The 60,948-nt window shown below is 40.5% G+C and overlaps 2 protein-coding genes and 1 long non-coding RNA gene across 46 annotated transcripts; 2 read left to right on the top strand and 1 right to left on the bottom strand.

Annotated features, from left to right (window-relative positions):
* Positions 1–13,748: 13,748 nt before the first annotated feature.
* LHX8 (LIM homeobox 8) lies at positions 13,749–42,000 on the bottom strand. 6 transcript variants are annotated; one of them, XM_086390611.1, is made up of 10 exons: positions 41,872–42,000; positions 39,674–39,977; positions 37,594–37,680; positions 37,068–37,229; positions 33,074–33,195; positions 30,791–31,011; positions 30,180–30,283; positions 25,518–25,613; positions 18,799–18,982; positions 13,749–14,463 (listed from the first exon to the last, which is right to left on the bottom strand). In XM_086390611.1, the coding sequence occupies exons 2-10, from the start codon at positions 39,752–39,754 to the stop codon at positions 14,387–14,389; spliced, it is 1,134 nt and encodes a 377-aa protein (XP_086246737.1). In that variant the 5' UTR covers positions 39,755–39,977; positions 41,872–42,000; the 3' UTR covers positions 13,749–14,386. The 6 variants fall into 6 exon arrangements, with proteins under 6 accessions (XP_086246737.1, XP_086246741.1, XP_086246740.1 ...); XM_086390615.1 differs by lacking the exon at positions 41,872–42,000 and adding an exon at positions 39,430–39,530 and having other exon boundaries at positions 39,674–40,232; XM_086390614.1 differs by lacking the exon at positions 41,872–42,000 and adding an exon at positions 39,430–39,491 and having other exon boundaries at positions 39,674–40,232.
* On the top strand, positions 38,454–39,556 carry LOC147375619 (uncharacterized). 2 transcript variants are annotated; one of them, XR_015160283.1, is made up of 2 exons: positions 38,454–39,054; positions 39,190–39,556. It is a non-coding gene; the product is annotated as an uncharacterized LOC147375619 (long non-coding RNA). The 2 variants fall into 2 exon arrangements; XR_015160281.1 differs by having other exon boundaries at positions 39,153–39,556.
* Positions 40,418–46,489, top strand: LOC147375617 (uncharacterized). 38 transcript variants are annotated; one of them, XR_015160265.1, is made up of 6 exons: positions 40,418–40,545; positions 40,942–41,883; positions 43,306–43,368; positions 45,233–45,446; positions 45,594–45,745; positions 46,077–46,489. XR_015160265.1 is itself a non-coding variant. In XM_086390617.1 (4 exons), the coding sequence occupies exons 1-3, from the start codon at positions 42,652–42,654 to the stop codon at positions 45,704–45,706; spliced, it is 549 nt and encodes a 182-aa protein (XP_086246743.1). In that variant the 5' UTR covers positions 42,517–42,651; the 3' UTR covers positions 45,707–45,745; positions 46,077–46,489. The 38 variants fall into 38 exon arrangements, 2 of the variants coding, with proteins under 2 accessions (XP_086246743.1, XP_086246744.1); XR_015160255.1 differs by having other exon boundaries at positions 43,058–43,368; XR_015160273.1 differs by lacking the exon at positions 40,418–40,545 and adding an exon at positions 40,552–40,664 and having other exon boundaries at positions 41,770–41,883; positions 45,274–45,446.
* The last annotated feature ends 14,459 nt before the right edge of the window (positions 46,490–60,948 follow it).

Raw genomic sequence — 60,948 nt, 5'->3', positions numbered from 1 at the left:
CTGCAGTCCATGGGATCGCTGAGGGTCGGACACGACTGAGTGACTTCACTTTGACTTTTCACTTTCATGCATTGGAGGAGGAAATGGCAACCCACTCCAGTGTTCTTGCCTGGAGAATCCCAGGGACGGGGGAGCCTGTTGGGCTGCCACCTATGGGGTCGCACAGAGTCAGACACGACTGAAGCAACTTAGCAGCAGCAGCAGTGTCAGGAATGGTGAAGACATTCCATCTGCTACCCAGCAGTGTAGCACTTTCTCAAGTCCTACTTTGAATATGGAGTTGTTGGCGGTAAAGCTGGGGGGATTTCTGTAGATGAAATGTCTTTTATTCTGAGACAGGAAACAGAGTAGATTTTGAGGCTAATTTTTCATGGCTGGAGTGCAGAGTTAGAGGCAGAAGCTAGCCCTAGGCTCCAAGGCCTTGCAGGTAGTCTTGGGAAAAATGGCTTTGGGTTGTATGTGTGTATGAGTGAGAGAGAAACCGAGGGAGAGGGGGAAGAGAGAAAATGCATAAAATAGAGAAGCCACAGGACAAAGCATATAAAATTATTGAGAACCTGGGTTTATGGGGGCAAGGCGAGTCTACAATGCACCCAGAGTGGGGCATCAGAAGAGAGGCATCTTCTCTATACTGCGAGAACCCCAGTGCACCAGGGACAGAAGTAGGGGCCTGATGCCACTGCCCTTCTTCAGTGTCCAGGAGTTGTGCCGGGCTCCAGGACTGCCGGGCTGGGGGTAGGGGTTCATGACCAAATCACTAGACCATCAGTGTTTCCTTGTCGTCAAATGGCACAACAGCCAAAAGAATGGGAGTTTTCAACCGAACAAAAAGTATTCTCTCTCCAGAGCCATACTAATAGAAAACTCCTTAGGCTGAGGAAGTAAAACTGAGATTCTAGAAGCTACCATGATAGGAAGAAGGACACACCTGTTGTAGTTAGGATAAGGTCTTAGAGTTATTTGAGTAGAATATTTAAAAGATCAGATCCTTTTTTCGAATTCCCTGAATTGGTAAGTTAAGACGGCTTCTTCTTTACACCTCAGTATTTTAGAGACAGGATAATGTAATGATTAAGAATATATATTCTGAGGCTAAATTGCCTGGATTTAAATCCTGGTTCTATCACTTACAAGCACTATGAGTGAGGCTCCAGTCTCCTCAAAGGTGAAATCGGGATAGTAATAACTAACTCATAGGATGCAGGGAGGATTGAATAAAGTTCCCCCCTATGGTGCCTGGCACCTAATAAATGTTCACTAAATGTCAGGTAGTAACCTTTTTTTTTTTTTTTGGTTGTGCCTCATGGCATGTGGGATCTTAGTTCCTGACCAGGGACTGAATCCATACCCCCTGCAATGGGGACATGGAGTCTTAACCACTGGACTGGTGGGGAACTCTCTGTCAGGTAGTAATATTGTCTTGGTTTTTTCCTGAGAGATCTTGCTTTCCCCAGGGGAAGCAAGAAGCTTTGGGAAGCTCCCAAAGGGTTCCCAGAAAAGACTGAGCATGCTCACAATCAACTCTTAATGATGGAGCTCCTTGTCCAAAAGAAAGAGACTGAGCTAAAAAGAAACAGAATGCCAGAATTCAAGGTTTGCTATTAGGGTTTCCAGCTGAGGGCTATTTTGAGGTTGAGAAGATGGTGTCATGAAGACCTGGGAGCAGCTCAGTGATCCCACAGAAGCCTCATTTGCAAGCACATCATTTAGCCAAACCCGGATGTTTATCTGAGAATCACGTGGGAGCCCCAAACTAGATAATTTTTGTTTCCATCTCTAAGGAGAAGCTGGAAAGGAGAGGAATTTGGATTCAGAGTAAAATGAGGGTATTGGATAACATGATCTCTAAAGACTGTTCCAGCATTCTGCAGGCACGGAGTCTGCAAGCATGACAAAAAGTAGTTAGATTAAAAAATATTCAAGGCAGGGAATTCAGGCAGATGCTCAGGAAAATATGTTCCCACCAAATTCCTGCAGAGCCTCAGAATACCTCAGTAAGGGAAATGATGGGACTTTCATACACGGAGTTATGGGGGGTAAAAATGGAGCACATAAAGTTGGGGGAAAAACTTACACCAGCAGAGACAGGCTTTTTTATCTAGCCAATCTCTCATTTCCCCATGGCTAAAAGTTATGTTCTGTCAAAGGAAGCCTTAAAAGAATTTGGATGGACAAGTTCAACAGTAGCTACAATCAAATTACCTCCTATTCTGTTTTGAAATCTCCCATTGGAGCAATAGTTTAGGCCAAGAATTACAAAATAATTCATGAAATATTGGGATAGCCAAAAAATTCATTTGGGTTTTTTCCATAAGCTGGTCCAGACAAACCCGAACAAACTTTTTGGCCAATCCAACAAAATAGTTGGGCAATCGCATGTGCCTGTCAGAAGATCTTAGGACTAACATAACGGTCACTTGTGTCTCTAAAAAGCAGTCCACAACAAATAGTTGTGATATGCAGTATAGCTTGTGCACTGTAAGGTAATGATATTAGACTGCAAAACTCCATTTGATGGATAAAGATATTAAAAAGGAATTAAAGTACTGCTGCAAGAGAGGAATTTTTGTGCTTCAGGAGATGAAAGATGGGGAAGCTTTGGCAAGTCCAGGGATGAGAGAAGCAGCTGCTGAACAAATCTCTTTGCTATTATTCTACCAGAGCATCCCTAAAATTTCTAGTTCAGGATCTGCTGCCCTACACAAACACCAATCTTTCTGCCAAGATGTTGGCTCGACATCCAGTGCAGGAGCTGAAGCCACTCTATTAGGCCCATCAGCAAAGCTTCAGCCTTACCAGGCTCATTCTCTCTTAGCCATTCAGTTCCTAATGGCTTTGTCACCCTGCTTATCATTCTTTCTTTGGAAGAAAGAAGAGAAAGAAGAAGAAGTCTTATAAGGCATCAACTGAAATCTGAGACAAGACAGCAGTCTTTCCCTAGTGCTCTTTCTGCGTGCGTGCTCCGACAGTAGTGTCTGACTTTTGCGACCCTGTGGACCACAGCCACCAGGCTCCTCTGTTCATGGGATTCTCCAGGCAAGTATGCTAGAGTGGGTTGCCATGCCCTCCTCCAGGGGATCTTCCTGACCCAGGGATCGAACCCAGGTCTCTTACATCTCCTGCACTGCAGGCAGATTTACCACCTGAGCCACCTAGGAAGCCTTTCTGCTTACACAAAACTTTACCATCTTAAAAGCACAGCACAATTCAAAAAAAGTCAAAGTAAAGCATTCATGTTATGAGGCACAGAGAGCATGCTTGTTAACACAGATTCCCTTTATCTCCAGTTGTCAGTCTGTCTGGGAAAGAGATTCTCATGTGACAATGACCTCCAACAACACCAAGTATACTGGTTCCTTACCATTTTGGAAGAAGCAATTATACCCCTACAAATTAGCACATCAGATAGAGAAAATATACCATGCACCTCCCCCTCTCCCCCCCCAAAAAACCAAGCCCTGCCTCTTGGTCACTTAGTGACTCAGAGTTCCTACCTGAAAATTACAAAACTAGGCACAAGCCAGTGTCTCTGGGACTCGCCAAAATGTCTGAATATTTGAAAATATGCGGATGTGGAGTACCAAGTGCATTCATCCAGAGGACTGACTCACATTCTGGCAACTGGGGAATGCCAAATAGCATCTTGGTCAAAGATTTCACGGAACTCTAAACAGTCAGCAAGAGGAATTTTTGGTGTAAACAAAGCAGACCCAATCGGTTATAACTTTTTGAGCCCCCAGGGCTGATTTCGCTCTGTGTGCCTTGGTTGGTTTGCTCCCAGGACACCTGCCTCACTTCCTCAACCTTTACTGTAACATGTGTGGTGAAGAAAAAAAAAAAAAAAAAATCTAAAAACTGGGTTCAAATACTAGCCTCCTAGGAAAGTTTTTTGGCCACCTCAACTGCATCATCGATAAAGCGGGAATGAGAATAATTTACCCTATACTGTTGTTGCGAGGACTAAACATAATATTCTTTAAGCTGCCCCTCACAGCAGATGCTCCATAAACAAACAGTAGCTTAATAAGGGCTACTGTAAATTAACACCCGCAGAGGCAGAATCCTCATCAGGAAACTGCTGCTTAAAGTCCCTCTTACTGTCCCAGGGTTTCTCAAAAGTGTGATCTCTGACCATGTGCTGCAGAATCCCTCAGAATGCAAATAAAAGAGATTTCTGGTCCTGATCCCAGACGTGGCAAATTGGAATCCTTGGGAATCATCATTTCTGATGCCTCCTTAGTCTTCAGATGACTGTCTAGTATGATAAAATTTGAGAACCACTGAATTAGAGCACTAAAGCAGATGATTTCTTTTAGTCATGGGTTTGTAAAGAACTAGATGAGTTATAAGTTTCAATGATTTTAAAGCACTCTTCACATTTCCTGACTCCTGAGGGCCTTTCTAATCTCTGAAAGATTAGATAATATGGTTAATTGGGGGAAGTTAAAAACTAGTCAAGGAAGTTTGGAGGGAAGTTTTTTTTGTTTTTTCTTGACTTACTCATTAACTGAATAATTCTCGGCTATTATTTAGGACCAATAGGCAGCATTTACCCAATTCCCTGGGCTATTAAACACAATTTTATATTATTTGTTCATTTAGCTTGGTTAATAAAATTCTAATTATGTAGACGATACCTGGTCGAAAATCCACTTGCTCTTAGACTCCATAGTACAAAAGAACTAGGATCACTGAAGTCTTGAACTTACAGTTGCATAGAGAAAAATTATTTAGCAGCCATGAAACACTGGGCTGGTATGGATCCATGTTAGCATGAAGGTGAGAGTCTAAACAGCAAATACTAGCCACTTCTTTGGCAATGAATAAGTGTAGCCCTGGAGTATCTGCTGAAAAAGCAAACACAGAGTTGGCAGAGCTGTCAGTCTACCAGTGTTCCTCTAGCAGTGACACCAGGGGAAGCACCATGAATCCTGAAAAGCAAGCCAATTTCACTGGCAAAGACCGGGAGCTCCCCTTCAGCATTAGCAGAGCCTTTATTAAATGGGCCTCACAGCTAAGTGGTGATATGGAGAACTTGGAGAAGGGCCACAAAAAGCAATCAGGATCAGTCAGGCTTCAGAGGAAAACATTCTTTGGTGGTTTGGTGATAGAGTCCTGGGCTGGGAGGGTAGCTATACAGGAGAGATTAACAGTACATTTAGATGGCTAAGTGATAGTTAGGGGTGTAAATATTTCTGCTACTAAGAAGATCAAAAAGAATTGATAAAAGGATCAGTTCTTCTTATTAAGAAAATTAGGGTGGACTTCTGCAGAAATTGGGCCTGAAATTGAAGATCTGGTGGTGAGGGAGAGGGTTACCCTGTTTTAGTGTGTTAGGGGAAACCTACTGATGCTTTCCCACTTGGGAGCACCCTCTCTCCTTCACCTCCACCCTGCCTCACCCCTTACTCCAGGAGCCACCACCCATTCTTGATCTAGAGCCAATGATATGGGGCTCTAGACATGGGGCTAACTGCTTTATATTTCCTATCTCATTTAATCTTCACAGTAAACCTGCAGGGAGTCGGGTGGTGTTCTCATCTATAGAAGAGAAAACAGGATCCATGAGATTAAGCAACTTTCTCAGAGTCATATGGTCAGAAAGTGGCAGACCTGGTATGTATTGTTACAAAACTCTAAGCACAATTTTATCACATCTACTTGCCCAGAGCCCAGGAGGCCAGTGTGGCTGGAAGAGAGCGAGCAAGTGGGGCAAGGATTGGAAATAAGGTTAAAAAGTGATGGGGTGGGGATGGCCACCTGATAAGTATCCTCCAAGGCTCTGGATATCCATGAAGGATATTGGATTTTCTTCTGAATATGAAAGGAAGCCACTGGAGGGTTTTGAGCAGAGAAGCACTAATCTGGGTCTTAAATAGATCTGTATGTTAGGGGAGAAAGGGCAAAAACCAGGAAAATAGTTGTGTATATATTTTAACAGTCCAGATGTGAGATGGTGGCTTGCACTAGATGGGAGTGGTAAAGACATAGGGAAGTGAGTGGATTCTAGAGATAGTTCAAGGGTAAAAGTATGTGATGAATTGGTAGGTGATATCCCCAAGGTCACATATAGGTAGTACAGCTGCACTAGGCTGGGGTTGGAACAAGGCTCTGACACCAAACCCAGCAATCTTTCTCCAACTACAGGGAGACATGCCACTCATTCCTAAGAAAGGGATATCCTGAGCCTGAGGGCCAGAATACAGCTTCTAGCATGTAAAACTCATGACTGAGTTGTGCATGAGTTTTGTCTCCTGTGTGTATCCTGCATGTCCATAGCTCTTCGTTCCACATACGAAACGAGAGGAGAGTTGACAGCAGATTATCCAGAACACAGATTAAAAAACAATTCTAAACCCTCTGTCCAAATGTTTTAACCTACTATGAAGATTACTAGAGCAAGGTCAGCTGAAGCTTAGTATAGCTACTAAGGGCATGAAAGAGAAAAAGTGTGAAAATCGCTAAGTCATGTCTGACTCTGTGACCCTATGGACTATAGCCCACCAGGCTCCTCTGTCCGTGGAATTCTCCAGGCAAGAATACTGGAGTGGACTGCCATTCCCTTCTCCAGGGGATCTTCCCGACCCAGGGATCGAACCTGAGTCTCCTGCATTGCAGGTAGATCCTTTACCATCTGAGCCACCAGGGAAGTCCACCCCACTAAGGGCATGGTGAAAGGTAAATTTTATGCTTTAAGCGGTACTAGGTACAGGAAGGGAGGAGCCACTTAACAGAAATGAAGTGACTCTGTGGCCACATTTACACAGCAAAAGCCACGTGGAAGACAGCAATTACTCTGTAACTACAGGCTAGGGAATCAATTTGGGTAACTCTGATAAAAACATGTGCTTTGGATGATTTCTCTTGCCTGAACCTGATAAGGGCCCAACTATCTGCTTTACTTAGTTGAAGAGAACAAGAAACAGGTACATCTGAGTCAGGGACCTTCCCTGGGCCATGGTACAGCCCAGGCTGAGGAGCCAGCAGGGGAAGGCTGTCCCCAGAAGCCCGCCTCAAGCTGGCAGATGTAGTGAATCCTTGATAAAGAGCTTGCTCTGTCAGTGCCCTTTGCTAGGTTCTAGAGATCTTAAGATGTCATTACTCTGGTGTTTCTCAAAGTCTAGTCTTGAGACAAACTTGAGAACGAATACTTAAAATAAAACGTGTGAAATTTAGATATACTTTAAGGAAATGACGCGAACAGAGAGGGGGCAACTGACCCACACCTGGAGGGGATGTGGAACAGACAGGGAAGGCTTCCTGGAGGAGATGATGCCTGGGATGGGTCCTGCAAGATGACCAGTTAGTAGATAGTGAAAGAGAAAGAGAGAAGGGAGAAGCAAGGCTAATGTGAAGGTTAGTGGCATTTTCCTTCTCTAATGATAAGAGTTTACCCTCAAAATAATATTTAATAGATCCTATTCAGGTTTTGGGCTTCCCTGGTGACTCAGATGGTAAAGAATCTGCCTGCAATGCAGGACACACCAGCTTGATTCCCTGTGTCAGGAAGATTCCCCCAGAGAAGGGAATGGCTACCCACTCCAGTATACTTGCCTGGAGAATTCCATGGACAGCGGAGCCTGGTGGCTACAGTTTATGGGGTTGTAAAGAGTCAGATCAGAGAAGGCAATGGCACCCCACTCCAGTACTCTTGCCTGGAAAAATCCCATTGACGGAGGAGCCTGGTGGGCTGCAGTCCATGGGGTCGCTGAGAGTCGGACACGATTGAGCGACTTCACTTTCACTTTTCACTTTCATGCATTGGAGAAGGAAATGGCAACCCGCTCCAGTGTTCTTGCCTGGAGAATCCCAGGGACAGGGGAGCCTGGTGGGCTGCCATCTATGGGGTCACACAGAGTCAGACACGACTGAAGCGACTTAGCAGCAGCAGCAGAGTCAGATATGACAGAATGACTAACACTTCACTTCACTTTTCTATTCAGGCTTTACTAGGCACCAGACACCTTGCTAAGCACTTCCAGGCATTGTCTTATTGACTCTATAATAATCATTTGAGAACAGAATATTATTATTCTGTTTTATGCACAAGGCACAGAACAGTTTAATAATTTGCCCACAATCATACCAGTAGGGTGTGGCAAAACCAGGATTTCAAGCTATATGACTTCAAAGTCTTTGCAATGTTTTCCTCTATCCTGATTTTGTCTGTATTATTTAGGTTTCTGTAGTTCTGGGCGACGCATGCAGTTTCCACACAAGCCCATGAGATCAGAATAAACTTATGTTTCATCGAGGCCAGAAGTCTGCTCTCAGGGAAGAACTGTAGCAGGTAAGTGACACAGAGAGGCAGCAACTTTGCCTCTGATCTGCTGTTCCTGAGCTGGTTCGGCTCCACCTCAACGCTGCCCTCTTTGCTGCTTGGCACCTTGTCCTCCTGCCCTATGTGAGCTCGGGATGCTGCTCAAAACCTATGAAGTCCCTGCAGACTGGGGCAGCCTCCACTTAGTTTCACCACAGTGTCCCTCCTTCCATCCTACTGAGAACGCGAGAGGGATCTATGTCTTTTGAGAATTTTCCTGGTTCCTCTCTCACCTTCCTTCCATTACTGATCGCCTGCAAGCGCCATGCTAAGCTTGAGTCTGTGAAGCCATCTTTGCCCATCAAGGCTCCTGACACATGTTTCGATCATTGTCATAAAAAGCACCAGACCATGTTCTGAAAGCTAAATGATGAACTAAGAATTGTACACGGTCTCACTTGGAGGAGGTTCAACCAAAGATGAAATTCTGTGGGTCAGAGCTATGCTGGCAATGTGGCAGACTTCTTCCAGTACATCGCAAAGAAATGAGCTAATAGCTAGTAGTGGTTCTCTAGAGACTTTACCCTCGTTCCAGGAAATAAATATTTTGAAATTGAATTTGTAGCCATGATTTCCATTTTCAAGTATAGCATCATTCCTTTAGGTTTAAAAAATATTTTTCAAACATTTATATCACCTCTGCAAGATAAACTATACAGAGATTCTATCTACCCAAATTACAGAAGGTGAACCTCTATTTGCCTGAGAAGCTTTCTAAGATGAAGAAGGGAGTTCCTGTGGACAGCGAATAGACGGTTTCCATTTGTACTGAGATTGCGATAAGAGAAAAACTTCACTTCAGAACATGGAATTCATTACCAGTATAGATGCTCCACCTCTCACTTTATTTAAGGAAATGGATGGAGCACTGTCCTTCTGGGGTTGCTTAGGCTTGAGCAATGTTTGCCAGACTTCTGATGTTTTAACAGCCCAGCCTCGGTTTGCCTGATCCCCTGCCATTAGCCCCACCCTGCTAAACTAATAGATCATGTTTTTACCATGTTTTTCCATTTATCATACCAAGTCTCATACAAAAATCTTCCTTTGACTATTGAGGAAACCGGTAACCAGGGAGGCTAAAGTCCTCGTTCTACACTTCACTGGTGTCAGAAACTGCTAAAACCAGGTGTCCCACATTTTATACTGTGTGTGTGTGTGTGTGTGTGTGCACTTAGTCATGACTGACTCTTTGTGGCCCTGTGGACTGCAGCACGCCAGGCTCCTCTGTCCATGGAATTTTCCAAGCAAGAATACTGGGGCGGGTTGTCATCTATTTCAGAGTATCTTCCCAATCCAGGGATTGAACCTGCATCACCTACACTGACAGGTGGGCTCTTTACTGCTAGCGCCACCTGGGAGTCCAACATCTTATACTAAGTGGTGTAAAAAGAATATAAGATGCAAAAGGCACTTAAAAGAGATTTGATGAAGGAAGAACATTTTGAGAATTTAAGAAGAGTTCTTTTGGAATTTGAAGTTATTTTAGGATGCTCAAGCATGAGTATCATGCTCATTATTTTCCTACAAACCTCATTCAATCAACTGAGCACTTACCACATTACACTGTGAATGCAATAGGAAAGCAAGTCCCTCCCAGGACTCGCTCTCACTCACTTCTTAGCATCCTCTCTCCTCTTGCCCTGTGGTCTCTCTCACACACACACATACCACCCACCCCTGAACTCTGCTCTCAGCCTCCAGGGCTCACTCTCCCTTACTTCTTAGAATCCCCTCTCCTTTTGCCCTGTGGTTTCTCTCTCTCTGTCACACACACACACCAGCCACCCAAGCCTGAACTTTGCTCTCAGCCCCCACCAAGTACATAACCTTGGTAGATCCTCAGCAAGTATTGCTGATACAACTAGAAAGAGAGAAGGGTGTTTCCTGCAGGCGTCTTTACAGCCTCTGAAAGTCTATCTTCCTTGAATTTATGAAGCTCAAGCAAATGAGAGTCACTTACAAATTTATTCTGAGATCTCTACAGAGTTATAGAAATAATCTGATGCTCTGGAGAACTCTTGCATATTAAAAACCAAAGGCCTAATTACGTTAATCAAAGTTTCTTAAATTTTAGTTTCCCTGTCTGTTGAATGGGGGACATGATGCTGTACGGAAAAGCATTTGAAAAGCATGAAGGGCTTTGCAAAAAATAAAAAAAATTAAATCATCAGCGAATCTAATAAAATGTTATAAAGACTTCCAAGCGCTTCCGTAAAATGTTTGATGTCAATAAATGATACCTTAGCTGAACAAATCCTATGGGATGTTCACTTAGCCATGGATGTAGAACAACTGAAGGAAGAAAGGTCTCAAAAATGGTTGCTTGTGTTTACCTTTACTCCTTTTACAAGAAAATAGGTCTCCAAAATGTAAGTTAAAATGTCTTATCAAGTAATAAATAAGGCTTTAAAATTATCTTTTTGACTCTATTGGAAAAATAATTGGTATTAACTCCACTAGTAGGCAAGATAGACAAGTGCTCTGGAAAACATCTCAAACACTGCTGCTGCTGAGTGTCTTCAGTCATGTCTGACTCTGTGCGACCCCACAGATGGCAGCCCACCAGGTTCCCCCGTCCCTGGGATTCTCCAGGCAAGAACACTGGAGTGAGTTGCCATTTCCTTCTCCAATGCATGAAAGGGAAAAGTGAAAGTGAAGTCGCTCAATCGCGTCTGACCCTCAGCGACCCCATGGACTGCAGCCTACCAGGCTCCCTCATCCATGGGATTTTCCAGGCAAGAGTACTGGAGTGGGGTGCCATTGCCTTCTCTGCAAACAGACTCCTGAAATTCATCAATTGTTCCCAGAATGATGCACTAATTTACATCTCCACTAGCAGTGTTTGGAGATGTAAACTAGTGCATCATTCTGGGAACATTTAGTGAATTTCAGGAGTCTTAAAACTATTCATGCATATCTGGTGCTGGTGCTCAGCTACTCAATCACATCCTGTCGACCTCTGAGACCCCACGGACTAGCCCCCAGGCTCCTCTGTCCATGGGATTCTCCAGGCAAGAATACTGGAGTGGGCTGCCATTTCCTTCTCCAGGGGATCTTCCTGACCCAGGGATCAAACCCGCATCTCCTTCATTGGCAGACGGATTCTTTACCGCTTGCCAAGCTCAAGCAATATGGTGTGCTGTGTATCAGTTATAATGATGTTGTGGATGAGTATGGTACTTTGAAATATGATTATCGTATTAAAAGGGAAAAATAGGCTATAAAATAGTTTTCACTGTGTGATTGAATCCAAGCAGATACGTATTAGACAGTATCCAGTGTACTTCTTTTGAATTCAGATCCATTCCTTCTCTAAAAATTTGGTTGTATTTCAAAAGAGCAAAATCAAATACCACTAATTTAGTTCCTTTATCTCCTGGAATGGAGACCATTGAGAAATTTTCCTGGGCCAATATACTTCTGGTATTTAGTGTATTGCAATCCAAATGACTTCTAAATAATAGAATCATTTCTTTAATAACAGGTAAAGTCCTTCAAGCCATAACACAGTCCTAAGATCTCATTTCGTCTCATAATGCTACTGGAGTAATTATATACATAATTTACAAAGTCAAGAAATACTACAGCTATAAGATTTCAAACACTAACAATTTTAAAAGCATGAACTGTAATCCTAATAATACTTATTATGAGATACTGAAAACACATGTACTTACAACTTAAAGTAATGTGGAATTTTAAGAATGATATTTGCATAATGCATAATTACTGTTAAAGCTATACTATCTTACTCACAATCACTTAAAGGAGTATGACTTAGTGTGACTTCAATTTTAATGTTTGAATTGGTGATTCAATTGATTTGCAGAGCAAAGAGTTATCTTTACCCTCTTAGAGCTCATGAATTTCTGAATACTGAAGAGATAACCTATTTGTTAACTGGGTTTTTGTTAGTCCAACAATAAAAAGTCTTCCTACAAGCCTCACAAAAGTCGTTTGATCACCCTCTAATTTCAAGCAAATAGATATTGTGCCTACATGCTCACACTGAGTATTACTAACATGGAGATACTTCAATTCTTCCCTAAAGTTATAAAAGTAGCACTCCAACTTCCATTAACAGAAACGAAAACATAGTCACAATGTTTGTATCACATGCAAAAAATGTTTTAGTACTTTCTTATCTATCCCATTTTTATTATTAGCAACTTCATATGCTGGATCTATAAGTCTCATTATTTTGACAACTTTGAACTTCTCTGTTACAGAAATTTTACTTCAACTTTGGGCATTCATCTTTGGAACTAAAAATGGTAGTGATGTGGTTCATAAAACTTCTCTGAGCATTGTGAGCACAGAAAAAAAGGCAAAAGAGCCAGAGAAGGAACACTCACAATCAAGCACCTCCCAAGCTAAATGGTGCCAATTACATGCAGCTGGGAAGTGGAAGAAGCCGCTTACAGCACAGAGGTTGGCTAGACTACAAGAGCTTTCTTCCACATCTGGTAAAGGAAAGCTGACCTCACCATGTGGTGCCTGGGACAGGTAGACAAGAACCCAGGAGATTAGCATCAATTTCACAAGATCAGATACGGTGACTACTGGCTATGTTCTTTGTTTTTGGCCAAAAGGATTGTAACTGGAGTAGCAAGTTTAAAAAAACAAAACACTTTTTTCCCCCCTTTCTCCCATAGTGAAACTTAGGTTTGTTGCTTCTGGTTTGAGGCAGATAGTAAGTTACTGACATCCATGTGATTGCTTTCTGGTTGCATTTATGATTACTAGAATAGAATTACAAATACTCCACTATTACTTCCAGTCCTCAGCCAGATGTGAACCCGCCAAGTTAAACAAAGACTTAAACTTAAGATTTCTGTCTCACTACCTTTTTTTTCCTGATTGGTATATAAAAGATAAGAAGTAAGTACTGATTAAATTCTTTAAATCCAAAAATTAGTGAGGGTGGCACTACTTACTTTTGTAATTCCGAGACAAGTGTCCACTGCTACATAGGATAAAGTCCTGAGGTTTAGATTTCAGCTCTCAATCACAATCCCTAAAGAGGGTTCACTAGGAAGAAAAAGTAAAGAGTCTCTGCTCTAGAAGCATTGATCACAAACTCCAAATATTTCTTGTCCTCCTTTTTCAACCCTTAAGAAATACATTCTAATGGCCCACATTTCATTTCTGGCTTGGGACACCCCAAAAGGTCATTTTGAAAAGCACTCTGCCTTTTCTTTCACATTAATTTTATTAACTAGTTCAAAAGAGACAATTTGCCAAATGAGATACTTTCATGTGTTCTTGAGTAAGCGCAATCATCCACAAATAAGTTTCCTATTAAAATGTACTCACAACAAAGCTCAAAACAAAATGACTTTTAAAAGTAAAAGTTGTTATTATATGTGTAAGAGGCTGAAGTCAACTTACTGCTGAAAATACACACACAAAAAGGATAAACTGGTTGAAACTTTCACAAGAATGAAAAATGTTTAATAAACTTAGAATGGTGGGCTTATTAAACTATAGTGTTATTTACAGCCATAGTTCATCAACCACAAACACAATAATGTGTTTGCATGGCATGCTACAACAGAAGCTTTATTCAGTTCATTCAGAAAACATTGGCAAAATAAATTTCAATTGCAAATTCACAGATACAAGCTTCAAAGTATAAAGTTGTATATAACAAAAAATACAGGTAATATTTATAACAATAACTTACAGATACAAACTAATGATAAACTACAATTTCACAAAGGATTGTAAACATTTTGCACACTTGTCAGTCCTTTCTTTTAGGCAAAGTGCTCTTTTGATGACAAATAAATTAACAGATACACACTTGAGTGAACTATTTTCATACAATACAAAAAAAAAGTTTTGATTTATTTTCTTCTTGTAAACATAAGTTTTACAAAAAATGAAGAATCAATAAAAGTGTCTTGCAGGCCAACTAGAGATACATACCTGGGCAGCAAAGTGATGTTGGAAATGCTTTGGGTGTTAAATAAAAAATTAACATTAATATATTTTCAATGGTATTTTATACATAACAAATGACAAGTTTATATCCTTAATCATTTCTATCCCTGAAAAAAGGAATTAGGTATGACTTATTGGCAGTTGTGTCATTGAATGGGGTAACAAGGGCTGGAGTCCAAGAGTTGTTGGTGAATGAGCTACAAAATAGAAAGAAATTTGTGGATCAGTTTTGTACGGTAAATAAAACTGACTTAAAAACAAACAAAAAACAATCCAAGGCAAAGTCCTCTCACTACTGATTATAGCTGAGGGCACCAAGCTATTCCACTGACCTCAGCAGAAGCATTAACTTATTCAGCATAGTGAGTATAATATTACGAGAATCCAGGAATGGTTTACTCCAAAATCTTTATTTTGGGACCCAAGCTTTTGCCACTTTAAAGTCCTCCATCCATACCCCATTCACTGCACTTTACCCTGCAGCCAGAAACATACCACCTTCGTCTACAGAGAAATTGCCAAATTTCATATGAAGTTTCCTCTATAGGGTGACTCCTGCCCCAAATTCCCGTTTATGGATGTTTAACTGCCTCTTTCCTAAGCATACATGAAAACACATTTGACTCAGGCAACACAACAGTCACTCATGTGAACACACACAATTTTAATCCTAGCGTAGGTAAATGGCAACAATGATACAGGCTCTGATTTTTACTTTAACCAAACCTTAAAATGAACTTTTCACTCTCAGCAAAGACTATGCTGCTTCAAACTAAACGTCCTTCTAAGAGCAACTAAGAAAGCCGGACAAAATTTTTGAAAAGCTGTTTGAAGGCATCTGAAAGATACCAAGGCAGTGAGAGTTCACAAAGCCAAGTCCTAGAGAAGGAAGGAAATAAAATGAGGCTACTTTTCCTCCACAAGTGTAAAGACAATTTTAAAAGAAAATGAGTGCCTAGGAGGCTGAGAAGTTTAGCAGAGTTTTCAGGAGTTAGACTTTGGGTGGTGGGGAACAAATACGAAGGACCAGGTAACACTGAAGAGAAGCCCTCATTAAAAACAATACACACAAAACAAAACACAAGTTTTGGGGTTATCCCAAAAGGCTACTGCCAAGAAGTGGTGACCCAGAAACATGCCAGCCTTTGTGAGAACTGATGTCTGATTGGATTAAGTGGGTCTTCCCCTGACCTAACTCCCTGCCAATGGCAAAACTAAATTCTCTCTGGTGGAAAATATCCCATTCAGAGCTTCAAATTATTTCTAGTTTTCATACCTCACATCTGAAGTGCAATAAAAAAGTAACAAGGCAAATACGACATGACTAAAAACAAAGAGGGAAAAACAATAGAATAGATTGCGAAAATATCCAGATATTGGAGTTGTCAGGTATGAACTTTAAAATAACTATAATATAACAATTGTATTAGGGAATAAAGTGATAACAGAGATAATTCTGGTATAGAAATAAAAACTATATAAAAGAATGAAATGGAAATTCTAAAAACTGAAAACAATAACTGAAATTAAGACCTCAGCAAGTGAGTTTTACAGCATATACAGAGAGAGAATTAGTGAACTGGAATACAGGTCAGAAGAAAATATCTAGTCCAGAACATGGAAGATCAAAAGGCTAGAAAATATGGGCTTTTTCAGTAATAGCAGAAATAATATTTGAAGATACAGAAAGTTTGTATAAGCAAATACATCAAACTTTCATATTCAAGAAGCATATCTAGGCACATTCTACAAAACTTAAAACCAAGCACAAAGAGAAAAGCTGGGGGAAAAGGACATTCACTTTTAAAGAAACAAGAATAAGACCCATAGCTGACTTCAACAGTAAGTGGTATCAAGTCAATTAACTATATTCTAAATAACAGAAACAATGGAAGAAACTATTTTATTCATATGTCAAAGTGCTGAAAGAAAATAGCTGTAAACCCAGATTTCCACATATAAAGGAAAAACCATTTACAATTAACTGCATCAAAACAAAAACCTATTAAAAAAACCTAACAAAAGATGTGCAAGGTTCCTAAACAGAAAACTCCAGAATATAAGAGAGCATTTGAAGGTGACCTAAATAAACAGAAAGATAGACTAAGATCATGGTTTGGAAGACAATATTATTAAGATGGTGGTTTCCTACAAACTGATTTAATAGATGACATGAAAATCTCAACTATTTTCTCTTTTTTTGTTGGAAAAAATTATGGGAACAGAAAGGGTCAAGAAGAGGCAATACAAACTTAAACAATAAAATAGGATAACATGTATTACTGGATATCAAGAATTATATATCCAGCATTAGTAAAACAATTAGGTATGGATACAGAAATGGACCAGTAAAACAGAATAGTATGTACTAAGTCCCTTCAGTCACACCCAACTCTTTGTGACCCCATGGACAGTAGCCCTCTAGGCTCTTCTAAGGGTACAGAAGTTGACATATAAACTATATAGACACTTGGTTTATGACAAATGTAGCACAGAAAATCAGCTGGGAAATTGGTACTTTCATAAACAAAGACTTTGTCCTTATTTTACACTACATAGAAAATTCAATTCTAGATGGACTGTAAATCTAAATGTCAAGGTAAAACATGGTTAGTGAAGTTTGTAGAAGATACCATAGGAGGAATATATGACAAAGGTCCATTTGGTCAAAGTTATGGTTTTTCCAGTGGTCATGTATGTATGTGAGAATTGGACCAAAGAGAAAGCTGAGAACCAAAGAATTGATGCTTTCAAACTGTGGTGTTAGAGAAGACTTTTGAGAGTCCCTTGGATAGCAAGGAGATCAAACCAGTCAATCCTAAAGTAAATCAGTACTGAATATTCATTAGAAGGACTGACATTGAAGCTCCAATACTTTGGCTACCTGATGTAAAGAACTGAGTCATTGGAAAAGACCCGATGCTGGGAAAGACTGAAGGCAGGAGAAGGGGATGACAGAGGATGAGATGGTTGGATGGTATCACTGACTCAATGGACATGAGTTTGAGCAAGCTTTGGGAGTTGGTGATGGACAGGGAGGCCTGGAGTGCTGCAGTCCATGAGGTCGCTAAGAGTCAGACACGACTGAGCGGCTGAACTGAACTGATAGGAATATCTTCATTATCTTTGAGTAGGAACAATTTCTTGAACAGCTCATAAAAAAAGCATTCCTCATGAAGGAATAAAACTGATGAACTACATTAAAATTAGGAACTTGTGCTCTATAAAACATACCCTTAAGAGAGTAATACATATAATTATGAAAAAACTGATCTATATGCAATACACAGCCAAAATTAGCACAAATCAAGGAAAAACAAAACAGACAAGCCAACAGACCAATAAGCAAAAGACATGAACAGGTACTTCACAAAAATTAAAAAAAAAACAAATATACAAATGCCCAAAGAAAAAATACTCAGGCTCATCAGTGATGAGGGAAAAGCAAATGAAAATAATGAGATGGCACTATACAACCACTAAGCTGGCTAAATTAAGAGGTCACACCACATCAAGTGCTGGAGAGGATGTAGAGCACCTTGAACTCTCATGTGCTGGTGGTCAGAGTGTATATTGGTTCAAGCAGTATCAGAAACTTTTTGGCAGAATCAACTAAGATTGAACATATGTGTAGTCAGGACCCTATATGCTACTCTTAGCATATATGTACTAAATAAAACTGTGAATTAATCTGCACCCAAAGGCGTGTATAATGAGGCCCATAGCATCATATACATAAAAGCCCAAACCGGAAATAAAATGAATGCCTACCAACCCTAAGTGGATAATGGTATCCTACAGTGGAATTTTGTATAACAATGAAACAAATCACTGATTCTTGCAACAATACAAAGGAATCTCACAAACATTACAGTTGAAAGCAGTGAGACACAGAATACATTCTGCAAGGTTTGATTTATATAAAGCTCAACAACAGGCAAAACCAGGACACGATTTTGGAAGTCCAGGCAATGTTACTTTGGAGGAAGAGGATAATGAGTGGGAGGGGACATAGGAGAAGCTTCTGAGGTGCTAATTACATCCTACTACTGCCTCTGGGTAGTATTTACACGGATATGTTGATTTTATTAATTCATCAAGTTGAATACTTATGTGTGTACTTTTCTACATGTACATTTTACTTCAATAAAAAAGTTTCTTTAACAAAATTAAGTAAACCTCAATCTAAAAATCTGAAGGTGACTACTGTCTCTGACCATACGAAAATAAATTATTCAAATATTTATCAGGTCAAAACAAAACGAATGTTTTTTCTAAGTAAAAATCAAGCACTATCTATGAGTCATTATGAATATCTGTATTTTAGCTGTAAAGTGAGTGCTTTGCATGCCCCTTAAAAGGTTGTCACAGAAGAAGGTTGGATAGTTCTTCTCCCTACTGCATCCCTCTCCCACAGTATTTTTCAGCTACTACTGAGGTAATATTTCAAAATGTGAATCCTATTAACAATATAATATGAGAAGGTATGAGTGATTGTTTGAAAGGCAGCTGTTAAATGTTAGGATACCTACCATCCATATAACTATGCAGTGCAGTTAACATCGTCCCATCTTGGGGCACATATGCAGAATAAGCCATTTCTTCTAACATGGGTGGAGACAGTCTGGAGGGTGGCACTGCTGTGACTGGGGCAGAGGAGGAGTGATTAGGACTGACATGTTTCTTGTGGCGTGCTCTACAGTTCTGAAACCATACCTGAGAGAGGAGAAGAGCAACAGTAGCTATGTCACATAGCAGCTGAGTACAATACCAGTTCAATACTACAAAGGATGCAACTCTACCATATAAGCACAGCATAAATCTAAAGAAGCTTTCTTTAAAACAGAGTTCTGTAGACACAAGAGAAATAATTTTGCAGTTATCAACAGTCATTTTCTTTGCTCAAATAATAATTATCTGATGATTTAATTTAAAACTGGTTTTATAATAAGCCAGCATCTTCCAAAATAAAAATGGGGGAGGGGATTCAAAATTTCAGAAAAGTTTCCTTGATTCTCCTACTGACATTTGGGACAAAAAGAAAAATGGAAAAAACCCTTTCATCAGAAATTTTTTAAAAATACACTACTCACTGTATTCTCAGACACCTGCTGGACTTATTTGAAATCCATTTTCAAATGATTAAAATCCCCACTGAGAACTTAAAGCTTTCTACAAACCTCTTGATTCAGTTATTCCAGTCTCTTGGTAACCTGCTGAGTTCAATTTCTCTTAGTAAATACATAGGCTATTCTCTAAGAAGCATGTTGAAGTCAGGTTTACAGTAAGAAACAACTGGCAATATTTAAGTAGAATAAAATGCAAACATATCCACTGGTGAAACAGTTCACCAAATGTAAAGAGCTAACCACTTTGTTGTCCACTCCATCACAGAAATAAAGGAAGTTCTGGGTTAAGCAGAATTTTACATGCAGGTCAGGGTAAACAAGTCTAGACCACCCAGAATGCTTCCAGTAACTAAGCTACCCTCATGTGAACTTCTTGCACTTAGATATAACCTGCCTACAGAGTGTTCCTCTATTGAAATATTACAGCATTTATTTGCTATCACTCCAAACAACTCTGTCATAAGAAGACAGAGAAGTGGAGGGATTAAAACTTTATAAGGAAATTAGGATAAGAACATTTGGGGATCAAGGGAGAAGGCCAGGGGCATAAGTCTCTGCCCAGGACTGGCAGGCTGTTAGTTGATGACTCAAGGGAATCAGGGCTGAACAATGCAGAACAGAGGGCTGAATAAAAATGATTTATTAAAAAGTTGGCCTGACTTCAAAAGGCATACCTTGTTATCCTTGGGACTCATAAACAGAGGTATAAACTCAAGGGGTTAAAACCAAAGGAAAATGGGTCTGAGCAGGTGGCTGAGGGGTAGCATCTAAGGAGTATCTCAGGAATAAGCGTAGGCATGTATCAAGGAAAATGATGTAGTTACAGCCTTATCACCCATGTTCCGGGGCAGCAGTGAGACTCGGGTATCTGTACAGAGATTTCATCCAGAGTCTTCAGTCACAGCTCCCTTTACAGGCTCCTGAACAACAGGTGCCACTGCCGTCACCCAGCCAGCCAAGAAGACACACTCACACATTCTCCAACTTTTAACCAGGGACAGCTGCCACCTGCCTTTTCCCCTGACACTGCCCAGAAGACAGGCACCCCAGAGGACTACATTAACCTAAAACACACGGCACTACAATTCCCAGAGTTTCTTCAAGGTGTCTTATGTCTCCAATAAATTATATATTAGGTGGAAAATACTCAGTTATTTTTTTAAAGAATTTCAGACTTTGGAAATAAATATGAAGATAGCCTGATGTTAACAGTAGAATAACTACCTTAATGTGATTCAGATACCCCCTAGAAAAAAATCAACAGGTAATTAAGCAAAGAGTTTTGAAAACACAAAGTATCATGTAACCTGCACATTTAAATAAAGCTGAAGATTTTAGGCATCAGAAAACTTCTGACATGAGGGCTATCTAGCTTGAGGAACGAAATACAAGTCCTTTTGATTCTCCTTGCTGCTGCTGCTAAGTCGCTTCAGTCGTGTCCGACTCTGTGAGACCCCAGAGATGGCAGCCCATCAGGCTCCCCCGTCCCTGGGATTCTCCAGGCAAGAACACTGGAATGGGTTGCCATTTCCTTCTCCAATGCATGAAAGTGAAAAGTGAAAGTGAAGTTGCTCAGTCATGTCCGACACCTAACGACCCCATGGACTACAGCCTACCAGGCTCCTCCGTCCATGGGATTTTCCAGGCAAGAGTACTGGAGTGGGGTGCCGTTGCCTTCTCCTTGATTCTCCTTACTGACTTAAAATTTCCTCTTGCTTTGCAAACCTCTAACAGAGTTAAAATTTCTTCTAAGTAAGATACTTTTAAAAATCTAAGCTGTAAATTGTAAAATACATAAGCTGAAAGCAGGCCACATAGACATTCTGTAAAAGAAAAGACTAGTGCATTATATCAATCTCTTAGAAAACCCAAAAGGCCAAATAAAAGAATTTAATGTATGAAAAAGATGTAATTTTAAATGACTGAGAAATTAGAGCTGGCACAGAATGGATTAGAGAAAGCTACCTAATCATTTGGGGGGAAAAAAAGAAAAATCTCAACTTTACAACATGTAACCAAAAGTCCATTACAAATAAATAAGGGTTTAGATATAAATAATTGGGAAAATGTTTATTGAAACAAAAGCCAATGTCGATATACTTCTCTAGGTGAAGCAAGAAAAAGACCAAAGCTATCAGAAAAAATATATGAAGAGATCTGAATATAAAACAATGTAAAATTTCTATGTAGTAAAAATAAATGAAAAGGCAATTGATGAACTATGAAAGTTTAACATGATAAATAATAAAAATCAATAGGATAAAGAGAAAAGAAATAACCCAATATAAAAATCAGCTAAAAAATACATTTTTAATCACAATATAAGTAAACATATTAAGGTTTATTGATAATAAAAGAAAGATAAATAAAAACAATGATATTTTCTTACTGGCAATTGGAAAGGATGTAAAAGAATGATAGTTTTTAGGATTTATCTACTTTGAGGAAAGAGAAATTTCATATGTAGGTTCTGGGAGAATAAATTGATTATGAACTTTATCCAAGGTGAATTTTGTACTATCAGTCAAAGCCTCTTATAATGTTTTTATCTTTTGACTCAATAATCTCACTTCTAGAAATTTATCCTATATACACCACTGAATAAATGCACAAAGTATATACACAATGTTCTTCATTGTAGCATTTTTATGATGTAAAAAAATTCAAAATAAACTAAATAAATTATATAGCAATACAAAGGATGTGTATTTTAATATAGAAAGAGAACTCCAAGCACACTGGGAGAAACAGGAATGTTTTATCATGTTTCTGTAAGATATACAACTCATAATTCAACTTTGTGAAAGGATATGTGAGCAGTGATTTTATCTGGATGTAGACTGTTAAAAGTAAAATCACCCATCCTTGTTCTGTGATTTCAGCTCAGTGATGATCTGCTCTGTTACAATGTCTCACTATGCAGACTTTCAGGGCTTCCCTGGAGGCTCAGATGGTAAAGAATCTGCCTGCAATGCAGGAGATCCAGGTTTGTTACCTGGATTGGGAAGATCCCCTGGAGAAGGAAATAGCTACCCACTACAGTATTCTTGCCTGGAGAACTCCATGGACAGAAGAACCAGGTGGGCTACAGTCCACGGGTCGCAGAGAGTCACACAAAACTGAGCGACTAATAATTTTCACTTTCATGTAGACTTTAGCTAGTAAAGGTGAGATCTGTAATAATATCCTGTATAGGACCAGTATTTCCACCTAATATTTGGGTAACCTAGTTTGCATATAAGAATTGAGGCCTAGTAAATCTCTTTTCTTTACCATTTCTAATGTGTGCTCAATGCTAAGAAGTAGCTGGGCAAAGAGGTTCTGACCACTATTTGAGTTCACAGTAATTAATCCTTCAAAAATACTGTAAAGGACTATATATTTGAGTTGTTAGTACTCCTTTGCCATCTTATTAAAATATTTAACTCTTACATATTAAAAGCCACCACCCAACAATATACTCTCCAGGTTCTAGGGCTTGGAATGTAGTTAACTTTCTCATAATACTGGTGACCTAAATACCTGGAAATTATAAGAGAGATGTCTGTCTGGGGTTCTTACTTCTTCAAATAATAAAGAAAGCTCTCAGAAAATCTTCCATTTTCCTTTGCTTCCAACTTCAAAGTAATCTAAAACATAATAACCATGAATCTGACTTAGCTACAGCAATCACTGTCACTGAATGTATAGTCTTTAGATTATGAGGACCCCCTCAGACCACTGAGTTGGAACTACCTCAACAAAGGAAGTTTCACTTCCACGTAAAGGAAACTCACCACCTCAATGGTGTGTGCTAGTTGCTTAGTCATGCCCGACTCTATGTGACTCCATGGACTGTAACCCGCCAGGCTCCTCTGTCCATAGGATTCTCCAGGCAAGAATACTGAAGTGGGTTGCCAAGCCTCCTTTAGAGGATCTTCCTGACCCAGGGATTGAACCCATGTCTCCTGCACTGGCAGGCAGTTTCTTTACCAGTAGTGCTCAGTGGTAGCCAATGCCAATTTTGTAGACTTGCATACTGAGAAAATTCTTCACTGTGAGTGAAATCTGTTTTTCTTCTACATTCCCTCACAGAGACATGATCCTGCCGCCTTTCATAACCATTTAAAGACACCTGTTTATACTCTTCCTTCCCTTACCATCTCTGGATCTTTTCTCCAGATAAAAATCCCTGTTGCTGTTAATAACAGCACATGATTTCCAGACTTTCTTGACCTTAATCTTCCTCTAAGGGAGCACTCTTTTCACACTGGTTCCTTGTTAGCCCCTTTCTAGAATCTGGCACTCTGAGACAAACACAATACCCTGGACATCTGAAAGTACTGAGGTTATGGGACTTGCCGCCTCAGACAGCCTCATTACACTGAACTTAACCAAATCCACTGCAAATCTAGGTCTTCAGAGAAGCTGAGGTATCATCAGGTCTCTCCCACTGACTTCTTGGAATAAATGATCTTTTAATTATGAAATACTTCAGGCCTAATAGAAATAAACTGAATAAACACCTGTTTACCCACCAGCAAATTTAAGAAATAAAACATTATAATTCAGTGTTAGACTTAACTGTTTTTCCCCACTGAAAGTCATCTTACAGTCACTTGCATCATTACTCTGCTATACCTTTTTAACCTTAAATATTATTTAAAATTGTTTTCCATTTCCCTAATCGAAGGGAAATATAAGATCCTGATACAGTTGACCACCTCCATCTTGAATCTACCTCAGTCCTTGGGCTTCCATGATGCTTCATACACTAGACTCATTCCTTGGTTCTGGCTGTGATGGTCTAGTTCAAACAGCTTGCTCCATAAAGTTCATTCTTCAGTTTTTACTGTCCACAGTGTCTCTATAAAGGAGCTAGTTTCATGAGTCTTGTTCATCCTTTGTAAAGGTTGCTCAGTTGTGTCCAACTCTTTGTGATCCCATGGACTGTAGGCTGCCAGGCTCTGTCCATGGAATTCTCCAGGCCAGAATACTGGAGTGGGTAGCCATTCCCTTCTCCAGGGGATCTTCCCAACTCAGGCATCAAACCCAGGTCTCCTGCACTGTAGGTGGATTCTTTACTTTCTGAGCCACCAGGGAAGTGTATCCATGGAAATGGTGTTTCATCCTTTAAAATACCGGTTTACATGCTCAACTGCCACCATCATTGCCTGATAATCAGAGCTGGAAAAGGAATTCATCTCCCTCCCAACTTCCGAACCCACATTTTAAAAAACCTGTTTTAATAGGTTTTAATTTAAAACCTGTTTTAATTTAACCTATTTTAATAGTCCTGTCAGTAATACCATTTCCATGGATACTTTGACTTCAAATATAAGTCATCTTTGATGTCTCTCTGCTTCACCATTATTGTGTCCAGGTCGTTTTCCTTGTCTCTCTTGCATCCAGTGCCTGCCATTAGTCTTCAGTCGATAAAATGTTTCAGAATGAATTTGAGGCCACCAGCTGTCTCTTTTTGAAAAATCATTATTTTGCTGGGCATCACACCTAATCTGTCAATCTCCATGTAGCCTCTCCCAACTCTAAGTCTCCCTATGTACTGTCACCAGTCCTTTCTTCCTAAAAATACATATCATGGTTTTCTCCTACTCACAAGCAAACTTGATATTCACAGGCCTCTTCAAATTCAGCTCAAACAACTCTATTTCCCACAATTTGCAAACATAAATTTTATCTTCCAACAAATTTGCTCTAACTTATCCTTCCCTACTTTTGTTTACATCATTCCTTCTACCTGGATCTTTAATAAAGGTCATCAACATTGCCCACCCCCTGTACACACACACATCCACATACACAATCATAGAAAAGTAGAAACAATTCTGGCTTCAGAAACAGATCTAGCTTCAAACCGTAGTTGTCTTTTTAGCCTTAGGATCTTAGGCTTGCTCTGAGCAATGAATGAAGTAACTTCTGCAAAGAGCTGTCTAACAAATGGTAGCCTGGATCATGCAGGCTAATTAATTATCAGGCTTTTTAAAAAACTGATTTAGAATGTGAAGAGATCTAAAATGAGAAGCTAATGCTTTGACATTTCTATGCACACACCCACAATGTACACTTATAAAAACCTAGAATAGAACTTTTAGTATCTCTTGATTAACCTTTAAAATAGTCACCTGTATCACACGTCTGCTCAAGCCTGTCCTTTCTGCCAGTTTCTGGAGAGTCTGTGCATCTGGGTTGTTGTCCTGAGCAAACTGTGCTTGCATAACCTGTTTTTTTAAAAAATGTAGGTAGTAAATAGTAAATAGCTAAAAATAAGAAGCTCAATCTTCTGAACTTTGATGACAGGAGAGATAAGGCATGCACAAGAAAATGGAGTACTTGTATTTTACTACTTGAAAATCAATACAGAGAAGTGTATATCAATAAAAAGAATGCATATTATATAAAATTATGCACAAGTTGCTATGCTCAAATCTTTAAAAAAATAAATTTCAACATAAAAAACTTGTTTCTCAACTATGCTGTTAAAAATAAGCTCACCTTTTCTTCCATTCTTACAACCCACAAAAAATGCATAAAAGTCTATTTACTATTTTTTCCATTTTGTTAAAAATTACTAGCATTAAGCAATTTTTAAAAATATAAAAATCATATCTTTGACCTCTATTCAACTAAACAGGTTCAAGGCCCCTACATCAATTTTTATTAGTATGAAAATAGTAGACAGTGCAACAGATTGCACTCCACTTAATTGCAATTACTCCATCATTCCTTGTTTCGACACTTGTTCTATGCAAAGGAACATCTGGGACCTTAAAAGAGAGATACTCATCAGTCTATTGCATAAGAATTTCCTGAGATCTAAACATTCATAGATCGAAAAGCTCCCAGGTGATTCTGTTGTGAACCTTTGGATTGGAACCTGGCCTCAGCTTCCTGGGAGAAAGATATATGCATGCCAACAATACAACTTAAAGTGAGATGCATGGAGTGAAGGAGGAGGAGGAAGAGGAGCTCCAGAATAAAAGCACAAGCAAAGGGCTTTAGATTCCTTCAGAAAAGGAAGTAATGGGAATCAAGCAAGATATTTGAATTTTATTACTATTAAAAGTCAATAGAGGGAAGTATAAAATATAAAGAAAGTATTATAAGAATGAGAGAGTGGAGCCTAGCATCCAAATGATTGTGCATGTCCTGGGCATGGGATGGGGGTAATCTACCTAACCTAAAGTCCTGCTGACCCTGACATCATTTCCAACAGTCAAGATTAACTGCATTCTTTACTATGTTCCTCAAATAATACCATCTTCTGCCACTGCATTTGTCACCAGGTAGTTAGCTAATTTGCTAGCAAGTCGAGCTCTTCATAGCAGAAAGTGAGTTTCTGGAGGGCAAAGGGAATGTCTTATCCATTATATCTGGAGATAATGCAAGATTAACTGAATGAACCTCCACAATGTGCAGAAAATCCGAAGATAGTGTGGAGAAAAAGATCAATGTTGTTCTGAGAAACCTTATGAGGTTTAAAAATTATGTATTTTTTCAGTTAAGTTCTCACTGATAGAGACTCTTCCAGAATAAGGCACTCCTGGCTTCCAGTCCAATATACTTGTCCACATACTTGCTGTAAACTAGCACTTGTACTTTTGCTTTTAAAAATGGGCAGAAACAGCCTAAAAGTTTATTATCACGCCCAGTTTGCTTCATTCTTCCTCTCCTACTCCAAATGTGTTACTTTAATATCTTCATGTGCAAATAGTTGTGTTTATATGTAGTTGAGCATGTAACATCCAAAAGAGAAAAAAAGAATGAACAAATTAATGTCTTTGTTTTTTTAATTTTTTCAAGGAGAAAAGCTGAACAGCTATTTATTTGTAATGTCATTATAGATAATTTATAAAACAAAAAACATATGCTCTTCACAAATGCATTTCAAATTCACAAGTTTAATAATGGAACCAAATTACATTTACTAAAGCAATTTCTCATTAAGGAATAAAGGAAAACTTAAATCAACACTGATGGTTTACAACTGGAATATGCTAACGGAAAAGTAAGATGTATTCATCAGTGTTTAGTCTCACAAAAGAATCCTTTTAATTTCGACTTGGTTTCATTGCTTTCCAGTTACTATTGATGCCAAAAATCTACCCTATTCCTCTTCTGAGCTATTTAAAATGGTCAAGGATCTAGCCTCTGTAGACACATCATTTTAAAGCCAGAAAGTCTACCAAAAATGTCAAGAGTCTGCATAGTAGCAGCTGACCAACTTAATCTGAAAGTAGATTAAAGTAGGTGCTAACCCTGGCATGTTTAACATTAATAATCATTGAGCAAGTACTTCCAACTACAATAAGCAAACCATAATATTGGCAGGAACTTTTAAAATACAATTTATACAAATGAGACAATATTTGAAATATTTTTGCCAACACAGAATAGTCTATTTTGTAAGTGTTAAACTATTTTTTTCTTCTCATAATTTTCTAAAGAATTTGGGAAGTTTGTTTGTTCCTCATACTTTAACTCTTCTAAGTCCAAGCAAGGTACTGTATGAATAGTCTTGACTTACTGATCACCTATATTTTATTATTTTGCTAAATTCAAGCACTACTTAAATAATTAGCTTTCTGAAAAGTAGGACAATTTAACAATGAGGTACATGGCCTGATTTATTAAAACTCTGGTAAAGTATAATGATGCAATTTATCCTAGATACCTAAGCAACAAAGAACACTTGAGGACAAGAGTATGCCTCATTGTTTCAGTTATTCCTGGCATAGGTAGATGCTAATAAACACTGAATAAATGAGAACATGCTTAGAAAGAATATAATTTCTGCCTTCATTTTTAAAACCTATGATTCTGGTATAAATTTTTAAAAACTCATGATTCAGATCACATTTTCATATAATAATGCATGGCTTAAGTAGTTTTTATGCACATTTGCAATTTAAAACTATAAAGCCATCTTCAAGATTCAGAATCTCACTCTTGTTTTAGCTGCCACAGCCGTTAAATGGAGTCTTAGTAAAGCACAGTTCTACTCATGGTCTCCTGGGAGGCTAAGGAAAATTAAAAGACCAGAAGTTTGGAAAGTAGGGTCCAAATCTCTTCTCTGCCATTCCCATGGTTGTCTGCCTTGGGGGAGTCCCTGCAGTTCTTGGATGAATTGTAAGAGATGAAAGAAGATAACGTACAGGAAATTATCTGGCAAAGACTTGGTAAACAAAGACCTCCACAAATATTATTCCCTTTCTATTTAATTAGTATCTATATTTTCCAGATGAGATTGTACATATCTACCTAAGAGTTGCTTCAAATTTTCAGTTACCCTTTTACTAATAAATTTTTATATCAAATTAAAGTTATCGGTCTTATGACTATTAAAATTATGGCCAGTCTTTCATGGAAACAGCCCACTTTATACACAGAACATATTTATATTAGAGATTATATTTTAGCTACTGGGTGTTTTGCTACCAGGTCTCCCACAGGTACACGTATCCCCTAACCTGGGGCTTTACGTGATTTTCATGATAACCAAATGAAGCACCCAGAAAAACAAGCTTCAAACAGATATTTCTTTCAGCTGCCTTACCTTCCATTTTCTACTTACTATGTAGGCGATGCCTGAATTAAGGAATCAAAAATAATTTTCTGGAATTTTTTTAAAGGATGGATCTAGATTTTAAAGCTAGATTGCTTTTCAGTGACATTAAGGTCCTTTGGGATATTTCTTTCATATCAAGGCTTCTTTCTTAATCATTGTCAAAACAAATATTCTCTCATACTGCATTCATCTTACATACTGACAAGTATTAGAATACTATCAGTGATTTTTCAAAAAATTACCTTCATTCATTTATTAACATTGTATAAATATCCTCTAAAGTCTGAGCTAAGATGGATACTATGTGTAAAGCACCTAGCCATACTTACATGGTAGGTGCTCAATAAATGTTACCTCACCTTAACATAAAGCAAATACTTCAGTCACACTAATCTTTTAGAAAATGATTTATCTGAAAAAAAAATGCCAGAAATAAATCACTGTGTGTACAGACTTAAATATAAAGCAAAGAGTAATTATTTCATTATTTTCCTGACTATAAAAATAGAAGTTATGATAATTATATTTAGGGCAACTAAGTTGAAAATAATCCTTCCATTTTCAGGGAACATAATCAAACTTTAGCATCAAATTATAGAATTACTCCCTCTACCCCCTTTAAAAACAAGGAAAGGTCTACTTGATTGCAGTCAATCAGTAGATTTCCATTTATGGTAAGGCATTTTCAATTCCTTCCTACTCGGAAAATCTACAATCTTGTCTATTAAAAGACTCAATGCAGTTTGTTAAAAAGATGAACACATCAGAGTCCCACAGACCCACATACTGAATGTCTCTTTCTGTTAAGTGTCCCAAAATGTTCTGTCTTCTATTAAAATTACATGTAGTAACATAAATACCTAGGTTAAAGTAATTTTTTTCAGGAAGTCAAGACAGAGCAACATTTTGTTTGCACCTTGATGTTAATGTTAACAGACGTCAGGGAGACAAACTTGCATAAGCTCACATCATACCACAACTCTTGGAATATTGCAATAGGATATTTGGAATAGGGCAATGTTTTCATACACTCAACAAGTCAATTTGCACAAAAAGCACAGACTAACCTTTTTGAAAAAATAAAAATGTTTTAAGACAGAATAGACATTGCTTTTTGTTTGGCTTTTGTTAGTTTTGGTGTTTTTTGTTTATTGGGGTTTTTTCTTTTTCTTTTTGGTGGAAAAGGACTTCAAAAACTCAAATTCATTGTCATGTCTACCTGGAGCTGATCTGCTGTAAAGCTGGTCCGAGCTCTTTTTGCTGGTTTTGGATGATTAACATCTTGCTCTGTAAGGAGGGCGCCTTCAACACTAATTCCATTACCTGCATTTAAAAAACACACCAAACGTGTTGGTAACTCAAATGGGGGCAGTCATACAATAATAGGTTTCTTGCATCTCTTGGCTTGGTATGAAACTGTATACATCTTCTGGTTTGCCAAATCCCGTAAGATTTAGAACATACTAGAAGCATAATGTAGAAACAACATTTCATTTGTAGGCTTATATATTTAGCCAAAAGTGCACCAAGTTGAAAGTGCACATCTAAGGCTCATCCTTTAAAAGGCAAACACAAGGAAACAACTGGTTACAAAAAGCAAAACAGAACCCTAAACTCAAGGCTGCTTCCTGAGAATATGGCACAAGGCAAATACATACCCAATGGCTTTTCTTATAAATAAACAGATGGAGACCATCACTAACAGTAGAGGGCTTAATGAGTTTCACCACAATTACACTGCACAAAATAATGCTTTAAGAGAAAAAAATCATTTTTATCCCTGTGTTCACTGTCCCAAAAGATTCAAAAGTATTTTAAGTATATATTTACCATTTTCCACTTCTCTTTTTAAATTATCCAGCATGCAGTCATAATGCACTCTGCAGAGGACTTTCTCTTCCACTAAAGCAAACTCCTCTCCCGTGGAAAGTTGTCTTTTGCAAGAAAAGCAGGCAAAGCATGCCAAATGATAGACATTCCCCTTGGCCCTCCGGACCCAGTCAGTAGAATGGATATGCCTCCCACAGCGAGAGCAGCGAGTTCCATACCTTCTACATAAATGGGGGACGGGGAAGGGTGAAGAGTTAATGCTTGGTGAGATATTCATCATAGGATTAAACTAACACATTATATTACTCATTGGATTAACCCAAGTATTTAAATCTTTTGAAAATGAAACAGGAATCAATTATTTTTTAAAAGTCAATATGGTAAGCAGCAGCAAGACTTGAGATGGGATCATAATTCAAACCTGTTTAGAAAACAAAACTTCTCATTGTTACTCTAGAGGAGGATAGGATTTTTTCTTTTAAAATAAATGAAATATGAGTTTCAATATCCTTTTGTAACAAATATCAGGACATTTATAAATTATCTAGAGACTCAACATAACACACATACACCCTCCAAACTGAAAAAACTAAAAGTACAAAGTGATACCATTGAAGATATAAATAATGATGTCTTAAAGCCAAGCTGAGACAATTAGGAAATGCTTTAAACTTTTTTAAAAAGTTAAAACATTTAAAATTGATATTATCAAAGAATGACTAGAACAAAAATTGTTCACTCTGGTGCGTGAGGAAGGAAAATTCAGAAATGCTTCCTTTGGTAAACAAGCTCTTGCATTACCATCCACAAGAGGCGGAGAAATATTACCTAAAACTTTTAGACACATTTCTGGACATTAAATGCAAGTTAATCTTAACAAAATGCCAGCTGTAAAGATTTCCTTTTTCTCTCAGTCCTTGTGATACTCTGTCATATCTCCTACCACAACTGCAGTCATAGCCTGGCATATCCCCACTAAACTAGAAAAGTATATGTGTCTGTGTCTATTCATTAACATATCTTTAGAGGTATTGCTAGTTTTTAAGTTAATCTGAATCATAAAAATTAAGTTTTGAATATAGTAAAATACAAGGTATTTAAAAAATCCTGAAGAACTAGACTTGTAAAAAGTCCCTGAAAACAAACATTTCAAGCAGCTTTAAATTACAAAAAAAAAAAAAAAAAAATTAAGATTAGCGTACCCTATGTGAAAAAGGAGGCAAATTGCTACTGTTTTTGAGGAAACAGAAAGCAAACCTGATGAGAAATATATGACTTGGGTAATTATAAAATCCTATGATTTTATAAAATAAAGGACTCTAGGTTTCGTGAAGTGCTTTAACTTGCCTAGCAATTTTATTCAAATCAATCACTAAACTCTTAATCAGTTTTTGAAATTGAGTATAAACAACATAATTAGTATTACAAACTTCATTATGTAGTATTAACTTCCCAATTTCACAATGAAAATTCTTCTTCCTTTGGAAATGCAAATAAAGGAAAATGGTGATAATTTTAAAAAGTCATGCTTAAGGATGATTTCAATTTTGAGATAGCTATCCATTAAGAATTGAATTCTATCCTTGAGGAAATTTTCCATTTAAATGATTATAAAGAGACCAGGCAGAGAAAATGTTACATTTAATACCATAGGCAAATATAATTGCACAAATATCAAAGAACAGACAAAAGAAACAGAATTTTTAGTCAGGTTATGTAATTAGACTTGGTGTATTTCTGATACCGGAATGGTCAATTCTTCTGAATAATATGGTTTATCACAGTTTTCAAACTGCTGGCATTTTATAGGTATATTATAGGGGGTCATTCTATAATAAACTGGTAAAAGCTCAATAACACTTTTGATTTTTTCCCCCTATAATTACTTCATTTTGTCTTACTACTCTACCTGAACAAAGAGCATTGCTATAATAAGTCACCTTATATTTCATACTTCACATTCCTGCCCAGCAAAGAAGCTTCCCTGTTTATAATACCTAAAACTTTCATTTGCCAAGGTAGAAAGAATTATTCAAAGATATTTTTATATACTGGGTTCCTAAAACATATAAATATGCTAATTTTGTTTTAATCCAATTTACCTCAAAAATATAAAGCATTCTCATTTTGAAATCTGTTGTATAAGAAAAAGTGGATAAATAAATAATAACCTGGTCCAGTAAATAAAACTGGACAAGAAAGCCTATTTATAAAATTCTCTTTGTGTAAATAATTTCTTGGTGTATCTACTTACTAAAAAAAACAAAAGAAGTTTCAGTGTACCTGAAATAATCAAGTTTGCAGAAAATGTCTTTGTCTTTAATATAACAGCTGGTGTGCCTTCCTAAGGAGGTCCTGCAGACGCTGCAGGAGAGACACCGGACATGCCAGCACAGGTCGTTCACCTGTGAAGAAAAAAGGGGCCAAATGAGAAGCCATTCTAACACCACACTTAAGAGTATCCTTCCTTGGTTTTCTGTATCAGGCAATTTTAAAAGCTAGCCCCTTAATATTTTAACACATGCATTGAATGTTTCCATCTAAGAGGTATCATTTACATAAATACGCATCTAGATATACTCTCTTTTAGATTTCAGCCAGAAAAATCACAACAGCATATTCTATACTTTGTGTTTATTTTTTAAATATAATTTTGAAAAATTCAAGCATTTTTTTAAAAAAATCAAATGTCCATTCTATTTTTTTTTTAAAATCAACATCTATGAACATAGGGAAACTTTTGGTCACTTTAAGTCCTACATATTGGTTTTATAATTTTTCCTTGACCAAATTCTTCGCACCATAACACATGGTAACTAAAGATTTCAAGCCACATACCTTCTCAATCTACTTTTCAGCCAAATAATTATAAACTATTCACTAGTTACAGTGAAAAAGAAAATGGAAAAAAGCTTTGTAAGATAAATACTTACCCTTGTAAAGAAGCCAGGCAATTCATTTCTCTTACAAAACAGACACTGCTAAGGTAGATTTAGATGTTGATATGGCAGAAGCCCTGGCTCCCACCTAACATTAAATAACCAAAACATAAAGCACTGGTAACCCTACTTTAACGATTTGGTCATTAAAGGAAAAAATAAATCTATTATAAGTGGTTCTAAAAAGGCACACAAGTATTGTTTGTCATTTATACTTAGTAAGACATTTTATTTTATAAAATGCATTAATAAATCATAGCACTTTACATTGTAAATAGGGGTATGAAATACTGTCGGATGAGTGGACAAATCATACAAACCCTCACCTTAAACAGTTGCCATCATACTATAAGCTGCATACCTTTAGCCTTCAGGAATGAAGATGTGTACTGAACTGAATTTGCCTATCATGCAAGCTCCTAAAGTTTGCCCTTGTTAAATGGGCACAAGAACTTGGTTTAGCTTGATTAAATTTATTTAAAAGAATAGCAATAATGCAAAAACAGCAGTTACATTGTACAAATGGATCTAATGCCTAATATAGGAATTAGGAAATTGGAAAAAATGGGAAATTTTTAAAAACAGCTTTTGCTACACTATTTCATAATAAAGACAATCCTGTCCAATGATTCTATTATGTTAGCACTACTGTTCAACATGTTTTACTGTGACATGAAATATAAAAAGTACTGTGAAGCTGAAGAAGAAAGTTTCACTGGCTTCTAATTAGTTATGTGCCTCTTTCCAAAGCACTGATGATTTTAGTGAAATTTTAAGTTTTGGTTTTTCTATAAAAGAACATGCTCACCATACAAGAAAATAGGGAAAATAGCAATGGAAAACAACTGGAAAAAAATCTGAGGAAACCAAAATTTAAAAAATTAACAATCGTGATTGCTGTCATGGATATAGAGATGCATTTTCTTTTTTTTTTTTTCCCCCTCAAATGGGTCCAATTAAATTAGAGTTGAGAAGTACAGGCTTCCATTAGTATTCCACTGTTTAAGGCCTCTGCATTTTGATCTTATCCAGGCTTTTTTTCTTTTTAAACCCAGGATAGATGCAGTCTTCAAGGCAGAGTCATGGTCATTCTCTAGTTCCCTAAAGCCAGATGTAATTCCTGGTCTGCCACCTTTCCTCAAAGTTTACTAAAAAAACAAAACAAAACAAAAACCTGCTTCATCTTCTTTTTCTTTTCCAGAGAGGAAAATAAAGTGAACAGAAAAAAATTCTGGAGACTATAAGCCTTTCCTGATGGCTAGCATTCATCCAATCTCTGTATGTATACATATATAGAATCAATCCAAAAAAAAAAAAATCACTCAAACGACAGGGCACTGAAGTATCACATGGGGCAACAGACGCAGCTAACTCTTCTCACATTTTTGTTCTAACTCCATTTTACTTGCCTCATGATATGGTGTTTTTCTATATTAAACAGTTACATCCTCAAATATTCTATTTAACAATTATTTTTTCACCAGTGACTTGAACTGAACTCAAACTTATCTGGAAGAATATGCACTCAAAATGGTGGTGGCGGGGGAGTTGAGAACTCAAGAGTTTTTATATAAAGTGTCAAACTTTTGTTAGTTTCCTATATGAAGACAGTTTTCTTGCACGTCTACTAATATGTACTTATGCATACTTGTACATATACTAAAGAGTAAACTAGTAAACTAAGACTGTATGTAGAAGACTTCATTGGGAGCACACCAGTCCTATTACAAAGGAAAGCTTAAAAAAAAAACTGATATAATTTAGACTGTTTTATACAAATATATATCTGATATATAAACATATGTTAACATATAAAAGACGAACGCTAGAAACGATTATCTATGTCAGAGGATATGTTAAGAGTCACTTCAAGCTTTTTTCTTTTTCCTCTCTAATATGAAGTGGGTCCATTATACATCCATTCAGAAATATTCTGAAAGATAAAGCTAATTCACTAAGAGAGCTCAAGAAAGGAAGAAGCTAGTTTTGATTCAAAAGATGGTTTTGAAATATTCAAAGAGGTTCAGGTCTAGAAACACTGAAATGGGAATCTTAAGAATGCAGATTTAAAGAGAAAGCCATGCTAACTTGCCAGCCTTAAGAATCAACCACTAATTAAGTAACTTAGTTACTTTTTAAACAGTTTTCACCAAAACTCCTTTTGGTACTTTATCTTAGTTGTATCTACAGGGTATCATTCCAACTTTCCAGATGAAGCAGTTCTGTATGCTGAGGCAGAAATTTAAAGAAACTCACAAACTTGCTTTCTGAATTCATATTCTACATAATGAATTCTTTTGAGAAACTAGGTGGGGGATGGTGGTGGTGGGGAAAATGGAAAGTGGTTTGCTACTAATTTAGTGTAGGAGAGATCATTATTTTAAACAGTGGTTTAAAAAACACTATTGAAGTTGAAATTCCATGATATTAGGATTAAAACACAGGGGATTAAAACATCATAGTTGATGTTTTTGATAGTATGATCCTTCATACAATGACATGGATAACTGGCCTGCCAGAATTTGTACTCCAAAACTCCCCCACAATATCTTGAGAGAAGTAAAACAAATTAAGACAGACAGTCAACTCTCAAACCACCACTTGAAGCACTTCATCCTAGGCATTTTTGTTTCTTTTTGTTTTGTCTAACTTCACATCAATTTCCATTGCCCTCCTAAGCACTGGAGATGACGTTAAAAAAAAAAAAAAATCACTGAGTGGCCCTGAAGTATTAAATCTTAGTAAGAGGAGGAAAATATTGAAAATGGTTTTTATTTAAATGGTAGTATGAATTTTATTTTGGAAAAGCATCAGGTTAGTGTAAATAAACATAAGACTATATAAAAAATATCTGTCTAGAAAAGACTCTTTAAGGCACTTCACAGTGGTTCTCACCAAAGGAGACACTGAAAAGGGAAAATCGGTCAACATATACAGACTTGGAACCCTCATAAGCAGGCAGACCCCTGAGTGTTATTGCGGGTTATAACCCGAGGCTCAGTAAAAATAATTAGGCAGGACCCTGTTTCCAGAAAGGATAAGGATTTCCCCACTTCCGTTCCTCTACAAGTAGGTGGCTGGCTCCAGTTCATTCACCCGGGTATCGGCACCCCTCGACCACACACACAAGCAGTTTTGCAACAACAGGGGGTATTCTAAGATTTCTTCTCCCACTTTTTCCCACCTTATGAGTTGCTCTTGACTGGGCGGTTGTACTAAGAAAGCCTACAACCTCGAGCGAGAACTTGAGTGGAAAAGAAGGGGAAAATAAACTTTTCTCCTTCCCCAGAGCTCCCCGGGGAACCGCGCTTGCCTTGGGCCTCGCGGCTCCGCCCTACCTTGAGAAGGTACTTGTCCACGATCTCCAGGCCGCAGCTGCTGCACACACACTTGCCAGGAGGGCAGACGGAGCCCGAGGCCATGGACCGGGGCGAGGACGACGGGGACAGCGGGGCCGAGGAGGAGCACGAGTCCTCGTCCCCCACTCCCTCGGGGCTCACCTGCAGGAAGCCACGAGGCGCGGTCTCAGGCGGTTCTAGACCCCTCCTCCTCTTCCCATCCCAAAGACCCGCGGGGGCTCCCTCACCTCCTCCCCTCCCTTCCCCCAAGCCACCCCCAGTGCCTGATGTCCCGCTCCTCGCCCTCCCTGGGGTCCAAGCTCCCACGGCGCAGTCGCCGGGGCTGCAGACCCCTGACCTCAAAGTCCTGGGGTGCCTGGCGGCTCAGCCCAGCCCGCCTCAGATCCCTCCCCTTCCACCGGCTCCTCGAGGGCCCACAGTTGAGCCCGGGAAGGAACTCTGGGATAGCAGCCCTCCGTTCTGGGCCGCCTCTCCAGGGCCAGCTCCCGGGGCCCTACCCACTCACCAGCCCCTCTTCCCCGGCGCCTTTCCGAGTCCTCCCGGCCGCCAGGGCTGCAGTCCGCCCGCACTCCTCCGACATGAGACCCTGGCACTGAGGAGGTGAGAGCCGGGAAGTGGAGAGGAACAGAGACCAGAAGTTCAGAGTCGGCACGTGCAGCCCGGAGCTTCAGCTTCTCCGCACGCGGGGCGAACTAATGAAGGCCCCGGCGCGCTGGGCCCCACAGGCAGCCGTCTGGGCGCCTGGGCCCGCGCGGCTGCGGGCGAGCGGACGGCGGCGCAGCCCTAGAGCGCAGCGAGGCGGCCAAGGGAGCTCCGGGGGCTCGCCCGGCGCGCCGCCGCGCTCTCCGGGCTACGGGTCCCCAGTGCTCACCGGAGCACGCCGGTTCCCCGCCCCCCTGCCAGGGGTAACGAGTTAATAACAATCATCCCCGCACAAAGCATTTTCTTTCTAGACGTCAATCACTGCGGAGCGGGGATCACTGGGCTAAAGGGGGTGCATGGGGGGTGGGGTGGAGTAGGAGAGAAGAAAAGAGGATTTGAGGAGGGGGTGGGGGTAGAAACTTGATTTCTTTAATAGCCTCAATTAAAAGAGCGAGACATATATATTTTTAAATGGGAGCTTTTTGAGTTGGATAGCCCGAAAGGTGAAGAGGTTTAATAGGATACTTGAAAGCTAATTACAGCGGGATTTAAGAAGCCTGGTGTTTGTTCCGATGACAATTTGAATGAAAATGCTTCAGATTAAACCGAGCCAGCAGCTCTTTCGTAAACTTACAGCAATTAGAGCTGCGAGTGATTTATACTCGTTTCTTTAAGGTGTAAATTGCCACTTATTGCTCGGTAAGTCAACATTTGAGTTACCAAAGGATTATTTTTAACCAGCGCAAAAAGCGGGTCGAATAATGGAAAATATCCAGCTGAATTTAATTTGTGTCATTAAAAAAACAACTCACACAACCTCGGTCAAAATGTTTTAAAGCAACAACGCGCATTACTCAAGTGTTTCCAAGCTGTTGCAGGAGTTTTGTTCTTAAACGAAAACGCAGCCGCTCTGGGCTTTTTCTGCCTTCGTTTACGGAAACGTTAGCTTAGGGGGCGGGGGAGGGGGGGGGTGTCACGGAACTCGAGCGGCCCAAGCTTCTGCAGTTCTCTCTTCGCCTCCCTCTTCCCTCTGACAGCATCAAGCGAGATGCGGTCCGAACCCCGGAATCCCAACCCCACCCACCCCCGGGCTCTCTGCCGGGATCCAGCGCCGCAGCACGGAGGCCGCGTCCTCGCAAACACAGAGTTTAGGCAGGAGCCCCCGGATTTCCCGTGCGTTCCCCGCAAGCATTCGGGCGAAGACAAAGTCAGCGGTGCCCAGTGCGGGGCCGCGGAGGCGCTCAAACAGGCTGCAGATGATTTTCAAACCTAAAACGCGACATACCCCGCCTTTGTGAGTAAACGCTCCTGCCTCCAGAGCGAGGTGAGAGTTTGTCAGTTTCCCGCTATCTACTGTTAGGAACGGTGCAACTCGAGAGCCCTAGGTTTGTTTCTTTCGTTTTTTTTTTTTTTTTTTTAAAGTAAAATGGCCCTCAAAGCCCTCCCTGCGATCCCAAAGGTCTTCCTGGAGCTCCGTCTGCTTCTGTTTCGCTGTGCGACAGCGGCAGCGAGGATCGCCCTGCGGCCGGAGGAGCTTCTTAGGGCCGGCAAACGTCCGCCGGCTGCCGAACAGAGAAGCCTCGCCTCGGGTCCGTCCCTCCCCCACGTCCACCCCCCCAGCCCCCAGCCCCCCGAACCTCCCGACTCACTCTCCCGACCTCGCGATCACCGCTGCAAACACAACAAAAGCACGACTCACATCGCCTTAGGCTCGAGGCTTCGTCTCCCAAATTACGGTCTCCATGCCTCAGGTTAAGTGAGCTTGTGGGGAGGGGAGGCAATGATTACTGACTAACGCCACTACGTAATAAAAAAAAAAAAATTGCCGGGTTTGAAGATGAGACTGTTACAGGTAATTTCTGAACCTCGTTTAGGAGCCCAAACAGCTCGCGTTTCAAGGAAACTGCGATTCAGCTGGTCTGGCCGGGCGTCGGGTCGCTCACCTTCTCAAGGGGAACTGCCAGCTCCAGCACGTCCTTTTCTTCTAGTTTACACACAAACATCTGATCGCTTTTCCAATACATGGCACTGCTAGGGCTGCTTATCACATACCAACTCCAGAGGGTCAGAGGCTGTCCGTGTCTGCCGATCTGGCCCCCTCCCCCGCCCTAGTGCACTAATGAAAGCTGACACACCAAGAAGAGTAAGAAGGCTGCAAGTCTTCGTCCAAAGAGGCCGCTGTGACCGTAACCACTCCGATGAACTGTTCCTTAGATTCTTTCCCCAACTTCATTGAGCGCTGCCCCTCTAGGAAAAGGGGGGAAAAAAAGTTTTGTTTTCCAGAGGGTGGAACCTTACGTGGAAGGAGGGAAGAGGGTGTGTGATGAAAGTCTTTTCCAGGAGGAATAGCCTCACCTCCTTCAGGAAAACCCGCCTTCCCTACAAGTTAAGATCGTTATCAGGACAAGCCAACTTACTCCAGATTTAGTATTAAAGAAGGAAAAAAAATGAGACTGGCCAGTTAACTTTTGACTTTTAAAAAAATCTGCGCTCTGCATCTGCCGTGGCTTTTTAATTCTCACTCCCTAACCAAAACCTAAACAAAGATTCAGGTTACATCTCTTTCTGCAGCAAGCTGAAGGGGAAGCGGAGGTCTGGGTGACTCGAATGTTTTAGTCATTCTCCTGAAAGGAGCCGCTCTCCTGTCTAGCCATGGACCGCGACGGCTCCCTGGCAGCCTGGAGGCTTAGTTATCTAGAGGTTCGCACTCCCTTTGCGAAAAGTTTTCTCATTAAGATAAAGAAGGAACATCTGAGCAGCACAAAAGCTTTGCTACTAAATTTGAAATCAAGGCTACAGGAAAGACCAAAAAAAAGTATGTTGCTAATAGTATTGCTGTTTCATCTCATCCTGGGCAACACTGAAGCCCTGAAAACGGCCAGCTTCTGCCTCAAATTTTGGCTGCGGATTTGGGGGGTGGTCCTCAGAATACTGGTAATTTTGATTAGAATTGGAGGGTGTGTTTGTTTAAAAAACTTCTTTATGGTATACATTTTACTTCATTATGTAGTGTGTAAAGAGGAATTTGATAAGACTAACAATTTTTATTTCGAATTTCCCCCTTTTAAGAAACAAAACAAAGCAAGCCTCTGAAACAGTAATATAAGACTATCTAGGAGTCTCTGTTTCTTAAAGGCCTTTAACAAAATCATATAATGTTGCTTCAATAAGATATATATTTATAATATTATCTCCTTGCCTTATTGTCTAGAAGAGGAAGATCGAGGCGTTCCCACCCAGACTCTACAGCAGCAGGCTAGAGGGAGGACAATGGGCAGAGATAGACTTGCCGGTGATAAAATGCGCCCATGTAACAGCCTGAGACGGAGCATCGACTGCAAATTTAGTTTTTCCTCCATTACATTTTTCTCCCATAAACACGAGGGTCTCTAGAGCATTTTCCTAACGCCATTGTTTTCTTTACATGAAGCTGCGCCCACGTTAATATTAGCTATCCCCCTGCCGGTCCTCTCTGGGAGCTCTCGTTTAAATTTACGGAGGTGCGGGGGAAGGGGACAAAATTGAAGGCTTGGGGTGGACCGACTTCTCGAAAAGCTAACTTGTGCTTGGAGAACAGAAAAACTTGTGTTTTTCATCAAGGGCCAAAATTGGTGTTTTTGGAAAAATCCACATAATGCATTTTCCATGAAATAGCATCAGTCTCGAGATAGCTCTTCTAAATGGAGAGAGTCCTGCATAATGTTGACTATCAGGCCGTGTATAGAGCAGAACTGAAAGTGGAATTAAAAATAAAGACCGAATTCGGCTATTTAGTTACAGTCTCTACTTGTTAAGGGTCTGCAAAATGAATCTGGGGTACTGTTTGGCTACCATCCGGGAGAATAAATCGCGGGGATCATTTGGAGATTCGGGGAGCGCTGGAGCTGTCTTGGGAAGTTAGGGCGGGGGCGCGGGCGTTCATGCGGTCTTTCCACCCACCCTCGCCTAATCAGGCGGCTCTCAATCAGGTTTTCAAAATACTAATCTTGATCTAAGAGCTCCTATCTCTGCATAAGTGGAGGAAATGATTCGTTTTTAGAGGCTTCTGGGTTTGGACAAGAAGAATGATCGTCAGACATAAGAAGACCTAAAAGACTGGTCTGGCGTCCGCTTTACTCCTGGAGCCCGGCAGGACACCTACCTTTCCCACGGGGTAATTGCTCGCACCCAGCCTTGCTCAGTAGGCCTCCGGGTGGTGAATTTATTTGTGTCCCAGGTGGTATAGGCCTTCGGTCGGGGGTCGTGCGTGGAGGTGGGAGGAGGCGAGTGATGCGCAGGTGTTTGCTGTGAATGTCAAGGCTGAGCGTCCTTCTCGTCCAGGGCCCAACCACCTTGTGACCCCCAGTCGAGGGCGAGCAGGGGGTCTTTCCTGCACAGTGGGCCCAACTTCTTGGAGCTCTCGTCACACTTCTTACCCAGGCTTCTCCTCGGCTCCGACAATGGCAGAGTTCTCCTGATGCTTCGCAGAGTACCCCTTCCTACCTTAGGTGCTTGTGCTAAAAGTCAGGACTCTTTTTGTCTATGGAATGAGGGTTTGTAGCTCCGACCCCAACTGAGACCAATTTTGGTCGCGAATAAGGATAGACCAAAAAAACATCATCTTGTGTGTCTGCAGGTGGGTAAGGAATCGCTGAGTTGGAGCGATTCCTGCCTACTACCTTGAAATTTCTGGAATGCCCACCTCTTCTTAAATGAAAACCGGGTACCTAAGCCCACCTAGGGGGCAACCAACACCCAACCAACAGCCTTGACGGATAGGGCTCTTTGCAAGGTTGGGAGAAAGAAAGCCAGAGACTTGGGAGTGCCTCCTGCCCCAGGCTTTGGGGCGCTCCGCTAGTTGGGAGGTGCAGGGTGTGTCCCCCTAAAGCTCGAGGGGTTCAGGGCAGGGGTCTGGGTTGAGCCAGGCCTTGATTGGAGGTCCATGGCTGGAGAGCGGGAACACCAACCCGCCCTGACCCCCACAGCTTCCACTCACCGCGAAGAGCTGCCTAATTGGGCTCCGAGCAGCTGCGAAATTTGTAATCGCCTAATAAGCCTTCCACCTCGGTAATTCTTATCAAAAGGCATAAAACTGATATTTTCACACTCGGCTTGCACCACAGGAGCCGTTTATAAACATCCTTCATCAGTGGGATGGAATTAAGCCTGCATTGACAGAGGTCTCTGGAACTCGATATTTAAAAGCAATAGATCCGAATTAGCAAATTATTACTTTAAGTAAGGAAAGTCCCCACCAACTTGACTATTGAACCTTTTGCCTTTGAGCTCCTCGCGGTGAGTAACCATACGTTTGAGAAAACTTAACCTGGAGTTTTCGCGGTACTCAGGCAATCTTCGGAATCTCGCTTCCTGAATCCGCTACCGCCCCGGCTCTTAGCCCTCCCACCAGCCTTCCACGCGCTCGAGTCAGACTTGTGTAGACATGGGGGAGACACTGCTGCGACACGGACGAAAACACAGTTAAACGAGACGCGTCCAGGACTCCCGGGCTCGAAGGCACAGGGCCAGTACCAGCGACTGGGGCCCTGCATCTTCCCGGGCCGGCGGCTCTCGCTGACCACACCCCTACCCCTAGGTATCCGCGCCAGGGATCGGCGAGAGGACGGTCGGAGGGTGGAGGGCGAAAGACCTCTGAGCGGTAAGAAGGCACTGCTTCTGGGTGATTCTTGTAGTGACCTCTTTACTCCTAGCGCTCAGCCAAGAGCCCTCTGAAACTGCGGAGGTCACACTTGATTCAGAGTATCCTTTGATTTTTGACCACTTCGTCTGACCATTATTAATATTGATCTGGAAAAGGACTGATGGAAATAGCTTCCAGAGTTTTTTGTTGTTTTGCCCTGCCCCCGCCCCCAAATTACCCAGGAAGCCCCGTGACCCCTCAGAGAGAGCTGAGCGGGGAAATGCTCTCACCTTGGGGCTTACCGGTCCCAGGCTCCTTTCCAGACCTTGTCACCCAGTTTCCGAGGGAAAGGAAAGGGCGCGTTTATTCATGCCAGCGGAGGTCGCCCAATGGTGGCGAGAGCCTCCGTCTGAGACCCACCGATCTCTCCCCCACTGCGGGCCAAGGCCGAGGCTGGAGGGTCTTCCCCGGGAGGCTAGCTTGGTGTGCACTGGACAGCCGGGAATCACGGCGCGCAGACCCGGCCTCCTCTTCGGCCCCGTTGGCAGTCTGTTACGCCAACTGCTGTCGGGTGAGCCGGCTGGGGCCACTTGTCACCAGTGGGTCTAGAAACCCACCAACTAAAAACCGAGTTCCGCGACCGAAAGGATTGTTTGTGTAGATTCCGTGTTCCTTTCCAGACGGTGCGCTCATCCCCTCCTCGAGCTTTCCCGCCTGAGCTCAAGTAAACTTGCGCGGTCCGCTGCGACAGGAGATAGCGGTACCGTTTCTCCCAGATGGGAAAGAATTAGAAGTCGTATGCAGCCCGAAATTAGGCCGGGCGCTGTCTGGGACGCTCCCGGGCTAAATGCTACTGCACAAAGTGCAGAAGTCCACTACATCCTTTACTCGTTGTGACATTTCCAAGCCGACAATTTCGTCTTAAGCACGCTTGTGGCTTGGAGCTGCTGATTTTATATGCATTTTATCGTTCAGAATAAGCAATAGGGCAGGATCAGTGGAAACCCGATTCTAATCTGTTTCTACAGACCTCTGCCCGCACAGCTCTGTAAAAGCCAAACTAGGAGTTTGAGAGAAATAACAACTAAGTCCTTTCTCCCCAGCTTTTTATTACACATCGGAGGCCACCGAGCTGATCTAGCTCGGAGCTCACTCATCTAGAAAGAGGACGCAGGCTTCCCCTCATCCACTCCCCTCACCCCCTGTTCTCCAGGGATCCCTGAGAGTTAACAAAAACCCAGCAAGGGAGGCAGGAGAGCCAAACTTCATCCCAGTGCAAAATCCTGGGTCCCTGATGGCATTTCCTGGGTCGAGGGGGGGGGGGGGGGGTGGTGGCAGGGAGCTGTGTGAGCCTCCCATTTGCAGGCTTCGATCCTGTTTTGATAAGAACTTGCAGCTCCGTTGTTAGTGTGGGTGCACCCAACAAGTCCATGAAGTGTCACCCTGCAACCTCAGTGTCGAGGTTTCTACCCCCCCCCCAACATTTCCATGTCCCATTGTTACTTATCCGATGTAACTTGTGAAATGATAATTTGAAAGAAGCCTGCAGAATAATCTTGAACCATAATTTTTCATGTTAAATAACCTTCTATAAGGATTTCTTCTAGAGGAGACTGGCTCTGGTAAATATGGCAGTGCTTTCTCCCTCCTCCCTTTCTTCCTTCCTCCCTTCCTCCTCTCCTGTCTGCTTGCCTGCCTGCCTTCATGGGAGATCAGGGTTTAAGAGCTACATGTTATATTAAGAGCACAGTTTTTGAAGTTAATCAAATGGGGACGACAGCACTAATGATGTTGAAATATTTTCACCAACAGATATACAGTAGCTTCTCAATGAATGTAATCTTCTTCTACTCCTCCCTCCTCCTCCTTTGTCACCCAATAGCTGTCTAGATGCGAGGTGTCACCAATGGCTTAATTCCCCAGGTGAAGGGTTCAGGCCATGCTCCTAAGCCACCGACTGTGATTCCAGTTGGCCATTTTGAGTAGTTCACCTGCTCGGATTCTAATGCTGAAGGAGCCTCCCAGTGCTGCCGGGGCTCTGAAGAAGAACTCACAGCTGCCAGCCACCTCTCATCAGGGCATCTCAGCCCAAGTAGGCATGTGAATAACTTTTCCTCCCACTGCTCTATTTGGGGGTTAATCTGGCGCATGTAAATGATTGGCACCCTGCCTTCTGTCAGTTTGCAGAACTTCTGAATATTGTTAAAGTAGCAATATTCATAGCTGTTGCTTTTTGTCAAAAGGAGCTGAGGAGCATAACCATTCTTCAATAACTTGCCAAAGGCCACTTTACCAGGTTGAGTCAGAATTCGAACCCAGACACCGAACGCTGAGGCCGACTTTCCTTCTTTTTTAAAAGCCCGCCTCCTAACCATTCCGCGATGTTGTCCTTGAGGTGAGCTCAGAAAAGGACGCGTTTAATCAGTGGATTCATTTACCCCAACTGGAGACGGTTTTTACATAGTTCAGTTGACCTGGGTTGCGGCTCCAGCACAGGTGGTCCAGCTGTCAGCGCTTTGCCCCCGCCGGCTTCCTGCCGAGTTGACACTGCCGGGAATCCGGTATCCAGTGGGAAAGAGCGCCCCCTTCCTTCTATTCTTCCCGGTGCGAGGTTTAAAAGCACAGAATGAATAATTTGGAGTGTCAAATAAGCTGACCACAGGGGTAAAAGAGTTGAGCTTTTAAATAGGTGGTAAAATTTTTCTCCTTTCCTTTGCAAATTACAGAATCCGATGACTAATCATAAGCGAGTGGGTCGAAACCTGGATTGAATAAATGACCAGTGCTCTCCGTACCTCCTGCAGTGTAAAGGTCGGCGGGCACTCACTTCCTGAACTTTCCTCTGGACACTTTGACCAAAGTTCGGGTCACTGAGTCTCCGGAGTCTACAGAAGCCTCGGTGCCCAGCTCCAGCTGTGCAGTCATGTCGCTGCACCCTGTAACACCACTACTCCGGAGAAGTCTTTACAAGTAGTTTCCCTCCTAGAGAAACAGGTGAATAAAATTGACTCCAGCAGATCTTTGACAGCTCCAGGCTTCTGTCACTCTGGAGGCAGGAGCCATGTGCTGTTCTGACTCTCTAGAACCTAGTTCAGTATGTTGGCACTGGGCAATAAAGGATGGCTTTTTGAATGAAAAACTACAAATGTGTGTGTTGGCAGGTACAGAGGGTTTCATGCCTTATGTATTCTTAGTTCCAGCTTCCTGTTTCTTTACAGTGGCACCTTCTTGCCCAGGACCCAAATCTTTTAATCCCTTACAAGAACAAGGTAAGGAAGGGCATAGATATTCTATTTAATTTGAGGGACTTGCCAGGCTCCACTTTTCTTCTAGGGCGAGGGACTTAAAATGGCTCATTTGGGCCCCTCTGGATCATCCTTCAGCTTTCAGTGTTTGCAACTGAAAACCTACTGTGGGTGCTTCAGAGACTACCGAGGTCTGAGCCTCAGTTAAAGGTGAGGACACTAATGGGACAAAGAATTGAAACATATTGGACCCCAGAAGCCCAAAGAAGGCCCATGGGCCTTCATGGGCCCACTCTTGACTGCACACATGGAAATGCTGTGTGTTTTGGCCTGACCTAAGTTGATCTATGTTTTGGCTTGCCCCAGGGCAAAAAGGGAGCCTGGGGTGGACAGTCAGGATGGCAGCTGAGGTCAGTCAGAGCCAGATGGTGGTGCTGTTAGGCCTCTCCGGCTTGGGAAAGAGATGCAACCCTGTTTACAGCCTGCAAAACTACTGAAGAATGTGGAGGGGAGGCACAGGTGACGGTGTATAATCTTAAGCTAGGTAGATCCATGTGCCACAACCGCACCCCCCCCCCGCCACACCCTGCCAGGTCATAATTGTGTGCCCTGGGTGCCTCAGCTCCCTCTCTTCCCAGACCCAACTTCTCTCAAGCCAGGATAGCTCTGGAGCAGAAACTGTAGCCCCAGGGGACTGTTTGACTAGGGTCTTGAAGGGCTGAAAGAGATCTGTTGGCCTGGGATTACTGCACTGGGAATTTACACCAACACTAAGAGAAAAGCCCTAGGGTTTTATCTTGAAAACTGGGGTCTCTTGACAGACACACCAAGAAGATTTGCAAATTTAGCCACAGCCGATGCAGGCAAAGAAACACAGGGAAGAACATAGTTTCTTCCTTTAGAAGAGCATAATCTTATTTCCTTCGAATAGCCGCCCAACCCCCTGGAGGCACTCAGAGCAGCGTTTTTTATTTTGTTTTGTTTTGTTTTTAAAGGGTGCCTATGCATCTACTACCTTTCAGAAATAACTCCTAGACTTGCTCAGTGCTTAGTGTGCCTTTATCATTTTTGGGGGTTTCACAGTCACCAAAAACAGAAGGCACGATTTCTTGTGGCGTTTTATAAATAAATGCCTTTTCAAGGTGTCTTCCTCCTTTCAAAATACTTTTGCCCTGCTTCAATAATTAATTTTAGCGATATTGTGGGGAAAACCTCTCGCGTTACAAAACGTCTAGATCAGTCCATGAATGTCTGTCTTTTAAAGGTCAGCGTAGAAAAAAAATTAGTTAATAAATTAAGCCATAATTCTCCATTCTTTATACTGTGCCCCCACCGCCACCCAGGCTGAAATATCTTTTTTCCTAAAAATGTTTTGTATTTTTAGAGAGGAATATGTGCATGTATGTAGATACTCATAATAAAGAATAGCATTTATTGTTTAGCATCCCCTATATTTAACATATGTTGTCACACATATTCCTCAGTCATCAAGGAGGTAAGCCTGAAGTTTAGAGGAGACTCAAATTCTCAAGACATATTTGCAACGGATTCTAGATGCAAACCAATTCCAAGGTGTTAACCACTGTACTATACATAGAGGATATTGAGTGAGCCTGGCCGGGTATGAAGGCCTCCCTCCCGGCTGGTTGAACATGTGGCTCCACCCTTGCTCTGGAGTCCTAGAAGCCTAAGTTCTCTTAAGAGCTGCGGGAATGGGGGACAGCAGGGGAGGCTTGAAGGACCTGACTGATGTCTGTTAGTCAGGGCCCAGAAGCAGAGCCAGGGTGGGAAGGGGAGGAAGGGCTAGAGGGGTAGGAAGCTGCGGGGGAGCGAGGAGGGAGAGGAGATAGATCGCGTGCTGGGAGAGCACTTTCTCATCGCCAGGTCATAAATATTGTTGCATTTCCTTGGAAACCCCAAACCTCTACGCCCCTAGGGGCTGAAGCCCTTCCCCTCCAGCAGCGGCCTGGGTTGGTTCGGCCGGCGCCTGCCTTCGGAGGTGACCTCTCCGGAACGGCCATTGGAGCCCCGCTTGTCCTCGCGGCGTTCGGGGCGAGGTTCCCAGCCCCTTGGCTTTGGTCGCTGCCGGTCGGCGGCCCCGGGGCAGGCTGGGAAGTTCCTTGCCGCGCAATTCCCTGCCGCGCGGTGCACCCCGGGAGGCGCCGAGGCGATGCGCCGCGAAGAAGAGTGAGGCCGAGTGCCCCAGCGACGTATCCTAGTCCCAAAGAAGTCCCTAGCATCCAGCGTGAACCCCCACAGCATTACTCCAGTCTCCTGGAGAAGGTGGGAGGAGGGTGGCCCCGGCTCCAAGCACCGGAATGCCTACCCCAGGCCAGGCTCTGAGTTAGGCTGGTCGCCCTGATGGGTTTGACCGCCGCCCTGCCCTCCTTGCGCCCTTTTCCGTGGGCGGAAACCTTGGGTTTCAAATGTGAAACATTTGTCTCCTGGAATCACATCCGGATTCCAGAGGATGTTAAGGCTTTTCTTTCCCGGGGGTATAAAAAATAATCAGCGCCCGAGGAGACTTAAGGCCCAAGCCCTTCTGCCCATCAACTGTCTCTGCCCATAAATAGGTAATTCTTCTTCAACCCTTGCAGTCCCCAGAGTGCACATCTTGGTATCTCACTGAAAGCTGTTACAGAAGAGAGAAAACCTAAAAGCCAAGCCTACTATACACCAGGCCATGGGGGCCTGACGAGGTCAGAACAACGTGTGCCTGAAGTGATCAGTAAAGTGGTCAGGCTCGAAATGCCCACGTCGGGAGTGCAGGCTGGCTCCAGACAGATGTAGACCAGAGTGTTATGTCCTGTACTGCTCTTTCTCCAGGAGTGGCCTCTAGGCAGGCAGGTCAAGGCCCTGGAACTCACCCACATTTGGGAGGGGTGGGTTTGGCTTTAGGGAGGCGTTTCTAGGGATTTGAATTTCTTCTACTTGGTTTTGGTTTCTGTGCCAGCCATAGAGGCCCTTGGTACTTTTAAGATTGTTGTGCAGTACATGAGCAAATACTTATAACTGGCCAAACACTTGTATAACAGCTCTAATAAAAGGTGTGTGTGTGTGTAAGAGGGAGAGAGAGGGATTTTTCTGGGCTGATGAGAATATTTTCAGTTCCAAGTGATGTATAGAGGTGCTTTGTTGTTGTTGTTCAGTCCCCAAGTGGTGTCTGACTCTTTGCAGCTCAATGAATTGCAGCATGCCATCTAAATTTTCGAAATTAATACAAAAACTTATTTCCTTTTTATGTGATCACTTTTTAAAAACATGCATGAAATTTTATGTTCTTAATTCTGGCCACCCTGATAGAGGTTTAATACCAATGCATAAGAGGAAGCCAAAGGGAAAATATTTGTATGCCAACCTTGGTCTGGAAGAATATCAGTAGCATTTCTTATTTGACAAGGAAATGCGTTTGCTCACCCTTTTTCCCCCCTTTCTTTTTCATTTGGCAACGGCATCATTTTTAATATATATCCCATGTTTTTTGTTTCTGTTTGGTACTTTGGTCATTTACAGCACATCTGTTTCTGATATTGTTCCTGTGTTAAGCATACACTATTGTGTTAGTAAGATTTTACACCATCTGTTTAAGAAAATTCTTGCCAGTGCTATTTGATGCCCAGTTGAACTTTAGCCAAACTTCATTTTATAATGTTCTCTCAGTCCTGAGCATATATATAATAAACTTTAATGAAATTATGCTTTCATACTTGCTGATAGACATCAGAAACTCATTTGCCCAGGTCAACAGTAGTTTAGCTAAAAGTTAAATAGGAGGAACAATATTAAAATAGTAAAAATGTTGAAAAAAATTAAGAAACAAAACTATTGAATTAAGATCAAATAATCACCCAAATAACTGTTACACACACACACACACACACACACACAAAGAATTTGAATGTGGCTGTTGGGAGTTCATGTATGTTTCTGATGATTTATGTATTTCTTCATTATATATATTAAACTTGGCAGTTTGTATTTTTGACATTATTCCCAAAGGTGTGACAACTGGTTTGAAACATAATAAAGTAGAATAACATTATAATGTGACTATATCACATATATATTAAATTATATTAAACACATACAAACTTAATAATTGAGCCTAACTAAAATTTTATATATATATATATATATATATATTTTATCATGTGTACACTCATAAAGGTTTTTCACTGTATCATCAAAAGGTAATAGGCAATGTTGCCCACTTGAGGCCTCTTTAAAAGTAGAGTTATTTAAGGAATTCCCTGGTGGTTCAGTAGTTAGGACTCCATGCTTTCACTGCTGAGGAACCGGGTTCCGTCAAAAGAAAGAAGTAGAGCTGTTAATGACAATTCAAAAAATACTAAAGTACTAGTATCTATATTTGTTGGCTAGGCATATATATCTAATAGTGGAATAATGATAAGACTGGAATTGGCTTGAAAAAAGTGATTACTGGCTATTTTCAAGTATCTTTTCTAGAACACCATACTCCTATTGATATATTTATCTATTTTGTTTACATACAATGTGTATGTGTATATGCCTTAAAAATGGTAATTTCACATGATTTTATGTAAAATTAAAGTACAGAAATAGAAACCATAACACTTGGGTTAATAAACTTCTGACATTCATTCCCCAAAATCAGCATTCTTCAATTGACAAAAACATGTCCTTTGATTTGAGTTCTGCCAAAAGCAGATTGTCACAGCCTTTTGCTTTTTACCTGGACAGAATGTTTTTATAGCAGATGCTATGAGCAAAGATGTGTCCATTAGATAATTGCTTAGGGGTGTACAGTCTCTCTATGTTTGTTTCTTTAGGAAAACAAACTTTGTTTTGGTATATTTAATTTCTAAATAAAATGTATCCATAGTAATTGACATTTTTAAGCAAGAGAGTTGGAATTTAGTACTGTTTTACCGTGAGATATATCTGGTTATAGAACTGGAACCAGCCTCATAGCATTTCTCCCTATATATACACTTTATCAAGTTCTACATTCTCTTTAAACTGTTTATTTAGATGTCTCAAATGTAACCTGTAAACCTTTTTAAATAACTGATGTTAAAACAAACCTTATGAATCTTCACACGTCTGGTTCCAATTAATCTGCTTAGACTATTTAATGGATAAAATAACAAACCTAATTTTGTCAATCTGGAGTTCTGCACTAACATTCTATGTGCCTCTTTAAGGTCTAATGCCTTTTCCTATACATATTTAATCCATAGTTATCCTCATGTAAAACCTGGGATTAGAAGAGAAATTAACTATATGCATTTTCTTAGAAGACTGTTTTTCAGCTTAATCAGTATAAAAGTGAGATAGTCTCAAAATTATGTCACTAATTATTGAAAGGAAACTATGTACATCTTTGTGAATTGAATTCATCAGGTATCTACAAGGCACCAGGTGCTGTGGATACAAAAAAGAGTAAGACATGGGTGGTCCTTGCTCTCAAAAAATTCCCAATCCATTAAGGAGACGGACAAAAATAGAACTAGACAAAAATAGAAGCTTCTTCCTTCAATTCTATTATTGCCTATTCCTTGGGTTTTTAATTGATAAAGTGTCAGATGATCTTATCATAATACTTTGTATAGGTTTTTAAAATCATTCATAGAATTTATATGGAATTAAAGTGAATGAATTTATATGGAATTAAAGCAAACTACCCCCCAGAATGCTATATGGCTTCTGAGATAACCAATACTTTTGGTACTTCTTCAGGTGTGGGAAGAGGACAAAATTAGCAATGTTCCTGAAACATCTGCTCAATTATTTTGAGTCTTGCATCATAAATCCTCAGTCTGTTGTAGAATCTGTTGAATGAGTAGTAGTAGGGCACCATATTGGAGCTGAAGAAAAAATTTAGATTTGTTCAGTTCCAAAATCTGGAACAGCTCCTTTCCTCACACTTTCTTCATCTCCTCTACAAAATAATCTTAGATTTTATTGCTGAAAACTTTTACAGATGATTGGGAGGGGAGAGAAGGATTCTACAAAGACTATCATTTAAGGCAACGGATGATTGAATTTAATATTTGCTGTTTTTTTCAACATATATTTGCTAATTTGGGGAATTAATTATTCCAAAACTACATGGCAGAATTTATTTTTCATACAAACAAATTGGGGATTAAGTATTTAGCAGACTTTTGTAAAAAAAAAAAAGTTGAATGCTTTTGTTTTGTTGGGAATATAGAGTAAAAAGAGGTAAAGTTTCCTTAATATGTCAAAGAATTATAGTCAAGTTAATTTTAATTACTCTCTAATACTTTTAGAAATTGAAGTTTACTTTTCTTCTTTTATATACATTGATGAAAAATATCAGGAGAGAAGAAACAATCATCTGATTGAATTAATTGAGTGCCTTTTACCCTTGAGGAAATATTGCATTTTAATTTTCTTTTGTTTAATCATGGTTTTTGAAGTCTATACTATGTTTTTTTCTTTTAGAGGATATTGCATCTCTAATACTCATAGATCTATTTATGTGATCAGTTGATTCCTACTGGCTATTGCCACACACTTCATTTCTGATTCTCTTCATTTTACTTAACTCAGTGCTTCTTAAGAAGACAGAATGCTGATATGAAAGCTTTTACAGTTGGAGTCTGCTGACCTGTATCTCAGTTTTAGCTCCTGTTCTTTTTTAGTTAGTTGTGTGGTTGTTGTTTGTTGTTGTTCAGTCACTCAGTTGAGTCCAACTCTTTGTGACCTCATGGACTGCAGCATGTCAGGCTTCCCTGTCCTTCACCATCTCCTGGAGCTTGCTCAAACTCATGTCCATTGAGTTGTTAATGCCATCCAACCATCTCATCCTCTATCATCCCCTTCTCTTCCTGCCTTCAATCTTTCCCAGCATCAGGGTCTTTTCCAATGAGTCAGCTCTTCACATCAGGTGACCAAGGTATTGGGACTTCAACTTCAATATCAGTCCTTCCAATGAATTTTCAGGGTTGATTTCCTTTAGGATTGACTGGTTGGATCTCCTAGCAGTCCAAGGGACTCTCAAGAGTCTTCTCCATCACCACATTCTTCACATCACCACCATTCTTCAGCGCTCAGCCTTCTTTATGGTCCAGTTCTCACATCCATATATGACTACTGTTGTGTCTTGTTGAAATTACTTAACTTTCTAAGCCTTAGCATCTATAGTTTGGGGTGGGGGAGATCGGGGTCTTCAGAATAAGTCATCATTGAAAATCTTTCTAGCTTTTAGAGTTAAGTCACTGTTTACAGATTTTTAAGAATTTTTCTCAAACCAGCTTTGAAATCTCTTACGATAGTTTTCCAAAAGGAAATTTTTCTTCAGGTTATAATCCTGTTTAAGAGTATCATCATGTTATAGTTATTTACTGAAATCAAGTTGAGACTGAACTCTGATCTCTAACCTGCATCAGTTCCTTCTACAAAGCAAGCTCAGAGTATGGATCCAAAACAGAATGAGAAATCCCCAAACAGTCTTCCTCATTCTTCTGTTTCTTTTCACTCAACCTTTAAAACCTAGTTTAAATGCTACCTTCTCACTGAGCATTTCCATTCAAGTTGGAGGTGATTTCTCTTTTCTTTGAGCTGCATATTCATCAAATTGGGCAGTTGCTTGGCTGTATAATTGGTGTCCACTGTAGGCACAGCTGAATGTGATTCTCCTAGTGCTATAGCTCTGGCATTCTGTTTTTGGTGAATCAGCCTTATACTTTGATGTTAAATAAACCATGGTAATGATGCAGGTGAGGCAGAGCTAAGAACTGGTAAGGTGATCTGATAGATCATTTGTTAATTAGCTCAACATATTTGACTTCTCTTGTTTATTTCTAGGACACTTCTCTCCCATCATGAGTGTGACATGTATTTTTTGGTTTGTTTCCTGGTGGTCATAATGAATTTGGAGTGAAATGGCCATCCTCAATTCAGGGCTCCTTAGTTGATATTTGTAGGGCAGCAGAATAAAGTCAAGGATGAAGACTGTGGCCATGGAAGAGACTAAAGAAAACTAGGACACTGTAGGCTTGGTTTGGAGTGTGATGATGTTTTACTTTCCAAAATATAAGTTTAAAAAAAAACTGTCCAGTGTATTTCCTGACATTAATTATGGTGATAAAAACATTGGCATGGCCAATATTTCTTGAGGTGATGGACAACTCAGTAGCAGCTGAGTAGAACAGAAGTCTCATCGACCTGACTGGCTGAGATCTGTAACCCATTTGACAACTGCACAGGATTACTTCCATTCTCCCCAAGGTATAGGTTATTTCCATGTAAAATAATTCCATCCATGTATTTTAAATGCTATAGTCTTATGCATGGATTGATCTAATTGATTATCAATATCTGTTGCCAAATATTAAAAAGAGGGATAAACATTAAAATTGCCTTACTAACATCTGTCCTACTCTTTATACCACTGTGGGAGCATGTAGTTTAATCAGGATTGATTCTAAACCTAGGTCCAGGAATGGCAAACTAATGGAGGTAAACCTATTGTCACTGTGATTTTTAAAAATTGAGTTATAATTAATCAAAAATATTATATTTGTTTCCAATGTGCAGCTTGACTGTGATTAATTCAGGGATGGCTACAGGAAATTAAACTCCATGAAGATGTGTAATCTGTTTTGCTCATAGCTGTATTCTCAGTGCTAAGTCTCTTCAGTCATGTCTGACTCTTTGTGACTCTATGGACTGTAGACAGGCTTCTCTGTCCATGGGATTCTCCAGGCAAGAATACTGGAGTGGGTTGCCATTTCCTTCTCCAGGTGATCTTCCTGACATAGGGATCAAATCCAGGCCTCCTGCGTTTCAGGTAGATTCTTTATCCACCGAGAATAGTACCTGACATACAGTAGGTGATCAGTGAATATTTGCTGAAAGAAAAATGAAGCAAGGTAGTCTGATCAAAATGATTCTTGGGCATTTTGTTTGATCCTCAGAATTTGGGGAGAGTCCCTATTTTCCATAGCTATTATCTCGGAAGCCTGTAGCAAATGTGTATATTTTGTGGCCACGAAAGAAATGCCCAAAGATGAAACTGACATATGGAGGAGCTGCTGCTGCTGCTAAGTCACTTCAGTCGTGTCCAACTCTGTGCGCCCCCATAGATGGCAGCCCACCAGGCTCACCTGTCCCTGGGATTCTCCAGGCAAGAACACTGGATTGGGTTGCTGTTTCTTTCTCCAATCATTTGGAGGAGAGAGGAGGGCAAAGCTGAGAAAATGAGTGAGAAACAGAGCCTCTGTGTTAACCTGTACCTCTGGTTCAGACTACCTTGAATTAGATGTTTTTAGTTTGACCAAGAGCATCCTAAATGATATATTTTGAACAGTTCAAGGTATATAACAAAGAACAGCTAGCACAATGATTAGCTCTTTTCCTATACATACTGAGTTTTCAGGTTGAGAGTTTAAAGATTTGAATACAAAACTACCATCAGACAATCTTCGACTGAATTAGAGTTTTTGGTAAAAACACCAAGACATGTGAAATCTTAATAGTTTTCATGTTCTGGTTGAGCCAGACTGCCTTTAAAAAATCAAATATTTTTTAAAGTATAACGAATTTTTTCTAAATCCATAGGTGTAGTGAGTGTTAAGTAATGCATTCAGTTCAGTTCAGTCACTCAGTCTGGTCCAACGATTTGCAACCCCATGGACTGCAGCACACCAGGCCTACCTGTCCGTCACCAACTCCCAGAGTTTACCCAAACTCATGTACATTGAGTTGGTAATGCCCTCCAACCATCTCATCCTCTGTCATCCCCTTCTCCTACTGCCCTCAATCTTTCCCAGCATCAGGGTCTTTTTCAATGAGTTAGTTCTTCACATCAGGTAGCCAAAGTATTGGAGTTTCCAGCTTCAACATCAGTCCTTCCAATGAACACCCAGGACTGCTCTCCTTTAGGATGGACTGGTTGGATCTCCTTGCATTCCAAGGAACTCTCAAAGAGTCTTCTCCAACACCACAGTTCAAAAGAATCAATTCTTCAGAGCTCAGATTTCTTTACAGTCCAACTCTCACACCCATACATGACTACTGGAAAAACCATAGCCTTGACTAGACGGACCTTTGTTGGCAAAGCAATGTTTATGCTTCTTAATATGCTTTCTAGGTTGGTCATAACTTTCCTTCCAAGGAGTAAGCATCTTTTAATTTCATGGCTTCAGTCACTATCTGCAGTGATTTTGCAGCCCAAAAAAATAAAGTCAGCCACTGTTTCCCCATCTATTTACCATGAAGTGATGGGACCAGATGCCATGATCTTAGTTTTCTGAATGTTCAGCTTTAAGCCAACTTTTTCACTCTCCTCTTTCTGTTTCATCAAGAGGCTTTTTAGTTCTTCTTCACTTTCTGCCTCAAGGGTGGTGTCTTAGTTTTCTGAATGTGGAGTTTTAAGTCAACTTTTTCACTTTCATCAAGAGGCTCTTTAGCTCGTCTTCACTTTCTGCCATAAACGTGGTATCATCTGCATTTCTGAGGTTATTGATATTTCTCTTGGCAATTTTTATTCCACCTTGTGCTCCATCCAGCCCAGCGTTTCTCATGATGTACTCTGCATAGAAGTTAAATAAGCAGGGTGACAATATATAGCTTTGACGTACTCCTTTTCCTATTTGGAACCAGTCTGTTGTTCCATGTCCAGTTCTAACTGTTGCTTCCTGACTTGCATACAGGTTTCTCAAGAGGCAAGTCAGGTTGTCTGGTATTCCCATCTCTTTTAGAATTTTCCACAATTTGTTGTGATCCACACAGTCAAAGGCTTTGGCATAGTCAATAAAGCAGAAATAGATGTTTGTCTGGAACTCTCTTGCTTTTTCAATGATCTAATGGATGTTGGCAATTTGATCTCTTGTTCCTCTGCCTTTTCTAAAACCAGCTTGAACATCTGGAACTTCACGGTTCATGTATTGCCTAAGCCTGGCTTGGAGAATTTTGAGCATTACTTTACGAGCATGTGAGATGAGTGCAATTGTGCAGTTATGTCTAAGTTATGACCAACTTAGCATATTAAAAAGCAGACATTACTTGGTCAACTAAGATCTGTCTATTCAAGGCTATGGTTTTTTCAGTGGTCATGTATGGATGTAAGAGTTGGACTGTAAAGAAAGCTGAGTGCCAAAGAATTGATGCTTTTGAACTGTGGTGTTGGACACGACCCTTGAGAGTCCCTTGGACTGCAAGGAGATCCAACCAGTCCATCCTAAAGCAGATCAGTCCTGGGTATTCATTGGAAGGACTGATGTTGAAGCTGAAACTCCAATACTTTGGCCGCCTGATGCGAAGAGCTGGCTCATTTGAAAAGACCTTGATGCTGGGAAAGATTGAAGGCAGTAGGAGAAGGGGATGACAGAGGATGAGATGGTTGGATGGCATCACTGACTCAATGGACATGGGTTTGGGTGGACCCCGGGAGTTGGTGATGGACAGGGAGGCCTGGCGTGCTGCAGTTCATGGGGTCACAAAGAGTCGGACATGACTTAGTGACTGAACTGAACTGAACTGCTTCTGCTACTAAGTCGCTTCAGTCATGTCCGACTCTGTGCGACCCCACAGGCTGCAGCCCATCAGGCTCCTCTGTCCCTGGGATTCTCCAGGCAAGAACACTGGAGTGGGTTGCCATTTCCTTCTCCAATGCATGAAACTGAAAAGTGAAAGTGAAGTCGCTCAGTCATGCCCGACTCTTAGCGACTCCATGGACTGCAGCCTACCAGGCTTCTCCGTCCAAGGGATTTTCCAGGCAAGAGTACTGGAGTGGGGTGCCATTGCCTTCTCAGATGAGTGCAGTTGTGCAGTAGTTTGAACGTTCTTTGGCATTGCCTTTTTTTGGACTTGGAATGAAAACTGACCTTTTCCAGTCCTGTGGTAATGCATAGAAAACTGAATATGTTCCATTTAGGTAAATTCGATTTTGTGGCTTTTTCCCTGATTTTGGTATAATAAAAGCACGTGTATTTACACAATGGTATATACATAGTGCTGAATAAAAAATTGAAGTGGCTTTAAACTAGCTCTAATGTAGAATATAGTTTATATATCAGAAATAAAGCATCTCATTATCTACCTTTTTTGTTATATATTTAAGATCTATTTTTAGAATTATAAAGTCTATAGTATAATTGAAGCCTTAGGCTCTCCTCTGAAACATAGTTACTAATTTTAACACAAATCTGTAATGGTTTGAGCTTAACCTGAAGTTAAGGTTCTTTATGACATATTCTATATGACAGACTATTAATAACTCAAAATTTAGGCCTTTGTCATACCTTGCTTATACATATTCAGATTAATTTTGGTTTTATAAAACTTCGAGTGTGAAGACACTTACAAAGATTGCTAGTTTGAGATACCTGCACTAGGTCTTTAAAAAAATCTGAAGTTAGAGTTGAAGACGCAGCTGTGCTACTTACTAGCCTTGTGGACCTTTCTATGCTTCATTTTTTATTTAGAAAATTAAGATACTAATGACTTCTTGGACTATCTTAGAGGGTCATTGTGATGATCAGATGAGATAGTGTATCAAAGATGTCTATTAAAGTGTAAAGCAATAAACAATTCTTAGGTAATCTTATCAGTTTCTAAAGCATAAATTGTGGGAGCATATTCTAAATGCAAACAAAAAATGATAAAGGCTTATTAACACTTAGGAATGTAATGAAGGAATCTGAAAATGGTTTCTATTGTAATTCGTATCTAAACTCACTTGATTTTGGTAGGTAGTGTGCAACCTAGTGATTTAGAACTTCTTGGGGCTTTTTAAAGTGTTTGTTTATAAGGCGAGATCCAAAAAGACTTCCTACTAAGAGAAGACACTTTGGGAAGTCATTGTGGAATGGCAGATGAAACAGACAGTGCTTGAACTAGAAAGTTACAAACCTAGAGACATTGCTTCCCTCCTACAGGCCATGACCCTATGAAGCTGATGGCTCTAGTTTTAATTAAAAGAAAAACAACAAACAAAAAAAAAAACCTGATGATCTGTGTGGCAGGAAGAATTTTTTTTTAAAAATCTCAAAAGCAAATAAACACTGTTTAGAAGTTGCTGGCCTCAGAGTTAGTTTTAAGTCCCAGAATGCCTAATCTTAAGCATTTACTACCTGTCTCACTTTCAGCACAAACATGCTACTTACAAAACTGTATTGCAAAGAGGTTTTCCACATCTGTCAATTATTTATAGCTACTAGCTAATCTGGTAGTTTAGATCAGAGAAAATTAATCAAACTAGCTTGTTTATCATGGTATAGCTGAAGCTTCCATTTTTAGGAAAGTGTTTTGTACTTCTGAGTAACCATCAAATCACCAATTCCACCATTTTTACTTTATAAAATATTTTTGAGCTGTTGGATATGTAACTCAGTCATTAATTCAGAGTATCTGATAAAGGATTTAGGTGTGTTTTTTTTTTTTTTCACTACACTTTCTCCTGAATGCTTTTGAGAATTTGATTTGGGGTATTGCCTTTTTTCTTTACATTGAGTTGCTGTTCATTTGGTTTTTTGCTTTCCAATTTGTGGATTTATACGGGGCAGATATTCCTCATAGGTTACTTTTCCTTGTTTCCTAATAAATAAAGAATATAATAAAATAAATTTTGAGGTTATTTAAATTCTGACGTTGTAAAGAGAGAAAAATTATAAGTATAGGAAACTTTAAGTATAGGAAAGTGCTTTATTACAAATTGGGCACTTTGCAAGTAAATACTATATTTGACTCAAAATGTTCACAATAGTTATTTCATATCTTTTAAGTTCCATGAAATTTGATGGATAAAGTACCATCTGTATTTCAAAGTAAAACATAGTAGTCTCTTGTTTTTGTATCTCTTAAAATGTACATCTGCCTTAAATAGAACCAAGAGGCAATTAAAAACTACAACTTTAAAGCTTTTGAAAATGATGAAATTCAGAGGGTAAATATTATATTACTGATATTTATTAGCCAGATATCCCGAATGAGTCAGGCTAAAACTCTGCTGGTTGAAAATTTCTAGATGAATGTGTTCCATTCATTTAGATCCTTCTCACTGTTTTAATTGTGGGGAAAGTGAAAGTGAAGTCATTCAGTCGTGTCCAACTCTTAGTGACCCGATGGACTGTAGCTTACCAGGCTCCTCTGCCCATGGGGTTTTCCAGGCAAGACTACTGGAGTGGACTGCCATTTCTTTCTCCAGGGGATCTTCCCAACCCAGGGATTGAACCCAGGTCTGCCGCATTGCAGACATGTGCTCTACCATCTGAGCCACCAATTGTGGGGGGTGTGTTTCAAAAACTTTATAAAAAATGTCTCTGTCTTCAGTATTTGCCCCTGTTTCACTTAGACTCTGGTCTTGCAGTCTTTAATGGTGAGATTAAGTGGGAAAGCATGC

The sequence above is a fragment of the Bos grunniens genome, chromosome 3 (assembly GCF_055505025.1).
Source record: "Bos grunniens cultivar Pamir isolate PY7600 chromosome 3, Bosgru_T2T1.0, whole genome shotgun sequence".
Taxonomy (NCBI): domain Eukaryota; kingdom Metazoa; phylum Chordata; class Mammalia; order Artiodactyla; family Bovidae; genus Bos; species Bos grunniens.
Note: the sequence above shows the minus strand (reverse complement) of the source record. Positions and strands in the feature narration are given on the sequence as shown.

Coding starts and splice junctions, on each gene's coding strand:
- LHX8 (XM_086390611.1), bottom strand. CDS start 39,754: ATGTATTGGAAAAGCGATCAGATGTTTGTGTGTAAACTAGAAGAAAAG. Junction 37,230..37,593: donor GCGCCGGGGAAGAGGGGCTG/GTGAGTGGGTAG, acceptor GGCTTCCTGCAG/GTGAGCCCCGAGGGAGTGGG. Junction 14,464..18,798: donor ACTGCATAGTTATATGGATG/GTAGGTATCCTA, acceptor TCTATTTTGTAG/CTCATTCACCAACAACTCTT.
- LOC147375617 (XM_086390617.1), top strand. CDS start 42,652: ATGGCTGGAGAGCGGGAACACCAACCCGCCCTGACCCCCACAGCTTCC. Junction 42,777..43,057: donor CTAATAAGCCTTCCACCTCG/GTAATTCTTATC, acceptor CGCGGTACTCAG/GCAATCTTCGGAATCTCGCT. Junction 43,369..45,593: donor GGGCGAAAGACCTCTGAGCG/GTAAGAAGGCAC, acceptor TTTTGTCAAAAG/GAGCTGAGGAGCATAACCAT.